Below are 72,089 nucleotides of genomic sequence, written 5' to 3'. Positions count from 1 at the left end.
TTGTCCTGCTAGGCGGTTGTGTGGAAGCTTGGCTGTGAGCTGGATTACATCACCTTCAGACCTTGTTCACACCATAGGTAGCGTAGTGGTAGGACCCCTTGCCATGCTGAGAACCGTGACGTGGTGCTTGGGGCTCCGATATCTTCCTGACAGGAATATATTGGCAAAAGTCTCAGCTTTTAATATCTGCATTTATGACTAGCCAGTATAGTCAGTGGCATATCCGTGTGGTGCATTTTTTCTGTGATTTATGATTATATTTTCATCCGCACAATGCTCCGTTTTGTGTAGGATGCCTTTGTGGTGCATGTGGACCGCGCCGACATCCTCCACCGTATGCAAAATATTTTTTGCTGGGGATAGTCGTTTGCTGCGGTCCACATGCGGTGGGGCTGCTCCCCCAATGAAAAACACGCTACAGTGTTAGGGGTTGAGCAGCTCCCCCAGATTTGCCACTATATTTCTGTGTTTTTGTCTTGTTTTACATGTAGTGTATGTGCCTTCACCTGGCATTCAAACACTCCTTTGCACCTGGTAGCCTCCATTACATGGTCTGATATGGGTGTGGCTTACAGTCTGGCTTTGTTCACATTGCACTAGTTGTCCTGCTAGGCGGTTGTGTGGAAGCTTGGCTGTGAGCTGGATTACATCACCTTCAGACCTTGTTCACACCATAGGTAGCGTAGTGGTAGGACCCCTTGCCATGCTGAGAACCGTGACGTGGTGCTTGGGGCTCCGATATCTTCCTGACAGGAATATATTGGCAAAAGTCTCAGCTTTTAATATCTGCATTTATGACTAGCCAGTATAGTCAGTGGCATATCCGTGTGGTGCATTTTTTCTGTGATTTATGATTATATTTTCATCCGCACAATGCTCCGTTTTGTGTAGGATGCCTTTGTGGTGCATGTGGACCGCGCCGACATCCTCCACCGTATGCAAAATATTTTTTGCTGGGGATAGTCGTTTGCTGCGGTCCACATGCGGTGGGGCTGCTCCCCCAATGAAAAACACGCTACAGTGTTAGGGGTTGAGCAGCTCCCCCAGATTTGCCACTATATTTCTGTGTTTTTGTCTTGTTTTACATGTAGTGTATGTGCCTTCACCTGGCATTCAAACACTCTTTGCACCTGGTAGCCTCCATTACATGGTCTGATATGGGTGTGGCTTACAGTCTGGCTTTGTTCACATTGCACTAGTTGTCCTGCTAGGCGGTTGTGTGGAAGCTTGGCTGTGAGCTGGATTACATCACCTTCAGACCTTGTTCACACCATAGGTAGCGTAGTGGTAGGACCCCTTGCCATGCTGAGAACCGTGACGTGGTGCTTGGGGCTCCGATATCTTCCTGACAGGAATATATTGGCAAAAGTCTCAGCTTTTAATATCTGCATTTATGACTAGCCAGTATAGTCAGTGGCATATCCGTGTGGTGCATTTTTTCTGTGATTTATGATTATATTTTCATCCGCACAATGCTCCGTTTTGTGTAGGATGCCTTTGTGGTGCATGTGGACCGCGCCGACATCCTCCACCGTATGCAAAATATTTTTTGCTGGGGATAGTCGTTTGCTGCGGTCCACATGCGGTGGGGCTGCTCCCCCAATGAAAAACACGCTACAGTGTTAGGGGTTGAGCAGCTCCCCCAGATTTGCCACTATATTTCTGTGTTTTTGTCTTGTTTTACATGTAGTGTATGTGCCTTCACCTGGCATTCAAACACTCTCTTGCACCTGGTAGCCTCCATTACATGGTCTGATATGGGTGTGGCTTACAGTCTGGCTTTGTTCACATTGCACTAGTTGTCCTGCTAGGCGGTTGTGTGGAAGCTTGGCTGTGAGCTGGATTACATCACCTTCAGACCTTGTTCACACCATAGGTAGCGTAGTGGTAGGACCCCTTGCCATGCTGAGAACCGTGACGTGGTGCTTGGGGCTCCGATATCTTCCTGACAGGAATATATTGGCAAAAGTCTCAGCTTTTAATATCTGCATTTATGACTAGCCAGTATAGTCAGTGGCATATCCGTGTGGTGCATTTTTTCTGTGATTTATGATTATATTTTCATCCGCACAATGCTCCGTTTTGTGTAGGATGCCTTTGTGGTGCATGTGGACCGCGCCGACATCCTCCACCGTATGCAAAATATTTTTTGCTGGGGATAGTCGTTTGCTGCGGTCCACATGCGGTGGGGCTGCTCCCCCAATGAAAAACACGCTACAGTGTTAGGGGTTGAGCAGCTCCCCCAGATTTGCCACTATATTTCTGTGTTTTTGTCTTGTTTTACATGTAGTGTATGTGCCTTCACCTGGCATTCAAACACTCCTTTGCACCTGGTAGCCTCCATTACATGGTCTGATATGGGTGTGGCTTACAGTCTGGCTTTGTTCACATTGCACTAGTTGTCCTGCTAGGCGGTTGTGTGGAAGCTTGGCTGTGAGCTGGATTACATCACCTTCAGACCTTGTTCACACCATAGGTAGCGTAGTGGTAGGACCCCTTGCCATGCTGAGAACCGTGACGTGGTGCTTGGGGCTCCGATATCTTCCTGACAGGAATATATTGGCAAAAGTCTCAGCTTTTAATATCTGCATTTATGACTAGCCAGTATAGTCAGTGGCATATCCGTGTGGTGCATTTTTTCTGTGATTTATGATTATATTTTCATCCGCACAATGCTCCGTTTTGTGTAGGATGCCTTTGTGGTGCATGTGGACCGCGCCGACATCCTCCACCGTATGCAAAATATTTTTTGCTGGGGATAGTCGTTTGCTGCGGTCCACATGCGGTGGGGCTGCTCCCCCAATGAAAAACACGCTACAGTGTTAGGGGTTGAGCAGCTCCCCCAGATTTGCCACTATATTTCTGTGTTTTTGTCTTGTTTTACATGTAGTGTATGTGCCTTCACCTGGCATTCAAACACTCTTTGCACCTGGTAGCCTCCATTACATGGTCTGATATGGGTGTGGCTTACAGTCTGGCTTTGTTCACATTGCACTAGTTGTCCTGCTAGGCGGTTGTGTGGAAGCTTGGCTGTGAGCTGGATTACATCACCTTCAGACCTTGTTCACACCATAGGTAGCGTAGTGGTAGGACCCCTTGCCATGCTGAGAACCGTGACGTGGTGCTTGGGGCTCCGATATCTTCCTGACAGGAATATATTGGCAAAAGTCTCAGCTTTTAATATCTGCATTTATGACTAGCCAGTATAGTCAGTGGCATATCCGTGTGGTGCATTTTTTCTGTGATTTATGATTATATTTTCATCCGCACAATGCTCCGTTTTGTGTAGGATGCCTTTGTGGTGCATGTGGACCGCGCCGACATCCTCCACCGTATGCAAAATATTTTTTGCTGGGGATAGTCGTTTGCTGCGGTCCACATGCGGTGGGGCTGCTCCCCCAATGAAAAACACGCTACAGTGTTAGGGGTTGAGCAGCTCCCCCAGATTTGCCACTATATTTCTGTGTTTTTGTCTTGTTTTACATGTAGTGTATGTGCCTTCACCTGGCATTCAAACACTCCTTTGCACCTGGTAGCCTCCATTACATGGTCTGATATGGGTGTGGCTTACAGTCTGGCTTTGTTCACATTGCACTAGTTGTCCTGCTAGGCGGTTGTGTGGAAGCTTGGCTGTGAGCTGGATTACATCACCTTCAGACCTTGTTCACACCATAGGTAGCGTAGTGGTAGGACCCCTTGCCATGCTGAGAACCGTGACGTGGTGCTTGGGGCTCCGATATCTTCCTGACAGGAATATATTGGCAAAAGTCTCAGCTTTTAATATCTGCATTTATGACTAGCCAGTATAGTCAGTGGCATATCCGTGTGGTGCATTTTTTCTGTGATTTATGATTATATTTTCATCCGCACAATGCTCCGTTTTGTGTAGGATGCCTTTGTGGTGCATGTGGACCGCGCCGACATCCTCCACCGTATGCAAAATATTTTTTGCTGGGGATAGTCGTTTGCTGCGGTCCACATGCGGTGGGGCTGCTCCCCCAATGAAAAACACGCTACAGTGTTAGGGGTTGAGCAGCTCCCCCAGATTTGCCACTATATTTCTGTGTTTTTGTCTTGTTTTACATGTAGTGTATGTGCCTTCACCTGGCATTCAAACACTCTTTGCACCTGGTAGCCTCCATTACATGGTCTGATATGGGTGTGGCTTACAGTCTGGCTTTGTTCACATTGCACTAGTTGTCCTGCTAGGCGGTTGTGTGGAAGCTTGGCTGTGAGCTGGATTACATCACCTTCAGACCTTGTTCACACCATAGGTAGCGTAGTGGTAGGACCCCTTGCCATGCTGAGAACCGTGACGTGGTGCTTGGGGCTCCGATATCTTCCTGACAGGAATATATTGGCAAAAGTCTCAGCTTTTAATATCTGCATTTATGACTAGCCAGTATAGTCAGTGGCATATCCGTGTGGTGCATTTTTTCTGTGATTTATGATTATATTTTCATCCGCACAATGCTCCGTTTTGTGTAGGATGCCTTTGTGGTGCATGTGGACCGCGCCGACATCCTCCACCGTATGCAAAATATTTTTTGCTGGGGATAGTCGTTTGCTGCGGTCCACATGCGGTGGGGCTGCTCCCCCAATGAAAAACACGCTACAGTGTTAGGGGTTGAGCAGCTCCCCCAGATTTGCCACTATATTTCTGTGTTTTTGTCTTGTTTTACATGTAGTGTATGTGCCTTCACCTGGCATTCAAACACTCTTTGCACCTGGTAGCCTCCATTACATGGTCTGATATGGGTGTGGCTTACAGTCTGGCTTTGTTCACATTGCACTAGTTGTCCTGCTAGGCGGTTGTGTGGAAGCTTGGCTGTGAGCTGGATTACATCACCTTCAGACCTTGTTCACACCATAGGTAGCGTAGTGGTAGGACCCCTTGCCATGCTGAGAACCGTGACGTGGTGCTTGGGGCTCCGATATCTTCCTGACAGGAATATATTGGCAAAAGTCTCAGCTTTTAATATCTGCATTTATGACTAGCCAGTATAGTCAGTGGCATATCCGTGTGGTGCATTTTTTCTGTGATCTACTGTGACCCTGCCTATTTATTCCCTTAATATAATATAGCATATGCACCCTCGCCTTGCCTGCACGCTGCGCTGAAAGCCAACTGCCTGTGCCTTACTCTACCATAATAATAGACCAGACACTGTGCTCTTAAATAATAAAATATTTATTACTCAAAAGTCTACTAATACGCTATATCTATATATATCTATAGATCAATGGTTATAGATATATATATATATACATATAGACGCACACATCACAGTACAGTAAGATTATCACAATAAACACCTACAACACAGAATACTACACTACACTATACACAATTCCCAATTCCACCCCACACACAATCTATACAATACACTTACATACATTCATTAGCAGGAACCCACCCACCTAGCTACTCACTGTCCCTACGGGGTAGAAAGGGTAAATGGTGGCACTGCAATCGTTAATACTAGCAGGCCAGGGATGTAGCCATGATTGGGGCTATTGCAGGGGACCAGGATATCAAGGGTAATTACAGCCCAGCAAGGGTATGCTGGGGCTGCACACAGGGAATGCAGGAGAACTGGGCTACAGGGATTGCAGGGGTTAAGGATATGGGCAGAAGGGGTTAGCGGGGGTAAAAAACCTGCGGGACAGTGCAATAGGGGTTAATGATACTTAGCCAGTGCTCGTCTCTAGGGAGTTACGCTCGTCCCGGGAGAAATCCTCGCTTGCTCATTTTCCTGGGCATGGTTCTCCCTCATCCATGGGGCTGCATGCACTCCACTTCTCTCTACACATACATATATATATATATATATATATATATATATATATATATATATCCACAGATGCTTGGGGCACATCTATAAACAGATACACATACATACATACAAAACCGGGGGTATAAATGGGCAGCAATAAGCCCACCTACATACTGTCATGCTGACATAAGTGTATATACATAGACATGTGTGCAAATACATACACACATATCTATATATACACACACACTCGCATATACCTGGGGCATCACATACAGGGGACATACATATGTCCCCATTTGCCATACAGGGCCAATATATACAGGTCCTTCTAAAAAAATTAGCATATTGTGATAAAGTTCATTATTTTCTGTAATGTACTGATAAACATTAGACTTTCATATATTTTAGATTCATTACACACCAACTGAAGTAGTTCAAGCCTTTTATTGTTTTAATATTGATGATTTTGGCATACAGCTCATGAAAACCCAAAATTCCTATCTCAAAAAATTAGCATATCATGAAAAGGTTCTCTAAACGAGCTATTAACCTAATCATCTGAATCAACTAATTGATGAATAAACACCTGCAAATGATTCCTGAGGCTTTTAAAAAATCCCAGCCTGGTTCATTACTCAAAACCGCAATCATGGGTAAGACTGCCGACCTGACTGCTGTCCAGAAGGCCATCATTGACACCCTCAAGCAAGAGGGTAAGACACAGAAAGAAATTTCTGAACTAATAGGCTGTTCCCAGAGTGCTGTATCAAGGCACCTCAGTGGGAAGTCTGTGGGAAGGAAAAAGTGTGGCAGAAAACGCTGCACAACGAGAAGAGGTGACCGGACCCTGAGGAAGATTGTGGAGAAGGACCGATTCCAGACCTTGGGGGACCTGCGGAAGCAGTGGACTGAGTCTGGAGTAGAAACATCCAGAGCCACCGTGTACAGGCGTGTGCAGGAAATGGGCTACAGGTGCCGCATTCCCCAGGTCAAGCCACTTTTGAACCAGAAACAGCAGCAAAAGCGCCTGACCTGGGCTACAGAGAAGCAGCACTGGACTGTTGCTCAGTGGTCCAAAGTACTTTTTTCGGATGAAAGCAAATTTTGCATGTCATTCGGAAATCAATGTGCCAGAGTCTGGAGGAAGACTGGGGAGAGGGAAATGCCAAAATGCCTGAAGTCCAGTGTCAAGTACCCACAGTCAGTGATGGTCTGGGGTGTCATGTCAGCTGCTGGTGTTGGTCCACTGTGTTTTATCAAGGGCAGGGTCAATGCAGCTAGCTATCAGGAGATTTTGGAGCACTTCATGCTTCCATCTGCTGAAAAGCTTTATGGAGATGAAGATTTCATTTTTCAGCATGACCTGGCACCTGCTCACAGTGCCAAAACCACTGGTAAATGGTTTACTGACCATGGTATTACCGTGCTCAATTGGCCTGCCAACTCTCCTGACCTGAACCCCATAGATAATCTGTGGGATACTGGGAAAAGAAAGTTGAGAGACGCAAGACCCAACACTTTGGATGAGCTTAAGGCCGCTATCGAAGCATCCTGGGCCTCCATAGCACCTCAGCAGTGCCACAGGCTGATTGCCTCCATGCCACGCCGCATTGAAGCAGTCATTTCTGCAAAAGGATTCCCGATCAAGTATTGAGTGCATAACTGAACATAATTATTTGAAGGTTGACCTTTTTTGTATTAAAAACACTTTTCTTTTATTGGTCGGATGAAATATGCAAATTTTTTGAGATAGGAAATTTGGGTTTTCATGAGCTGTATGCCAAAATCATCAATATTAAAACAATAAAAGGCTTGAACTACTTCAGTTGTGTGTAATGAATCTAAAATATATGAAAGTCTAATGTTTATCAGTACATTACAGAAAATAATGAACTTTATCACAATATGCTAATTTTTTTAGAAGGACCTGTACATGATCATACAGGAAATATATATCCCTATTGGTCATATAAAGGGGCCCATATATATACATATATACACATATCAAAGAAGGGGCAGATACATATATATATCCATAAACATACGCCCACCTGACTTCCCTCTACAATAAATAAGATTATTTGTTCTTCAAGTGACATTCAATTATTTAATAATTTAATTGCGTTAGACATATCTACCAATATGTTGCGGTACACAAACAAAAGATAAACTGAGACTAAAACGGGTGTAGTAGCAAAATATAAATATACTTTATTGAATGATAATATAAGAAATTAATTATATATGATGTAATGCATCAGATAAAAAAGGTGGACTGCACCTGAGGGGACATAACATAGTCACATGACAATGAGGGAAAAAGGGCAGTGAAGCAACCAAAAAGCTAAGACATATACCAAGCACCTTGACACATAAGATGTCACATCTATTCGTCATAAATGTCTACACAGAGATGCATGTCGCCAAGGGGCCTACATACATCTCTGTGCATATCCACAGATCCCACCTGGAGGAGCCCATATACAAGGGCTAATATATATGTATATATGTCACGGCATATATACATATATATTTAAATATGACACTTCCCTCAACACTAACTGAATTGGAAAATTGCTTCTAAAATTCCGAGCCTTCTAATGTCCTAAAACAATACAATGACTAGAGATGAGCGAATTGAAGCTGAGGAAATCGAATTCGTTCCGAATTTCAGGAAAAATGTGATTATGAACGAAGGAAAATTTCCTTGCGCTTCGTGGTAACGAAGCGCAATTTTTCCTAACATGGCGGCTAAAATGATGTCTAATGTGTGAGATCATGGGGCAAGGAATTGTTAAAAAAAGGAAAGGATAGTGAGAGGAACCATTTTACAGGCAGAGAGAGACGTGTGCAGATGCTAGGGAGAGTCATAGGAAAATCCTCATTGTGAAAAAAAGCGATTTACAAGTGCAGGGAAACATTACTTGGGGATCCAGATAGTCTAATAATACAGCTCTGTCTTTCCAGCAATTAGTTATTGGGGTGCAACTACTATGTTGAAAAGCCTTTAGTAGCTTTTATCCGTGGAAAAAGATAAATATATATATATATATACGCAAGTCACTTTTGCTGTTAACTGCGCTGATATAATTTAGTGGCCTATTTCAATACTATACGAGAAATATTTACGCAGGTCACTTTTGTTGTTATTTGCGCTAAAAGCGTTTGTTGCCATATTTCACTACAATACGAGAAAAAAAGACGCAGTTCACATTTGGTGGTGTTTGCGCTAAAAGCGTTTATTGCCATATTTCTGCAAGAGGATAATTCTGAGGTGAAAGTGGAGGAGGAGGCGGAGGAGGAGAATTGGGGGTTAGAGCCACTAATGTAGGTGATAGCGGAAGCCCTGATGGAATTTGGGCCCGCAATCCTTGGCATTGGTAGCACCTGTGCCATCCCAGGTTACGACTCGCTCCCGGCCTCCACAATGTTCACTTAGTGTGCCGTCAGGGAAAAGCGTTTATTGCCATATTTCTAGAGAAAAATTGAAAAATAGACTAAGTTCATATTTGCTGTTATTTGCGCTTAAACCGTTTCTTGTCATATTTTACTACAATGCGAGAAAAATAGATGCAGTTCACATTTGGTGTTATTTGCGCTAATAGCGTTTATTGCCATATTTCTAGAGAAAAAAAGAAAAATAGACCAAGTTCATATTTGCTTTTATTTGTGTTGAAAGCGTTTCTTGTCTTATTTCAAAACAATAGGAGAAAAATAGACACAGTTCACATTTGGTGTTATTTGCACTAAAAGCGTTTATTGCCATATTTCTAGAGAAAAATAGACTAAGTTCATATTTGCTGTTATTTGCGCTAAAACCGTTTCTTGTCATATTTCACTACGAGAAAAATAGACACAGTTCACATTTGTTGTTATTTGCGCTAAAAGCGTTTATTGCCATATTTCTAGAGAAAAATAGAAAAATAGACTAAGTTCATATTTGCTGTTATTTGCGCTCAAACCGTTTCTTGTCATATTTCACTACAATACGAGAAAAATAGACGCAGTTCACATTTGGTGTTATTTGCGCTAAAAGCGTTTCTTGTCATATTTCACTACAATGCGAGAAAAATAGACGCAGTTTACATTTGGGGTTTATTTGTGCTAAAAGCGTTTATTGCCATATTTCTGCAAGAGGATAATTCAGAGGTGAAAGTGGAGGAGGAGGCGGAGGAGGAGAAGTGTGGGTTAGAGCCACTAACGTAGGTGGTAGCGGAAACCCTGATGGAATTATGGCCCGCAATCCTTGGCGTCGGTAGCACCTGTGCCATCCCAGGTTACGACTCACTCCCGGCCTCCACAATGTTCACCCAGTGTGCCGTCAGGGAAAAGCGTTTATTGCCATATTTCTAGAGAAAAATAGAAAAATAGAGTAAGTTCATATTTGCTGTTATTTGTGTTGAAAGCGTGTCTTGTCTTATTTCAAAACAATAGGAGAAAAATAGACACAGTTCACATTTGGTGTTATTTGCGCTAAAAGCGTTTATTGCCATATTTCTAGAGATAAAGAGAAAAATAGACTAAGTTAATATTTGCTGTTATTTGCTCTAAAACCGTTTCTTGTCATATTTCACTACGAGAAAAATAGACGCAGTTCACATTTGGTGTTATTTACGGTAAAAGCGTTTATTGCCATATTTCTAGAGAAAAAGAGAAAAATAGACTAAGTTCATATTTGCTGTTATTTGCGCTGGAAGCATTTCTTGTCGCATTTCACTACAAACGAGAAAAATAGACACAGTTCACATTTGGTGTTATTTGCACTAAAAGCGTTTATTGCAATTTTTCTAGAGAAAAATAGACTAAGTTCATATTTGCTGTTATTTGCCCTAAAAGTGTTTATTGTTATATTTCACTGCAATACGAGAAAAATAGACGCAGTTCACATTTGGTGTTATTTACTTAGAAATCGTTTAGTGGCCTATTTTAGTCCAATACAAGAAATATATACGCAGTTCACTTTTGCTGTTATTTACGCTGAAATAATTTTGTTGCCAATTTCAAATCCTTAAGTTGCCTATCTCAGTAAAAAAATAAATATATATATTTGGTGCTTTTAGGGGTGTTTGAATTTGCTTTGAATTTATTTAGTTCAGCTAAAAGTATGTCACATAAAGAAGTTCCAGGCCCTGCACAGGGGAGTGTCAGAGGCGTAAATGATTCTGGCGCAGACACAGGTCGCAGCAGATTAAGGGGGCATGGCAGCAGGGGTTTCTTCCCGAGGCCTCAGGTCCACATGTCAGCTAGCGGTCGTGTCTTGACCAGTAAGAACGAAGGAAAAATGAGACCCACAATGGATCCTGTCTGTGTAGCAGCTGTAGGGCCTGTATGGTCACATCAGAATTGCCTTATGATTTGGTAGCCAAAAGCAGTAGTGGGTAGAAAACACAGAAGACATGCAAATATTCCATTCATGTGTCATCTCTGTTTTAGATCCACTACTGTTTTTTTTTTTAATTACCAATACTCATGGATTACTGAGCAAATTCTGACCGAGTAAAGGCGTATGCTCCACAGACAGGATCCGTTTTTTGTGGGTTATTGTTCTAATGGATCAGAGTAAGGGCAAAATAATCAGTGACTTCAACACAAACTTACTGCTGACACCCTCTCCACTCTGTCTGGGGGGGGGGGGGGGGGGGCTCTACTTGTATAAGCGTTTAATAGAACAGGCACTGTAGACATCTATGTGGAATCAGCTGATGAGGTTGTAAAAGGAGTGCACTTCTTCTTGACGCTAACATCGACCTGTAAGGCTGAGTTCATACTTGAGTTATTTGGTCAGTTTTAGCCCCGTAACTGCCCTAATAAGTGAAGTGTGCAGTGATTCTAAGAGCGACGCCTGTCATCTGCGTGTCATACAGACTGACAGTATTATTTCACTACCCCAGCACACTCCCTATGCGTGTTACTGCAAGGTACAGTGTTCTACACCCATATAAAGGCTCTATGCAGCCCGGAAATAGCAGTTTTTTTATCACAATTCATCGCAAATATATTTTTGGGGAAAATTCTGCGAACCGGCCAAATCGAATTTTTGAGAAATTCGCTCATCTCTAAAAATGACATTTACAAAATGATGCAGTTATAAAGTAGACGTATGTTGAATGTTAAAGGGGTTCTCTGGGAATTAAGAAAATGAAAATAATTAAGTATAATTTTACGATAAATATATTGCCAAATACATTTCATTAGTTATAATGGCTCGTTTTGTCTATGGAGTAATCATTAGGAAAAATAAAATGGCCGCCGTCCTATTAGTACACACAAAACCTGTCCTAATACCACAGCAGGACAAGTTACTTCAGAACACTGAGCTAAAGAGCTGCCTCATCCTCATCTCTGCTCTACTTGTCAGGTGATCCTGAATACAGGTGAATCTCTGTGGGAATGGAGATGATCAGGAGACATGAGAAGAGGGTGGGGATGTGGTTAATGAGCAGCAGCACTTGTATGCAGTCTCCATTACCAAAGTCTGTTATGTCCATCCTCTCTGTACTTCATGTCTCCTCATTAACTCAATTCTTACAGAGATTCATCTGAAGATCTTACCATCTGTATTCTGAACTATAATCCCTGACAAGTAGGAGAGGATGAAGAGGCAGCTCTTTAGCTCAGTGATGTGAAGTAACTTGTACTCCTGTGTGATTAGGACAGTTTTTGTGTGTACTAATAGGATGGCGGCCATTTTATTTCTCCTAGACAAAACGAGCCATTATAACTAATGAAAGGTGATTGGGACTATATTTATAATAAAGTAATGTTTAAGTTTTTTCATTTTCTTTATTCACGGAGAACCCTTTTAATAACTATTTTATGAGGTATCTGTCTTAAACGCAGAAAAATTCTAATTTAGAAAATAGCAAAATTTTCCACATTTTCTGTAAATTTTTTATTTTTTAAATAAAGGTAAAACATATTGACTCATACTTAACACTAACACGATGTTTCTCGAGAAAATAGTCTCAGATTGGCTTGAAAAAGTAAAAGCATTTTACAGTTACCACATAAAGCGAGTGTGACACATGTTAGATTTGCAAAATTCAGCTGGGTCCTTTAGGTGAAAAATGGCTGGGTCCTAAAGGGGTAAATTATCATGATATATTTTTATATTCAGCTCCCAAAAACTGCAATCAGGGTAAAATCCACAAAGTAAGACCTGTCAAAAGATATTTTCCAGACTAAAGTCTTGGTTTCCGCAGACAAAGAAAAGAGAAAAGGGGCCATGGGAGAAAAGAAACAAAACTTTTTCATGTCTGGTGCAATCACTGATTCATTGATTGCCATTACTTAGAACCTTCATATGTAATGTTTGCTGCCAACTGACCATTTACATGAATGCAGAGTGGAACAAATGCATTGTATTTTCTGCCATATGTCGCACACATGTAACAGTGTATATAGTAGAGAAAGAAGAAAACTAAACTCACTCTGTAAATTCAGTATAAAAGAAAATCACAATTAACAAATCCAGCATGTTTTAGGTTCATGAATCTTGTGGCACTGTGAATGGGGAAAGTGAAAATAACATCTAAAGAAGCATTAACAACAAAAAACTGTACAATAAAACATTTGCTTTCATCAGCAGACCCACAGAAAGGTGGAATTCTTCAAAGTCTTGTTTAACAACACAAAAGAGGAAGTTTATTTTACTACAGGAGCTCTGATGTCCACAACTGTATACAAAGAACCGTTTTGGCAGCTTTCATGTGGTAATAAGGATGTTGGAATGGGTGCAAGAAGGAAACTATCTTCTTCTGTTTGCTTGGGGCGTGACTAAGTATCATTTTTGCATAAGTACAGGGGGTGTAGCTATCGTGGAAGCAGAGGAAGTGGCTGCTATGGGGTCTGAACTTAGAAGGGGCCCACTTGGGAGGAAGACTAAAATATTTTAATGTCAGAGTCCCCTCAGTAGTATTATACAATGACATTATATACAATGATAAGAAACGGAAGGAGAGGCTGCCGGACCTGGTCTGAAAGAGTAATCTTGATAGGCCGCAAGAGTGGGGGTGAACGGGAGGATGATTTGTGAAGAAGTTGCTGGGTGGAGCTCATTCAAAGATTTGCTGTGGGACCCAGTCAGTTTTGGATCCTTATATAAGTTTTGTACCAGAATGTCATTGTTAAAGGGACAATCTAGCTAGCTGATATTCTGACCTGTCAATATGATATATGTCAGATATATGTCACTGTCTTAAAGGGACACTACCATATTTTTTTTCTCAAATATTAAAAGCCTGTCTGTGAATATTCTATGTATGAGAAAAAAGTAGTAGGAATAGCTCACTCTTATGTGACAGGGAACAGGTGCTCTAGTCCAAATAGCTGTATCACCCGTACAGAGAAAAATATTGGAAATAGTTGTAAAATGCGGACTGGCACTCTGTATGTGTGGTTACAAATATAATACACGATATATAAAGTGATCACACTAATTTAATGAACGAAAAAATATATCAATAACACACTATAAAAGCATCATAAAAGCATCAAACAAACGCATTCATACTGACACATGCTGTGATAATAGGTGTGAGAAAACAGGCAAAAAGCACAAAAATTGCAAGGTTTCTTGTAAAGGTGAATAAAAAACTCCTGATTCAGACTAGCCAAAGCTTTGTATTATTTGTAGTATTATTTATCACTAGTCAGCATAAAGTGCATTTAATAGTACTGTTTGATCATATAGTTGTAGCTTGCGGCTTGTAGGCCAAAGCATCCTTGATAGGGATGAATGGTCCTAGATATAATTGCGGTTGGCTGTCCGGACCCAGTTACTGCAGATGGTGATAAATCAAGTGCTAGTTTGCACTGTATTAAGAGGGTGTACAGGTCTTACCTGCTTCTAGGTAGGTTGCAGTTTAATGTGTCCAAAGATGCGGCATTACATGCCCCGTATAAGAATCGCCGCTATACGCACTCTTCCACGCTGTTCAGGCAGACGCCGACATGTCACGTGGTCTGTAACAGAAGTCTGACTTGTATCTCGCAGCGAGGTATCACGGGAACTGGTGCCGAAGATAGGATCTGAAAATTTCATATCATTTGGAGCGCTCCAATAATTCGAAAATACTTTAGATTTTTAGATCATCCGTATAGAGGCCTCTTATCGGTCCGGTGGGAGTTCTCAGCTGTTTCACGCCAGATGTGTTTCGGGGACCTCTTGCCACTGGGGGAAGGGGTAAGAGGTCCCCAAAACGCGTCTGGCGTGAAACAGCTGAGAACTCCCACCGGACTGATAAGAGGCCTCTATACGGATGATCTAAGAATCTAAAGTATTTTCGAATGATTGGAGCGCTCCAAATGATATAAAATTTTCGGATCCTATCTTCGGCACCAGTTCCCGCGATACCACGCTGCGAGATACAAGTCAGACTTCGGTTACAGACCACGTGACATGCCGGCGTCTGCCTGAACAGTGTGGAAGAGTACGTATAGCAGCGATTCTTATACGGGGTATGTAATGGCCTACAAACCGCAAGCTACAACTATATGATCAAACAGTACTATTAAATGCACTTTATGCTGACTAGTGAAATAATACAAAGCTTTGGCTAGTCTGAATCAGAAGAAGTTTTTTATTCACCTTCACAAGAAACCTTGCAATTTTTGTGCTTTTTGCCTGTTTTCTCACACCTATTATCACAGCATGTGTCAGTATGAATGCGTTTGTTTGATGCTTTTATGATGCTTTTATAGTATTTTATTGATATATTTTTTCGTTCATTAAATTAGTGTGATCACTTTATATATCGTGTATTATATTTGTAACCACACATACAGAGTGCCAGTCCGCATTTTACAACTATTTCCAATATTCTATGTATGTTTAAAAAAAATATAACAAAACAATAACAAATACAGGTGCACTCTGCAGTCTCACTAAACCCTCAAACTGATTTTAAAATTGAGAGATTAGTCAACATGTCCTACGGTGTAGAACATGTCTAAGCCCGGGCACCACGTCAAGGTTTCTCAAGTAGCCCGAGACCTAACGCTCTCCTACCTGAGCCGTATGGGCGATACCAGGAGCCAGTGGGCAAATTACAGGAGCATGAGGCCGACTCACAAACAGCTCACCAGTTACCTCCAGCATGTAACCATGCTTGCAATGGGAGGAGGGAGGAGTCTGTGAGTCCCACTCAAGACTGACTGATATGGCCCAGGCCTCACAGGTGCACCTAAATGTGGCCTGTAGATGGAAAACAGGCACATTTAAATTGGAGTTTATACACCTCCAGGAATCTATATATATAAACTAAGAAGACAGGGTGGCATTAGCAGGAGGTGCTCAAACCCACATGCAGTCGTGCATATATACAGGGGAGCAAATCCTGCACTTGTGGCCCGTTGCTAATGGCGATCCCCAGCAAAATGCATACGGTGGAGGATGCCCGCGGCGAACCACAAGTACCACAATAGACATCTCACACAAGGTAACAAGTGCGTATGTCAGAATCAATATAACAATATAACAAAACAATAACAAATACAGGTGCACTCTGCAGTCTCACTAAACCCTCAAACTGATTTTAAAATTGAGAGATTAGTCAACATGTCCTACGGTGTAGAACATGTCTAAGCCCGGGCACCACGTCAAGGTTTCTCAAGTAGCCCGAGACCTAACGCTCTCCTACCTGAGCCGTATGGGCGATACCAGGAGCCAGTGGGCAAATTACAGGAGCATGAGGCCGACTCACAAACAGCTCACCAGTTACCTCCAGCATGTAACCATGCTTGCAATGGGAGGAGGGAGGAGTCTGTGAGTCCCACTCAAGACTGACTGATATGGCCCAGGCCTCACAGGTGCACCTAAATGTGGCCTGTAGATGGAAAACAGGCACATTTAAATTGGAGTTTATACACCTCCAGGAATCTATATATATAAACTAAGAAGACAGGGTGGCATTAGCAGGAGGTGCTCAAACCCACATGCAGTCGTGCATATATACAGGGGAGCAAATCCTGCACTTGTGGCCCGTTGCTAATGGCGATCCCCAGCAAAATGCATACGGTGGAGGATGCCCGCGGCGAACCACAAGTACCACAATAGACATCTCACACAAGGTAACAAGTGCGTATGTCAGAATCAATATAACAATATAACAAAACAATAACAAATACAGGTGCACTCTGCAGTCTCACTAAACCCTCAAACTGATTTTAAAATTGAGAGATTAGTCAACATGTCCTACGGTGTAGAACATGTCTAAGCCCGGGCACCACGTCAAGGTTTCTCAAGTAGCCCGAGACCTAACGCTCTCCTACCTGAGCCGTATGGGCGATACCAGGAGCCAGTGGGCAAATTACAGGAGCATGAGGCCGACTCACAAACAGCTCACCAGTTACCTCCAGCATGTAACCATGCTTGCAATGGGAGGAGGGAGGAGTCTGTGAGTCCCACTCAAGACTGACTGATATGGCCCAGGCCTCACAGGTGCACCTAAATGTGGCCTGTAGATGGAAAACAGGCACATTTAAATTGGAGTTTATACACCTCCAGGAATCTATATATATAAACTAAGAAGACAGGGTGGCATTAGCAGGAGGTGCTCAAACCCACATGCAGTCGTGCATATATACAGGGGAGCAAATCCTGCACTTGTGGCCCGTTGCTAATGGCGATCCCCAGCAAAATGCATACGGTGGCGGATGCCCGCGGCGAACCACAAGTACCACAATAGACATCTCACACAAGGTAACAAGTGCGTATGTCAGAATCAATATAACAATATAACAAAACAATAACAAATACAGGTGCACTCTGCAGTCTCACTAAACCCTCAAACTGATTTTAAAATTGAGAGATTAGTCAACATGTCCTACGGTGTAGAACATGTCTAAGCCCGGGCACCACGTCAAGGTTTCTCAAGTAGCCCGAGGGCTACTTGAGAAACCTTGACGTGGTGCCCGGGCTTAGACATGTTCTACACCGTAGGACATGGTGACTAATCTCTCAAGTTTAAAATCAGTTTGAGGGTTTAGTGAGACTGCAGAGTGCACCTGTATTTGTTATTGTTTTGTTATATTGTTATATTGATTCTGACATACGCACTTGTTACCTTGTGTGAGATGTCTATTGTGGTACTTGTGGTTCGCCGCGGGCATCCGCCACCGTATGCATTTTGCTGGGGATCGCCATTAGCAACGGGCCACAAGTGCAGGATTTGCTCCCCTGTATATATGCACGACTGCATGTGGGTTTGAGCACCTCCTGCTAATGCCACCCTGTCTTCTTAGTTTATATATATAGATTCCTGGAGGTGTATAAACTCCAATTTAAATGTGCCTGTTTTCCATCTACAGGCCACATTTAGGTGCACCTGTGAGGCCTGGGCCATATCAGTCAGTCTTGAGTGGGACTCACAGACTCCTCCCTCCTCCCATTGCAAGCATGGTTACATGCTGGAGGTCACTGGTGAGCTGTTTGTGAGTCGGCCTCATGCTCCTGTAATTTGCCCACTGGCTCCTGGTATCGCCCATACGGCTCAGGTAGGAGAGCGTTAGGTCTCGGGCTACTTGAGAAACCTTGACGTGGTGCCCGGGCTTAGACATGTTCTACACCGTAGGACATGTTGACTAATCTCTCAATTTTAAAATCAGTTTGAGGGTTTAGTGAGACTGCAGAGTGCACCTGTATTTGTTATTGTTTTGTTATATTGTTATATTGATTCTGACATACGCACTTGTTACCTTGTGTGAGATGTCTATTGTGGTACTTGTGGTTCGCCGCGGGCATCCTCCACCGTATGCATTTTGCTGGGGATCGCCATTAGCAACGGGCCACAAGTGCAGGATTTGCTCCCCTGTATATATGCACGACTGCATGTGGGTTTGAGCACCTCCTGCTAATGCCACCCTGTCTTCTTAGTTTATATGTTTAAAAAAAATCTTAATATGTTAATTTTTTGGATATCTGGTATATGTGTGGTATTTTAGCTTTGTTGTCATTGGTGCGGATATAATGAAGAGTAACTATTCAGAGATAAGGCAAGGGTTTCTCCAAAATATGCTCCACAATATTTTCAGACTCTGATTCTACTGTTTTATTCCAGTTTCCACAGCTTGCATTTAGTTATAAATATGTCTTTTGATACTTAGACCCCAGAAGTCTTCAGTATTATGAGGCTGGAATCCCAGATATATTTTAGACACTAAACTGAAACCTTGAAATCATTTAGTAATAAAAATAGCATTACTTTGATGCTTTTGAAGGAACCAATCTTACTTGCTAGGTCTGATCCCCATATGGTTGCATATGGGTTATAGGAAATTAACCATATTCTTTTATAGTTTATGTGTTTTAACAATGCCACGTAAATGAATACTACACATAGAAAAAGAGTTGCATTTAAATTTATGTCATTTTGCAATAAAGAAATGTAGAAGTAATATAGAAATGAACTAATTTCTTGAAATTCGTTGCATGTCCAATTTACCAGATGGTTCCAAAAATATTTATAAAATTCTACCTGAATAAAAAGGTGCTCCGATTTGCCTAAAAATTGGAATATGGCACTCTCCCAGGAATTATATATTTTTTTCTCTTGTACTCTCCTCCCACCCACTTAAAGCTCTTTAATGACAAAAATAGAAAATAATGTCAGAGTGATACTGACATATATAGCTATGGTTGACAGTGTTAAACATCGTGTTTAAAAAGCATTTGTTATGCTTTTCAGTATTAGAAATGTTCCAAAAAAGGTGCTCTATTGGCGGCAGATAGTTTTTAAACACAGTGGGAAAAAACTGTGGCTTGTTGGGAACAAGCATCTACAAACCAGATTCCAAAAAAGTTGGGACACTAAACAAATTGTGAATAAAAACTGAATGCAATGATGTGGAGATGGCAAATGTCAATATTTTATTTGTAATAGAACGTAGATGACAGCTCAAACGTTTAATCCGAGTAAATGTATCATTTTAAAGGAAAAATACGTTGATTCAAATTTTCACAGTGTCATCAAATCCCAAAAAAGTTGGGACAAGTAGCAATAAGAGACTGTAAAAAGTAAATTTGAGCATAACGAAAAGCTGGAAGACCAATTAACACTATTTTGGTCAATTGGCAACATGATTGGGTATAAAAAGAGCTTCTCAGAGTGGCAGTGTCTCTCAGAAGCCAAGATAAGTAGAGGATCACCAATTCCCACAATGTTGCGCAGAAAGATAGTGGAGCAATATCAGAAAGGTGTTACCCAGCGAAAAATTGCAAAGATTTTGCATCTATTATCATCAACTGTGCATAACATCATCCGAAGATTCAGAGAATCTGGAACAATCTCTGTGCGTAAGGGTCAAGGCCGTAAAACCATACTGGATGCCCGTGATCTCCGGGCCCTTAAACGATACTGCACCACAAACAGGAATGCTACTGTAAAGGAAATCACAGAATGGGCTCAGGAATACTTCCAGAAACCATTGTCAGTGAACACAATCCACCATGCCATCCGCCGTTGCCAGCTGAAACTCTACAGTGCAAAGAAGAAGCCATTTCTAGATCCACAAGCTCAGGTGTTTTCACTGGGCCAGGAATCATTTAAAATGGAGTGTGGCAAAATGAAAGACTGTTCTGTGGTCAGACGAGTCACGATTCGAAGTTCTTTTTGGAAATCTGGGACGCCATGTCATCCGGACCAAAGAGGACAAGGACAACCCAAGTTGTTATCAACGCTCAGTTCAGAAGCCTGCATCTCTGATGGTATGGGGTTGCATGAGTGCGTGTGGCATGGGCAGCTTGCATGTCTGGAAAGGCACCATCAATGCAGAAAAATATATTCAGGTTCTAGAACAACATATGCTCCCATCCAGACGTCATCTCTTTCAGGGAAGACCCTGCATTTTTCAACAAGATAATGCCAGACCACATTCTGCATCAATCACAACATCATGGCTGCGTAGGAGAAGGATCCGGGTACTGAAATGGCCAGTATGCAGTCCAGATCTTTCACCTATAGAGAACATTTGGCGCATCATAAAGAGGAAGGTGCAACAAAGAAGGCCCAAGATGATTGAACAGTTAGAGATCTGTATTAGACAAGAATGGGAGAGCATTCCTATTTCTAAACTTGAGAAACTGGTCTCCTCGGTCCCCAGACATCTGTTGAGTGTTGTAAGAAGAAGGGGAGATGCCACACAGTGGTGAAAATGGCCTTGTCCCAACTTTTTGGGGATTTGTTGACACCATGAAATTCTGATTCAACATATTTTTCCCTTAAAATGGTAGATTTTCTCAGTTTAAACTTTTGTTCCGTGATTTATGTTCTATTTTGAATAAAATATTAGAAGTTGGCACCTCCACATCATTGCATTCAGTTTTTATTCACGATTTGTATAGTGTCCTAACTTTTTTGGAATCCGGTTTGTAAAAATGATGCCTTAATTGGGACAGATGCCTGCCTGTATTTATACATACATCTGGTAGTGTCAGAAAAAAACAGAGGCTTGTTATGAACAAGGAATTAGTAATGGGATGAGGTGGCTCTACCTATAAGCAGGATGGAGTGGTGCTCTATATCTTAAAGTGTTAACTCCAAAACACCAGAGGGTAATAAATAAATAGTAGTTAGTGATATGGCACTCATATACCTTGAGAATTTGCTTAAACACTTGATTTTAATTAATAATTCAATTAATTCAATAATTCATAAATCACAATATTGGTTAAAAAGTCATAGACAACACATAAACTATACATAGAATATACAATAACCATATATTAGTATATTAAAAGATCACTAAAATGACGGATTGTAATTAATAACACTAAAGGGCGTGAGAAAGGAGCACTAATTAATCACATAGGTTTAGCAGCATAGACAATATCCACCACAATCAAGGGATCGGGTAGTTCGATTATAATAATTGCGTACACTATTGTTGTTGCATACTGTTTTAACTTTATCCAAAAGATCAGCTTGTCTCAGTTCGGAAAGTTAATGTGAAATAGTATGTGCTGTGTATATCCGCACCGTACGTTTCAGTGCTTCATATTGTCACTGTATCATTGTCGTAGCTATGTGCAGTATAATCCTCAAGTTAGTTGCAATTTAAGTTATTTGGGAATGCAGCTCTAGGTGGCATCCCACCTATTTTGGGCTATGATATTCCCTTACCTCCAAATCGAAGTGCGGCTTTCTTCTCTGATCTCCGCTACTTCGTCGTCCCTTGTGTTCAAGTCCTGGCTCGTTCCAGTTAGAATGGGGGTGGATTGATCACACTCCAGGCAGTTCAATGAAGCACTTGTTCATCAGTGGGACGGATCGGTTTCCCAATCAGCAGATGATCAGGAGGTAAAAATGTAGATATTCTCCAGCGTACGCAGGGACAGTGGTTACAAGGTCCAGATTCCTTCCAGATGCGTTTCGAAGTCCCATAAGTTACTGACTTCTTCCTCAGAGGGACTTATGGGACTTCAAAACTGCTAGTGTGTCGGCGCTCAGGTGTATAGAGATGCTGGACATGGGTCATGTGACGCTGGCCACATCACGTGACCCATCAAGAGGACCTATTTAAACAGGTAACCTGCTGGCCACAGGTTGCTTGTGATTGGTCTTATCACCTCACTAGTGTATCCTGCGTGTGTGACTTCGGTTTGTTTGACTGCGGTTTGTATTTGACTTCGACCTTATTGTACCCTTTGTACTGACACGATATTTTGGCTTCTGACTTCGGCTTGTTTTGTCTTCGATCTTGTATTACCCCTTTGTGCCTGCATTATCTCCTGGCTCTTGATCTCCGCTCCATGGATTATATTGAAATTTTGGTGCTGGTCTGGGAAGCTCTAGCTTCCGTGTTGTCTGTCTCTGTGTATAGTTTCCTCCCTGTGTTGTGTCTTCCCTTCCTTAGGCCCCTGCACGTACCAAACAACAAAGAGTAGACATTGTTATTTCTTTGTTGCAGGGAGACCCCCAAGAATGGGCTTACTCTCTCCCCACAGACTCCCCTTTTTTAGCTACTGTTGAAGCGTTTTTTCAGGCTTTAAGTGTACTATACGATAAACCTGATAGGTCGGCTGTAGCAGAATCTCAATTAAAGTCTCTAAGGCTAGTTTCACACTTGCGGCAGGACGGATCCGACAGGCTGTTCACCATGTCGGATCCGTCCTGCGGCTATTTCGCCGTGCCCGCGGACCGCCGCTCCGTCCCCATTGACTATAATGGGGATGGGGGCGGAGCTCCGGCGCAGCACGGCAGTGCACGGAGAAAGCCGCCAGACTAAAAAGCCTGACATGCAGTAATTTTAGTCCGGCGGCCTTTCTCCGTGCACCGCCGTGCTGCGCCGGAGATCCGCCCCCATTATAGTCAATGGGGACGGAGCGGCGGTCCGCGGGCACGGCAAAATAGCCGCAGGACGGATCCGACATGGTGAACAGCCTGTCGGATCCGTCCTGCCGCAAGTGTGAAAGTACCCTTAGCCAGGGAGACAGACCTGTGGAGGAATATTGCACCAAGTTCCAGAAATGGTGTGTTTCCTATAGCTAGAACGATCCAGCACTTAAGTGTCAGTTAAGGTTAGGGCTCTCTGAGGACTTGAAGGATATCTTGGTCAGTTACCCCCTCCCTAACACCTTAGAGCAGATGACTTTAGCTGTCAGACTGGACTGACGTACCGATGTAGTAGAGTTAACACTCATGCTTTCTTAGATTTCTGAGATGTGTTATCTAAACTAAGCAACACCTTCAATTGATTTTCAATGGATTTTGTTTCAAGATAACTTAAATGTCTTAAATCATTGTGTTAAGAGTTTGAGTGCTAACCCTGCTACATCTGTATAAGGGAATGACGAAGAGAGCAACTGACATTTTTACAGGTGGTGGTTAAACCTGATTCCTCACCCTTGACAGTCGAATTTGAGAATCATCTAGAAGAGCCCATGCAACTCGGAATGACCATGAGGGATCAAAGACGACAGAGCGGTGCCTGCTTTTATTGTGGAGAATTGGATCACTGGTTACGGCAATGTCATAAAATTCCTCCCTCCAGGAGATCTCTGCGTCCTGACTCCCAGAAGGATAAGACACTCCCCAAGGTGGTTAAAGAGAAAGTACTGTTAACTGTGATTATTTCTTTTGGCTCTTGTAGGGGGTCTGGGAAGGCATTTATTGATTCTGATCTAATTTTATTAACCACAATTTTGTCCTTTCCCTTGGGGTGCTCATTTTGCCTCTTGCTAACCCTATTAATATTATTGCTAATGACTCCACCCCTTTAGTGGGTGGAACAATAGAATATTGTACCCCTGAGGTGACCTTGACTGTAGGGGCCCTCCATAAGGAGTGTGGTTCTTTTTTTATATTAAAGAATTTACCCGTGGAGATAGTTCTTGGCATGCCTTGGCTCCAGGTTCATAATCCAGTCATCAACTGGTCCACGGGTGAATTTGAAAAATGAGGATTAAAATGTGAGTCCTGCTGTTTACCTAATATTCAGGATGGAATCATTACGGACTCGGAAACTCTTCCCACGTACATCAATGACTTTACTGATGTTTTTGCCATGTCCGATGTTGATTTCCTTCCCAGTCATAGACCATACGATTTATAATTTGTCTGGTTCAGAACGGGAGTCTATGAGGGACAGTTTGAAGGAGAGCTTACAAAAAGGACATATTAGACAATTGGTGTCTCCTATGGGGGCGGGGGTTTTCTTTGTTGGGAAAAAAGACGGTGGTTTGAGACCATGTATCGATTATAGTGAATTAAATTAGATTACGGTTTAGAACCAGTACTCTTTGCCTTTGATTCCAGACCTGTTTAATCAACTTCTTGGAGCTCACTGGTTCACTAAACTTGATCTAAGGGGAGCTTATAATCAGATTCAAATTAAGGAGGGAGATGAGTGGAAAACTGCCTTTAGTACTCCTGAGGGTCATTATGAATATTTGGTTATGCCGTATGCCATTTTTCCAAAATTTTGTCAATGACATTTTTGACAATTTATTAAAAAATTAGTGATTATTTATTTGGATGATATTCCGATTTATTTATTTGACTGGGATTCTCACGTTATTCACACTAGACAGGTACTGGAGGTTCTTCGAGAGAACCGATTATTCGCTAAAGGCGAGAAGTGCATATTCGGAGTGCAGGAAATTTCATTTTCGGGATATATCCTCACACCCCAATCCTTTAAGATGGATCCAGTGAAGGTGCAGGCTATTTTGGAATAGGTGAGACCCTCCTCTCTTAAAGCGTTACAATGCTTTCTTGGTTTTTCAAATTATTATCGGAAGTTTATTCCAATTTTTTCTTTTATTGCAAAGCCTCTCACTAACCTTACCAAGAAGGAGGCGGATCTAGTGAATTGGTCGCCAGAGGCCATAAAGGCTTTTGAAACACTCAAGAGGTGTTTTGTTAATGCCCCAGTATTAGTCCAATCAGACCAAGAAAGACCTTTTGTGGTTGAAGTTGATGCCTCCGAGGATGGGGTAGGGGCAGTACTCTCCCAGGGTTCATGAACTCTCACTAACTTGAGACCTTGCGTGTTCTTTTCTCATAAGTTCTCCTTTACTGAGAGAAATTATGATATTGGTAATCGAGAATTACTTGCTATTAAATGGGCCTTTGAAGAATGGTGTCATTTTTGGGAGGGGGCTCAACATCGTGTTACGGTACTTACTGTTTATAAGAATTCAATGTTTTTGGAATCTGCTAAACATTTGAATCCCAGACAGGCTAGGTGGGCATTATTCTTTACGAGCTTTAACTTTTGCATTACTTTTAAGCCAGGAAGTAAAAATGTCAAAGCGGATGCCCTTTCCCAGAGTTTTTGTGCTTTTCAGTCTCCTGATACTCCACCAGAACCTATTTTGCGGCAGGTATTCTACGATTTAACGACCCAAATTACTGAGGAACAACACTTGACTCCGGCACAATCCCCTAAAGATAAGTTGTTTGTCCCTGGTTATTTGCATATCCGACTGTTAGGTGAGTGCCACAATTCTGTTTTTAGAGGGCATCCAGGCATTAATGCCACCAAGGAACTAGTTTCCAGGTTTTACTGGTGGCCGACCTTGTCTAGAGATATCCAGTCATATGTATCCTCTTGTGAGTTTTGTGCCAGGTCCAAGACTCCTAGGTCTCGTCCGTTGGGTGAATTGCGACCGCTGCCCATCCCTAGTAGACCTTGGTCCCATATTTTCATGGATTTTATTACCGACCTATCGGGTTCAGAGGATGTCTGTTGTGTGGGTAATCGTTGACAGGTTTAGCAAAATGGTTCAAATCATTCCTCTGTCAAAATTGCCCAATGCTAACACTTTAGCTTCTCTTTTTGTGGATCATCTAATATGAATAGAATGTTGTTTCAGATAAAGGCGTTCAATTCGTCTCAAAATTCTGGAGGGCTTTTTGTCATAAATTTCTTTGGCCTTTCATCTGGAAACCAACGGTCAACCTGAACTTCTAAACCAGTCTCTGGAACAGTATTTGAGGTGTTACATCTCCGAAAACCAACATCTTTGGGTAAAACATTTGTCCTTGGCGGAATTCACAATTAATAATCAGGTGAACTCGTCTACTGGTATGTTTCCCTTCTTTTGTAATCTTGGATTTCATCCGCGATTTAGTTCATTCTCGCCGTATTCCTTTCAGATTTAGTAGTTAAAGAACTGTGCACAGTCTGGGCCCAGGTTCAGACAAACCTGAAAAAAGCCCAGAAGGTTCAAAAGATTAATGCTGACAAAAGGCGTTCACAAAGGGTAGATTTTGGGTTGGGAGACAAGGTGTGGTTATCTACCAAGAATTTGTGTCTGAAGGTACCTTTGGGTAAATTGGCACCTCGATTTATTGGCCCTTATAAGATCATTGACATCATTACCCTGTGTCTTTTAAGTTACGGTTACCTGACTCGTTTCACATTCATAATGTTTTTCACAAAGCTTTACTCAAAAAGTATGTGTCGCCTGTATCTCCTGCACAGGAATCTCTGCAGTCAGTTGAAGTTGACGGTCAACTAGAATACGAGATTTCTAGAATCCTTGATGTGAGGAAAGTTCGTAATTCTTTGCAGTATTTGGTTCACTGGAAGGGATTTGGTCCTGAAGAGAGGTCTTAGGTGCCTGCTAGTAAAATACCTGCTAATAGATTGGTGAGGAGATTCCATTTAGCTCACCCGGAAAAACCAACTCTAGTGATTATGGATCCAGCGGCCCCTTGTGGAAGGTGGGGTACTGTAACGGGGAGCCGGCGACGCTCTCTCTCTCTGCAGCGCTGTCGGCATCCCACTCATGAGGAGGAGCGAAGACGCGACCAGCCTCCTCGTCTCCATGGTGACAAGGGGGCGGGAGGACCCGGGCACGCTTCCTCAGCATGGCAGGTGTCCTCCATTTCCTAGACAACGAACAGGTAAGGAACTGAGCGCTGGTGCTAGTGATTCGGCGCTCAGATGTACAGAGATGCTGGACATCTGTCATGTGACGCTGGCCACATCACGTGACCCATTAAGAGGACCTATTTAAAAAGGTGACCTGCTGGCCAGAGGTTGCCTGTGATTGGTCTTATCCAGGGCCGTCTTTACCAAGGGGCAAAAGGGGCAGCTGCCCTGGGCCCAGTTGCTCCTGGGGGGCCCAAGGCAGCTGCCTCTTGAGCCCTGCTAGCTACTGCCCCGGGTGTCAGGCTGTCGGCTACACAGGCATCATGATCGTACTGTGTTAATGATCTTAATTCTAGGACCTTAATGAGTTTTGCTCTAGGACCTTAATGACATCATTACCATGTGACCAGTAACCTAGCAATTACTGGTCACATGGCTATGAGGTCATCACAGGTCCTGTGGAGTGTTGCAGAAGTTAACTGTGGAGCTTTTTTTGTGTAAAGATTACATCAGAAAAAGGTGACAGGGGCTGCTATGTTAATATACTGTAAACTACTGTATAGTGGGGTGCTGTATACTGTGTGGTGGGCTGTATATTGTGTGGTGGTCTATATATTGTGTAATGGGCTGTATATTGTGTGGTGGGCTGTATACTGTGGGGGCGGGGGTGGCCTGTATACTGTGTGGGGGCCTGTATACTGTGTGGTGGGCTGTATACTGTGTGGTGGGCTGTATAGTGTGGGGGGGGCCTGTATAGTGTGGGGGGGCCTGTATAGTGTGGGGGGGCCTGTATAGTGGGGGGAGTGCTATACTGCTGTACTGTATAGTGTGGGGGGCTGTATCGTGTATAGTTTGGGGGGCTCTATACAGTGAGGTGTTGTATACTGTGAGGTTCTGTATACTGTGGGCTGCTATACTGCTCTACTATATACTGTGGGGTACTGTATAGTGTGGGGTGCTAAACTGCATACTGTGTGGTGCTGTATACTATAGGGTGCTATACTGCATACTGTGGGGTGCTGGGGTGCACTGTAACACTAGGGTGAGCCGAGCCCTGGTCTCCTTCCTGCAGAGCGGTGCCCACTTCCAGCCCAGAGCACTGATCCTGAGCCGCTGGAGTCTTCAGAACTGGAAGTATTTACAGTCATTCACTGGACTCTACCAGATGTGTGGATTTTTTGTGTGTGTGTTGTGGTGGAGGGTGTGATTGCATGCTAAGGTGTGGGAAGGCGGGATCCAGGGGGCCCAAGTAAATTTTTGCCCAGGGTCCAATCAATATTAAAGACGGCCCTGGTCTTATCACCTCACTAGGGTATCCTGCATGTGTGACTTCGGTTTGTTTGACCTCGGCTTGTATTTGACCCCTTGTACTGACGCGATATCTTGACTCCTGACTTCAGCTTATTTTGACTTCGATCTTGTATTACCCCTTTGTGCCTGCGTTATCTCCTGGCTCTTGATCTCAGCTCCATTGATTCTATAGCTATTTTTGTGCTGGCCTGGGAAGCTCTAGCTTCCTTGTTGTCTGTCTTTGTATACACTACGTGCAGAATTATTAGGCAAATAAGTATTTTGACCACATCATCCTCTTTATGCATGTTGTCTTACTCCAAGCTGTATAGGCTCGAAAGCCTACTACCAATTAAGCATATTAGGTGATGTGCATCTCTGTAATGAGAAGGGGTGTGGTCTAATGACATCAACACCCTATATCAGGTGTGCATAATTATTAGGCAACTTCCTTTCCTTTGGCAAAATGGGTCAAAAGAAGGACTTGACAGGCTCAGAAAAGTCAAAAATAGTGAGATATCTTGCAGAGGGATGCAGCACTCTTAAAATTGCAAAGCTTCTGAAGCGTGATCATCGAACAATCAAGCGTTTCATTCAAAATAGTCAACAGGGTCGCAAGAAGCATGTGGAAAAACCAAGGCGCAAAATAACTGCCCATGAACTGAGAAAAGTCAAGCGTGCAGCTGCCAAGATGCCACTTGCCACCAGTTTGGCCATATTTCAGAGCTGCAACATCACTGGAGTGACCAAAAGCACAAGGTGTGCAATACTCAGAGACATGGCCAAGGTAAGAAAGGCTGAAAGACGACCACCACTGAACAAGACACACAAGCTGAAACGTCAAGACTGGGCCAAGAAATATCTCAAGACTGATTTTTCTAAGGTTTTATGGACTGATGAAATGAGAGTGAGTCTTGATGGGCCAGATGGCTGGATTGGTAAAGGGCAGAGAGCTCCAGTTCGACTCAGACGCCAGCAAGGTGGAGGTGGAGTACTGGTTTGGGCTGGTATCATCAAAGATGAGCTTGTGGGGCCTTTTGGGGTTGAGGATGGAGTCAAGCTCAACTCCCAGTCCTACTGCCAGTTTCTGGAAGACACCTTCTTCAAGCAGTGGTACAGGAAGAAGTCTGCAAGGTAAGAAAAACATGATTTTCATGCAGGAAAATGCTCCATCACACGCGTCCAAGTACTCCACAACGTGGCTGGCAAGAAAGGGTATAAAAGAAGAAAATCTAATGACATGGCCTCCTTGTTCACCTGATCTGAACCCCATTGAGAACCTGTGGTCCATCATCAAATGTGAGATTTACAAGGAGGGAAAACAGTACACCTCTCTGAACAGTGTCTGGGAGGCTGTGGTTGCTGCTGCACGCAATGTTGATGGTGAACAGATCAAAACACTGACAGAATCCATGGATGGCAGGCTTTTGAGTGTCCTTGCAAAGAAAGGTGGCTATATTGGTCACTGATTTGTTTTTGTTTTGTTTTTGAATGTCAGAAATGTATATTTGTGAATGTTGAGATGTTATATTGGTTTCACTGGTAAAAATAAATAATTAAAATGGGTATATATTTGTTTTTTGTTAAGTTGCCTAATAATTATGTACAGTAATAGTCACCTGCACACACAGATATCCCCCTAAAATAGCTAAAACTAAAAACAAACTAAAAACTACTTCCAAAAATATTCAGCTTTGATATTAATGAGTTTTTTGGGTTCATTGAGAACATGGTTGTTTGTCAATAATAAAATTAATCCTCAAAAATACAACTTGCCTAATAATTCTGCACTCCCTGTATAGTTTTCTCCCTGTGTTATGTCTTCCCTTCCCTAGGCCCCTGCACGTACGTAAGCTAGGGCCTGCCGCCCAGTTGTGCCCGGTCGGTTAGGACGGACCGTGCAAGTAGGTAGGGATAGAGGTGTGGGTGAAGTTAGGGACACACTTATCCCTACCTGTTTGTGACAGTAATCCAGTGCACTGATTGAAACCAGTATATAGATGCAATACAATGCAGTAACTAAAACTGCACGGTATATACGGTAGATGTAATGCAATGTATTGAAAAAAAATTGTATGTTAATACATTAATTAAAATTTAGCAATATATAAATACAATACAATGTGTTTAATTAAACTGCATGGTATATTGACACAATACAATGCGGTTGTCTGAAAGTGGTATACTGATATACTGAAATGTGCTTTTTTGTGTAATTTCAAATGGTAGTAAAATTGCAGCTATGTTTTTGGTAGTTAAATAGGCACAATTACATGCCCTCCCCTTCTGCAAACACACTGGTATTGACACATTGAAATGCACTAAAGTGCTTAATATACATGGTTGCAAAATTGAACCTGTTTTTTAGAAAAGAAAAGGGCAATTGTGCAGCATTTGCAGCAGAATGTATATTGCTGGTGCTGGTGATAAGCTTATAAAACACTGATGAACTGTGGAAACTGAAGTTTTTTAGGTTTTTTTAAGGGTGGTTAGCTGTTCATTTACAAAAAAAAATTACGGTAGGTTACTGCAGGATTTTGTTGATCTCATAAATTGCAGTGCAACATGAACTTTTCACTTGCCAACATCAGTATGAAAACACATGCAGAGTTCGTCCTTTGGCTTTCACCAATAAAACCTGAACTTTTCTGCATACTGATTAAATATACATAATGTCCCTCTTAGTGTTGGTCGAGTACCAAAGTGCTCGGGTGCTCGAGTAGAACACCTCAGGATGCCCTCACCCATAATGTTTCAGAGGGTCACCAGCAGGCCCTCACCCATAATGTTTTTGAGGGTCACCAGCAGGCCCCTAACCATAATGTTTTAGAGGGTCAGCTAAGCAGCAGACCCTCAACCCTAAATTTTTAGATGGTCAGCTCGGCAGCAGGGTCTCGCCCACAACATTTTTTAGACTGTTATCTTAGGAGCAGGCCCTTGCCCAGAAATTTTTTGGGATGTTTCCAATAATTGGTGTTTCAAATAATTTCTGACCTTTTCCTGTGAAACAGACAACCTCCTCTCTTACAGGAGGTTCACAGGAAAAGGTCAGAAATTATTGGAAACACCAATGAAATGGTTCGAGAACAGCATGGGGAGGATGTCTGTATGCATCTTGGACTCCCAGGTCGCTGCTGAGAATGATGTTGTCCGAGTAGTACCCCACTTTTACAGACTGACAATAATACGCACCAAACCGAAGATAAAATCGATTTTAGAGGAAAAATTGTGCAAGTAAAGTAAAGTGCAAGTGCTGCCAACAATTACAAGGAAGAGGCACTCCGATGCAACCTGTATATCACAAAAAGGAAGCCCTCATTCACATTAACATAGTACATAACATAGTACATAAGGCCGAAAAAAGACATTTGTCCATCCAGTTCGGCCTGTCATCCTGCAAGTTGATCCAGAGGAAGGCAAAAAAAAAAACTGTGAGGTATAAGCCAATTTTCCTCACTTTAGGGGAATAAAAATTCCTTCCCGACTCCAATCAGGCAATCAGAATAAATCCGGGGATCAATGATCTCTCTCTAGTAACTATAGCCTGTAATATTACGCTCCAGAAATACATCCAGGCCCCTCTTGAATTCCTTTATTGTACTCACCATCACCACCTCCTCAGGCAGAGAGTTCCATAGTCTCACTGCTCTTACCGTAAAGAATCCTCTTCTATGTTTGTGTACAAACCTTCTTTCCTCCAGACGCAGAGGATGTCCCCTCGTCACAGTCACAGTCCTGGGAATGAATAGATGATGGGGTAGATCTCTGTACTGACCCCTGATATATTTATACATATTAATTAGATCTCCTCTCAGTCGTCTTTTTTCTAAAGTGAATAACCCTAATTTTGATAATCTTTCAGGGTACTGTAGTTGTCCCATTCCAGTTATTACTTTAGTTGCCCTCCTCTGGACTCTCTCCAGCTCTGCTATGTCTGCTTTGTTCACTGGAGCCCAGAACTGTACACAGTACTCCATGTGTGGTCTGACTAATGATTTGTAAAGTGGTAGGACTATGTTCTCATCACGGGCATCTATGTCCCTTTTGATGCAACCCATTATCTTATTGGCCTTGGCAGCAGCTGCCTGACACTGTTTTTTGCAGCTTAGTTTGCTGTTTATTAAAATTCCTAGATCTTTTTCCATGTCAGTGTTACCGAGTGTTTTACCATTTAATAAGTACGGGTGACTTGCATTATTCCTTCCCATGTGCATAACTTTACATTTGTCAGTGTTAAACCTCATCTGCCACTTATCTGCCCAAGCCTCCAATCTATCCAGATCGCTCTGTAGTAGTATACTGTATACACATTGTGGTACAATTGTTCAGGTAGTGCGACTCCTACACTTATAAAGCGTATGCACTAAGGGAAAGGGCTACCAAAAATACAAGGAACCGGCACTCCAATACACCCTTTATAAAGGAGGACATCATACACACCCTTGAAAAATTATGATTGATGGCCTGCTGGTGACCCTCAAAAATATTAGGAGCAAAGGTCTGCTGGTGACCCTCAAAAATATTAGGAGCAAAGGTCTGCTGGTGACCCTTTAAAACATTAGGGGCGAGGGCCTGCTGCTGATCTGACTATAAAAAACATTAGGGTTGAGGGTCTGCTGCTGAGCTGACCATCTAAAACATTAGGGGTGAGGGCCTGCTGCCGAGATGACCATCAAAACATTTTTGTGGGCAAGGGCCTGCTCCTAAGATGACAGTCTACAAAATTTTGTGGGCGAGAGCCTGCTGCCGAGCTGACCATCTAAAAATTTAGGGTTGAGGGTCTGCTGCTTAGCTGACCCTCTAAAACATTATGGTTGAGGGCCTGCTGGTGACCCTCAAAAACATTATGGGTGAGGGCCTGCTGGTGACCCTCTGAAACTTTATGGGTGAGGGCCCACTGCTGAGCTGACCCTCTTAAACATTAGGAGCGAGGGCAGCCTACTAAACATGTTGATATGATGGAGGAGGAGGAGGACGGGAAAAGGGAGATTGAACCATATACTCTTTTTAGTGGTCGAGGGGGTGCATGGGAATACAGTGTATTCAATACACCATAAAATACACATTTAGAGTGCCTTTATGTTCAGCTGCTTTCCTCTGGTGGAGTAGAGAAGTCAGGGGCAATCCAGGCCTTGTTCATTTTTATAAGAGCCATCCGGTCAGCATTTTCAGTTGATAGGCGGATCAGTTATTTTGCCCCCAGCAGCACTAAATACACGCTGTGCCAAAATGCTGGCGGCGAGGCAGTCCAGCACCTCTAAGTCGTAAAGCACCAGTTCGTGCCAAGTGTACAGCTTGGACACCCAATAGTTCTAAGGCACACAGTGATCACTTAGGACGCTGTCACGGTCTGCTACATACTCCTTCACCATCATTCCAAATTTTTCCCTCATTGTGACACTAGGCCACACATCAGATTGCGGGTGCTGCTGGGGAGTCATAAAACAGCTTCTGTGCCCTTGTTGGGACCCTCGGGATAAATCCAAAATACTGTCAATAACGGTCAATTGACCACCGAACCCCTTTAGGAGTCCCAACTTGTGTGTAATAAAACAACATACTTTATTATTATATATTGAAAACTACAAAACCAAAAATTTCAGGGTGAAACAAGGGACAGTTGTTGATTTCAATGGTAGCGGCAGTATTCGGGTCAGTGTTTTATATCTCAGCACTGTGCTATTAATAAACACTTAAAAAAAAAAAAAAGTGAATTGTGTGGTGTTTGCCATACATGTTTTATTTTTGACACTGTGAACAATGTGCACTGCCTTTTAGTAACGTGTCAATATTTTATGGAGTGGATTTTCTGTGTGGTAGTTTCCTGTGGAGATGAAATGAGGCTTACTACAATGCTCCTACTTGCTGCAATAGAACACCGTCGTTCTGTTTACTTTTCTACCCACATTTTTTATTTGGATACAATGTGGTTATAAATGTGTCCACTGCTGGAACTTCACTGCTTTGAACTGACGGTATAACTATTGATATAGAAATGGATTTAAGCCACTATCTTAAACACCCGCACATACAGCTGTAACTGTGATTACACGCTGTAAACTAAACCCACACACTGGTTCAAAGAATCTTTGTTATATGTGCTGGTAACTGACCCTATACACTTTCCCTGCTCAATAATTGGTAGCGTCCCTCTGCTCAGTCCTGGCAAAAAACTAACAGACACTACACCTCCCGACATGTTTCACCGCATGTGCAGCTTCGTCAGGGGAGTCCCAACGAACAGTTACAGCTGTCAGTTCAGGAGCAATTTTTCCACAAGGACCTTCTGGTATTGCACCATTTTTCTTGTCCTCTCCACCACAGGAATGAGAGATGAGAAGTTCTCTTTGTAGCAGGGGTCGAGAAGGGTGAACAACCAATAATCGGTGTTGGCCAAAATGCGTACAACGCGAGGGTAACGGGAATGGCAGCCTAACATAAAGTCAGCCATGTGTGCCAGAGTCCTAACAGACAAGACTTCGCTGTCCTCATCAGGAAGATGACTCAATCTCCTCCTCCTATTCCTCCTCTTCTACCCATCCATGCTGAACAGATGGAATAAAACTTCCATGGGTACTACCCTCTGTAGCGAAGGCAACTGTCTTCTGCTCCTCCTCCTCCTCCTCCTCCTTATCATCATCCAATTTTCTCTGAGATGAACTGAGGGTGGTTTGCCTATCACCCTGTGTACTGTCTTCCCCCATTTCCACCTCTTCCACATGCAAAGCGTCCGCCTTAATTGTGAGCAGCAAGCATTTGAGAAGACACAGAAGTGAGATGGTTACACTGATAATAGCATTATCGCCGCTCACCATCTGTGTTGATTCCTCAAAGTTGTGTAAAACCTCACAGAGGTCAGACATCAATGCCCACTCTTCGCTTGTGAAGAGCGGAAGCTGACTGGAAAGGCGACGACCATGTTGCAGCTGGTATTCCGTTACTGCCCTCTGCTGCTCACAAAGCCTGGCCAACATGTGGAACGTGGAGTTGCATCGCACAACAGTCGGTGAGCTGGCAATTGCAAGCGCTGCTGCAGCGTTGCCAGAAGCTGTCGATGACTTATGGAAATGGGCACACACGCGGCACACCTTCACCAGTAGCTCAGGAAAATTGAGATAGGTTTTGAGAAACCGCCGAACCACTAGGCTGAACACGTGGGCTAGGCATGGGATATGTGTGAGCTTGCCGAGCTCCAAAGCTGCCACCAAGTTGCGGCCATTATCAGACACAACAAGGCCTGGTTGTAGGTTGAGTGGCGAGAGCCACAGCTCAGTCTGTTCCCTTATACCCTGCCACAGCTCTGCGGCGGTGTGCTGTTTGTCACCTAAGCAGATCAGTTTAAGCTCGGCCTGTTGCCGCTTCCCCACTGCAGTGCTACACTGTTTCCAGCTACTGACTGATGTCTGACTGGTACTGCAAGATGATAATTCAGAGGTGGAAGTGGAGGAGGAGGCGGAGAAAGAGAAGGGGGGTTGCAGCAGATTGAGGAGGAAACCGTGATGATAGTAGGGCCCGCAATCCTTGGCGTCGGTAGCACCTGTGCCATCCCAGGGTACGACTCGCTCCTGGCCTCCACAACCTTCACCCAGTGTGCTTTCAGGGAAATGTAGCATCCCTGGCCAAAAGCACTTGTCCATGTGTCAGTCGTTAAGTGGACCTTCATCGTACAGCACCTTCTCTTCCACTTCCTCACTCTGGTCATCCTCCTGACTTGTTGACTTAACCTCAGTTATTGACAACTGTGACAACCTCAGTTATTGACAACTGTGTCTCATCCTCATCATGAACCTCTTGAGACACTAATTGCGGTTGACTTATTGATAACTGTGTCTCATCATCATCATCCACCTCGAGAAAAACTAATTGCCGTTCCCCACTGTCATAATCTTCTGACTGTGAATGCTCCAGAGTTTGGGAATCAGATGTCCCTCTTCAAACGGGCTTAGTGAGAGGCCCAAATCAAGGAATGGCGATGAAAAAGTGTGGGATTACTTGTTTGCCAAGACTCTCCACGGTGGGTGGAAAGAGTATCAGGATTCAATTGACCAGACTCTTGGCTACTGAGACTGGACTTTGTGGAAGACAGGGTGGTGCTTAACTGACTGGAAGCATTATCTGCTGCAATCCAACCGACCACCTTGTTGCACTGGTCTGACTTTGACAGTGGTGTCCTGCGCCGCCCTGCAAACTGCGACATGAAGCTAGGTATCGTCTATGAGTGTGTTTCTTGTGCTCTGGCAGCAGGCACAGTTTCACCGCACCCAGGGCCACAGCCTCTGCGAGTACCATCAGCAGCATGGCCACTTCCCCATCCCTTACTGCTCGCCTTGTGCATATTAAATAGTGTATATTCTTGCAAGTATGTCACATGTACAGTAGCACAGGTTTTGTAAGTGCAAATAAAGTACACAGAATGTCACAGATATTGTTAGGATGCGCACAAGTTAAACAGGACGTATAGCGCAAGTAATGTCGCTGTCACCACTGCCTAATAAAAAATTACATTGAATTAATGTCACAGATATTTTGGATGCGCAGACATTAAACAGGAATTATAGCGCAAGTAATGTCGCCATCACCACCGCCTAATAAAAAGTTGCACTGAATTAATGTCAGTGATATTTAGGATGGGCAAGCGTTATACAGGAGATGTAGCGCAGGTAATGTCGCTGCCACCAGCAGCAAAAAAATTTGACTGAATGTCATTGATATTTCGGATACGCAAACGATATACAGGAGATGAAGCGCAGGTAATGTAACTGTCCGCAGCAGACACCATCTACAGAAAAAGTACACTATATGTCACAGATATTTTTAGGCTGCACACACGTTACACAGGAGATGTAGAGCAAATAATGTCGCTGTTACCAGCGGCGAAAAAAATTACACTGAATGTCACTGATATTTCGGATATGCAAACCTTATACAGGAGATGTAGCACAGGTAATGTAACTATCCACAGCGGACACTGTCTACGGAAAAAATACACTGGATGTCACAGATATTTTTAGGCTGCGCACATGTTAGACAGGAGATGTATTGCAAATAATGTCACTGTCTGCAGCGGCCAAACTATTGCAAGCTATTTAGCGCAGGTTGCGCTAAAAATATATTTTGCTGCCAGATACAACTATAGTCCTTAAAGGACTTTTGGGTCTCTAACAAGAATACAAACTAAAATATTGCTATGTCAATCCCTACACTATCTCTCCCTTCTCCTCTCCATCTCTCCCTGAGTAATACTGAGCTGAACACGTGTCATTGGGTGCTATATAGCACCCGATGACGCTTTCCGGCCAGCCAATCACTGTAATGCCAGCAGCCAAAATGGCTACAGCATCACAGTAAATGGCAGTACTTACCTGCATTTTTATTGGCTGCAAAGCAGCCAACAAACGTGCTGGGAGGAGACTCGAGCATCGCGCTCGAGCATATGCGGTATTTTGGCTGCTCATGCTCACCCAACACTAGTCCTTATATTGACCCTAGATAGCTGGCTTGTGTCTGTAATTCCTCTTTGCCAGACACATCCAAGACATATGCTCACAGATCGCATACTAGACTGATAATGGTGACTCTGCCTTCCGAGAATCCCAGGGACTCAAGAATCAGCCAAAACCCTGCCTGTATATCAGCCTCTGAGCCATCCATTTGTACTTGTTTTTTTTCCAGTTCAGTTTCACTGAGTGTCATTTTTACTTCTTTTTTCCAGTTGAGTTTTACTGTAAAATAGCGCTGGCACAGTTTTGTGCTTTTCATTAGTGAATTGCCAATTTTTTTTATTTATTTGGCAGCAGAATTTTGGGGAAATTTATAACAAATCCAATTCGTTTAGAATAAATTTACTCATCTCTTAAGTAATTTTTTAGATGTGAGTCCCAGGGAATGAACCATTTCTCCCTTGTCCTCAGATTTCTCAAAATTCTGCATCTGGCCATAAGAGTGCCTGTTATGTTTTCTCTTGACAAGCAGTAGTAGCAAGGACAATGGAAACGCCACATGCAGATCGCGGACCCATTCACTTGAAATGTAAATGTATTTTATGGGGATTTTATAGTGATAAACCAGCACAAAGTAGCAAGTAATTGTGAAATGAAAGAAAATGATACATGGTTTTCAAAATTTTTAATAAATAAAAATCTGGAAACTGTGGCGTGCATTTGTATTCAGTCCCTCTGAGTTAATACTATGTATGACCACCTTTCACTGCACTTATAGCTGCAAGTCTTTTAAGGTACAGTACATCTCTACCAGCTTTTCACATCTACAGGCTGACATTTTTCCTGTTCTTCCTTGTAAAATAGCTCAAGCTCAGGTAGATTGGATGGAGAGCGTCTGTGAACAGCAATTTGCAAGTCTTGCCACAGAGTCTCAATGGGATTTAGGTATGGACTTTGACTAAGCTGGTCTAACACATGAACATGCTTTTATCTAAACCATTCCATTGTAGCTCTGGCTGCATGTTTAGAGTTGTCGTCCTCCTGGAAGGTGAACCTCCGCCCAGTCTTAAGTCTTTTGTAGCCTCTAAAAGGATTTCTTCCAGGTTTGCCTTGTATTTAGCTCCATCCATCTTCCCATCAACACTGACCAGCTTCCCTGTTCCTGCTGAAAAAAAGCATCCCCGCAGGATGATGCTGCCAATACCATGTTTCATGGTGGGGATGGTGTGTTCAGGGTATCATCTGACCAGAACATCTTCTTCCACATGTTTTCTGTGTCCCCTACATTGCTTGTGGCAAACTGCAAATGGGACTAAGATGTCTTTCTACTTGCCACTCCTCCATAAAGACCAGATTTGTGCAGTGCACAACTAATAGTTGTCATGTGGACAGATTCTTCTACCTGAGCTGTGGATCTCTGCAGCTCTTCCAGAATAACCATGGACCTCTTGGCTGCTTCTCTAATTAGTGCTCTCCTTGCCTGGGCTGTCAGTTTAGGGGGCAGCCATGTCTTGGTAGGTTTGCAGTTGTGCCATACTTCTTCCATTTCCGGATGATGGATTGAACAGTGCTCTGTGAAATGTTCTGAGCTTGGGATATTTTTTTTTTTAAACCTAACTCTGCTTTACACTTCTCTATAACTTGATCCCTGACCTGTCTGGTGTCTGATCACTCATGTTCTCTAACAAACCTCTGAGGCCTTCATAAAACATCTGTAGTTATACTGAGAATAAATTACACACAGGAGGACTCTATTTACTAATTAGGTGACTTCTGAAGGCAATTGGTCACACTGGACTTTATCATGGGGTAGCAGAGTACAGGGGGCTGAAAACAAATGCATACCACACTTTTCAGATTTTAATTCATAAAAAAATTTGAAAACCATGTATCATTTTCTTTTCACTTCACACATACTACATACTACTACTAATAATACAACTTTGTGTTGCTCTATCCTGTAAAATCCCAATAAAATAAATTTACATTTGTGGGTGTAATATGAATAAATGTGGAAAAGTTCAAGGGTTATGAATACTTTTTCAAGGCACTGTATATTCAGTCATATTTCCTGGCTGGTATTTTGAAAAGCCTGAAACGTGATCAAATGAAAGCCTTTCTTGTCTGTACAATACGTAATGAGGAATCCCCTAGAATATTGTCTCAAACCTTAGACTCATGTTTCACTTTGTCATAGATTATGAAGAGGGAATGAGCTCAGGAATTTTTGTGAAAGACAAATCATTGTGTTTATTATTCCCAACCTACTGTAATCTTGCCAAATCACGTCTTTATAGCTTTCTATCATTGACAGAGCCTTTAAACGAACACATATTATCCATATAAAGGAGAAAACTTTTCCGAAAGCCCTGTCTAATAAATGAGAATAGACATTTAGGTTCAAACTATGATTTATTGGTCATGTAGTCATCTCCTCCTTGTAGAACAGAAGCTCTTTGTTTGAATCAAGTCACCTTTATTCAGTTTCTTGATTTGCCAAGAGAATAAAGAATTATGAACTTTCTTGCACAATGAAGATTAAATCGACACTAAATGCAACATTTGCCAGTATATTGCATGAATAGAATGCCTATAGCTATTGTGTTTCATGAAATAAATCAATTACCGTTCAGTACTTAAACCCTCATTAAGCCATTCTTGTTCTCTGTTCGTCTTTCATCAAATGTTGACATACTAATTTATTTGCTGCCACTTTACAACAGTACAACAGCAGTCAACAAGTATGTAGTGAGTCATGAAATCGAGAGAACCATATTAAAAGGTGATTTTTGTAGCTTGTATATATTTCAATGCCATAAATGACTGGTGTCAAATGTACTTAATCCAGACATCTGACCACCAACTGTTGCTTATTAATGGTGACAACGACCATGATGTAATTAAAGACCACTGTGCAGTGGGGTGGACTTTGGGCCTTCAGACAGTAATAATTTGTGTTTGCAAGAGACAAAACGTAATTTTTCTGTTGCCGTAGCCATATGAGGACTTGTTTATTGTTAAGTTTTTTTTTTATGCCAGCATTCTGAGTTATAAGAATAGATGCTCCAGAACTGTTATTACATGGGGAGGTCCTCTTTAACTCATGCCACAGCGATTTTCCATTTTTTCATTTTCGTTTTTCACTTCCTGCCTTCCTGGAGCCATAACTTTTTTTTTTTTTTTCCATTCACATAGAAAAATTACTAGTTGTACTTTCTTAGGGAACTATTTAATATTGCATATGATGTAGTGGGAAACTGTAAAGAAATTCCAAATTGGGGTGTAATTGAAAAAAAATAATAATCAATTTCTCCCTAGTTTTATGGTTTCGTTTTTACACCATTCCCTATGTGGTAAAACTGACCTGTGCCCTCCATGCTATGGGTCAGTATGATTACAATGTATAGTTCTTGTGTTTTAATACTTAATAAAATAAAAACTTTGGAAAAATTTATATACAAAATATATAAAATTAATACACCTATTGTGACCCTCATAACTTTTTGACATTTGCGTCTGCAGGGCAGTTGGAGGTCTCATTTCTTCTGGGCCGATCTGTATTGTTCGATTATCACATTTTGGGTTGTGTAAAAATTTTTGATAACTTTTTAAAAAAATTGTTTGAAATTGAAGTGACCATTTTGATTGTTTTTTCATTATGGCGTTCACCTTAACTGATAAATACATTTATAGTTTAATAGGTCAGGTGTTTTGGGATGCAGCAGTGCAAATTATCTTTTTTTTTTTTATTGTATATTTATTTTTATTATGAGGAAAAGGGGTGATTTTAATTTTAATATTTTTTAATATTTTATATTTTGAAAAACTATTAAAAATTTTTTTTTTTACATTTTTAAGACCCCCCAGGGGACCTGAAAATTTTAACTTTAGATCACTTCTTAACTTCTCCCTTACATTACTGTGATTTTATACAGTAGTGCATGGGGAATTCAGTATATTCTGATGGATTACTGTCACCTGCAGGCGTCAATAGGAATATGCCTGTGATAAGCCTGGTAGCCTCCAGCAGGCTCCAGCCTATCACCACCAATGAGCGGCTTCCTCAATCTCAGTGCAGGGAAGATTTTTGAGCCTTGGGAGCACAGCACTCCCGGGGAAAACCTCATCAGATGCTGTGATTACAATTGATCACAGCATCAGTGAAACAGCAGAAACCCTTCATCTATGACGCCTGTTCTGCTCTGGAGCAGGCACTATCTTTAAAGTGCCGACATTAGCCATACATGTATGGCTGATGTTGTGAATGGGTTACAGGGGTTGCACCACTAATATGAATGTATCACATTTGGAGCATTGCCCTCATATTTTATTTTGTCTTTCTCAGAACTAATGCCATCCATCTTCTTCCTTACACCTCTATTATTATTTTCCCTATGCCAATAATTCTCCATACACAGAGCCTGTAACCTGCCAATGGGGAAAAAAAGAGGTTTTCTGCGATTAGTTAACTGATAGCCTATCCTCTGGAAAGGTCATCAGTATCTGATCGGTGGTAGTCCGACACATGGGGCCTCCGCCAATCAACAGTTTGAGAAGCCACTGGCGATTTGCCTGGGCCATGTGACATCATGTCCATCAGTAACATGGCCTAGGCGCGCTCAGTCCCCTTGAAGTGAATGGGACTGAGCTGCGTTACCAAGCACAGCCACTATACAATGTACGGCGCTGTCCTCGGTGAGCAGAGAGAAGGCCTTGACATTACTGCAAGCCCAGGTGCCTTCTCAAACAGCTGATTAGTAGGAACCCCGGGTGTCAGATCCCTACAAATCAGATTCTGCTTAACTATCCAGAGGATAGGTCATCAGTTAAATAATCCCAGAAAACCCCTTTAAAATCTTCCCTCTGTAAAACTGAATTACTCTAATCTTACTCTAATTCACATATCTACAGTGTCATGCAAAAGTTTGGTAGAAAACGCCCCACCACTCATTTGACTGGTGTTGGCTGAAATAAAAGCACGCTCAGACTGGGATACAATTATGTCATGATTAAGGGTCTTTTGTACTGACCTGCAAAGCGTAGACCTTGTGGTATTACTGGATTTTAAAAGCATGAAATAATAAAGGTTGTTGGAATATTTTTGGAAGCTGGCCTTTTCTTTTTGCTTTCTGGATTTGGACTTGCGCTGTGTTCCCAGCAACCCACCCTTAGTTTTTTCTATAATAATCATAAAGTTATGTTAAGGAATACTAGACATCTTAAAAAGACATAGTGATAAGTATAGCAGTTGCAAACAATTAAGATTCACCAATGATAGTTATGAGGATTGATAATGTATCAATATTTTTTGAGAATATTTCAGTACTGACAGACTGTCGAAGAGACCATGGAGAGGGATAGCTGTGTTTTTGTCAAAACAGTAAGGTGTGTAGCTGAGAGTAAGGCACAACTACATGTATGGCTCTGGCCCATCAATCCCCTCTTCTGGATAATGCTGACCCATCTGTGCCACCTGGGGCATAGCTAAAGGCGCATGGGCCCTGGTGCAAGAGTTCTGCTCCAGTTCCCCTTCCCTCAGTGCTTTTTGACAAGGGGCAGGCAACATCACATACTGGGCTACAAAACACACATGGTTTTACAGCGCTACATACCACTTACATCCATTGATGTCTCCTCTGATGTAGACATTCTCTTTCCTTATCTTCTCCATTCGGACCAGACCACCCTGATGATTTCTTTCTGTCATTTCTTGCCTCTGCAGAGTTTGACAAACAAAACATCTTAGGTTACTACTTTTCCATTATCCTCACACCTTCTCAACAATACATCCTGCTGCCCACAATGATACACCTGCTGTGCTCCCCAATACTATACTGCAGAAACAGTCCCCCCTGAAAATACTAGTGCCACACAGATGGTACCGCCTTCAATAACTATTGGCACACAGTGCCCTAAGAAATAACTGTACCCAGCAAATAGTGTCAAACATACACTGCAAATGCAGTGTGAATACATCCATACAATGGTTCCAGCAGCCACAGTGTTTTGGGATACGACGTGGAAAGGGTGGTGGACATATAGACATGGAATACTCCACATGGATCTGGATAGCCATAACATGCAGCGAGCACCAGAGGAGCCGGTGTAGAGGATGGGAGTGGTAGTTGCCCTGATGAAGTGTTGCGTCACGGTGTACTCCCTTAGGCCATTGCTCCTTGGGGATTAATGTATTGGAAATGTAGTATTGAATAATGAAGCCAGAATTAAATGTATACAAGTCTATTTTATTAACTGCAACAAAGAGCTTTAAATACATTAGCAGCTGATGTAAGGATACTGTACTGGCCTAGTAACAGTGGGGGTGATGGGCTCTTAGTCATAGTCCCTTACCTTATAGCAGTGTCCTTAATGCTGATTGTAGCTGCTCACTGTGCTGTCTGTTTTATCAAGAATTTACTCAAGACTGTATATCTTTGATCTCTCTGGAGAATCCTCTTAAGGAAAAGGAGCTCAGCTGTGTGCTTCCTCCCCACACTCGGGTTGCTGTGGAACCCTCCCCCTGCTGGCAGGAAGCAGAACCAGCCCACTCCTACCAGGAGGGGAAGAACAGAGTGGTTAGCCCTGTTCCTTGCAATCCACTATCATACATTACTTACTGGAAGTAACGGCCGTAACATATAACATACATAACAATATATAACACAAAACTATATACAGTCGTGGCCAAAAGTTTTGAGAATGACACAAATATTAGTTCTCACAAAGTTTGCTGCTAAACTGCTTTTAGATCTTTGTTTCCGTTGTTTCTGTGATGTAGTGAAATATAATTACACGCACTTCATACGTTTCAAAGGCTTTTATCGACAATTACATGACATTTATGCAAAGAGTCAGTATTTGCAGTGTTGGCCCTTCTTTTTCAGGACCTCTGCAATTCAACTGGGCATGCTCTCAATCAACTTCTGGGCCAATTCCTGACTGATAGCAACCCATTCTTTCATAATTACTTCTTGGAGTTTGTCAGAATTAGTAGGTTTTTGTTTGTCCACCCGCCTCTTGAGTATTGACCACAAGTTCTCAATGGGATTAAGATCTGGGGAGTTTCCAGGCCATGGACCCAAAATGTCAATGTTTTGGTCCCCGAGCCACTTAGTTATCACTTTTGCCTTATGCATTGTTCTTCACCAAACTGTTGTTGGATTGTTGGAAGAAGTTGCTGTTGGAGGGTGTTTTGGTACCATTCTTTATTCATGGCTGTGTTTTGGGCAAAATTGTGAGTGAGCTTACTCCCTTGGATGAGAAGCAACCCCACACATGAATGGTCTCAGGATGCTTTACTGTTGGTATGACAGACACAGGACTGATGGTAGCGCTCACCTTTTCTTCTCCGGACAAGCCTTTTTCCTGATGCCCCAAACAGTCGGAAAGAGGCTTTATCGGAGAATATGACTTTGCCCCAGTCCTCAGAGGTCCATTCACCATATTTTCTGCAGAAGATCAATCTGTCCCTGATGTTTTTTTTGGAGAGAAGTGGCTTCTTTGCTGCCCTTCTTAACACCAGACCATCTTCCAAAAGTCTTCGCCTCACTGTGCGTGCAGATGCGCTCTCACCTGCCTGCTGCATTCCTGAGCAAGCTCTGCACTGTTGGCACTCTGATCCCGCAGCTGAATCCTCTTTAGGAGACGATCCTGGCGCTTGCTGGACTTTCTTGGATGCCCTGAAGCCTTCTTAACAAGAATTTAACCTATTTTCTTGAAGTTCTTGATGATCCTATAAATTGTTCATTGAGGTGGAATCTTAGTAGCCACAATATCCTTGCCTGTGAAGCCATTTTTATGCAAAGCAATGATGGCTGCACGCGTTTCTTTGCAGGTCACCATGGTTAACAATGGAAGAACAATGATTTCAAGCATTACCCTCCTTTAAACAGGTCAAGTCTGCCATTTTAACCCAATCAGCCTGACATAATGATCTCCAGCCTTGTGCTCATCAACATTCTCACCTGAGTTAACAAGACGATTACTATTAATGATCTCAGCAGGTCCTTTAATGACAGCAATGAAATGCAGTGGAAAGTTTTTTTGGGGATTAAGTTAATTTTCATGGCAAAGAAGGACTATGCAATTCATCTGATCACTCTTCATAAAATTCTGGAGTATATTCAAATTGCTATTATAAAAACTTTTCCAATTTCCAATATTTATGTAATTCTTAAAACTTTTGACCACTGTACATTTGTAGTACTGTACCTCCAGGTCTGGGGTACTACACATGGAGTGTAACAAGACAATAGCACTTACGGTCTGGATGTGGTCCCAGTCACTTTAGTGTTATGCTGCCTTCTGCTCTTTCTGGCCAGATATGCTGGCTCTTGTGATACATCCTGGGTTGCTGTTTTTGAAACCAGCATGGAAACAATACCAATAGGATCTGGTGCTGAGACTCTGAGAGGGAGTTAGGTTGCAGCACTTCACTTCAGCTGCTTTAGCAATCTTGCAGGTGCAGGAATTGGCAGAGGACTCTGTATCCTTTCTTCCTACTTTCCCTTCCCTGTAGGTCATTAGGAGGTTTTCTGTTGCCTATGTGGCAGAGCACTGGCATCATGGCGCATGTCAAGTGCCATTGCCATGATTTTTTTTAGAAAAAAAACTTTTTTTGCTTCGATCCGAATTTAACTAATATAACTGCACCGCTGAACGGCAAATAGGCCTTTATTTTTTTCCACTTATACACATCACAGAAGGCTTTAGAACATATAACTGCACCGCTGAATGGCAAATATATTTTTCCTTTTGCCACTAATACACGCCACAAAAGTCTTTAGAACATATAACTGCACCGCTGAATGGCAAATATATTTTTTTAATTTGCCACTAATATACACCACAAAAGGCTTTAGATCATATAACTGCACCGCTGAACGGCAAATATATTTTACTTTTGCCACTAATACACGACAAGAAGTGCTGTAATTTTCGCACTAATAAGCCCTTTTTTTTCCCACTAATACAAGCTAAAAAATGCTTTAGAACATATAACTGCACTGCACAAGGGCAAATAAGACATAGAAATATGTCCTTGTAATAAACCCTGTTTATGGCTGTATTAAACAGCACTTGTACCCTAATAAGAACGGTTTGCTGGAATTACAGAGCTGTATAATGGCAATTTGGATCCCCAGTCAGTGCATCAAGTCATTGCCATGACTAGAGATGAGCAAATTTTAAAAAAATTAGGTTCGGCCGTTTCGCCGATTGTTCCCATTACCCGGGCTGAAACCCCCCCTACTGAACCCTGTTCAACATAAATGCTGCAGAATGATTCCTCCCTATCCTTTACCTATACCTTGAATAATCTTTCCCTGAACTTCTAAATCTTTCTTTTTTTTTTCACTGTAGTTTTTCCTAGTACTGTCCCTAGCGCCTGCTGACGTCTCTCCCTGCACTAAGTACACTGGAAAATGGCAGAATCCAAGAAGGCTGAGGCTATTTACAGGGCTGTGACAACACAGGACTGGCTGCTGATTGGCTGCATGCATGGCATTATGAGTGATTCCACCTTCCCAGAGTTCCTTGCTCCATGTCCTCACACAAGCAGCAGCCGTTTTAGGAATCGCGGGGAAATTTGGCATCGGTGCAAATGGAATTTTTCCTGAAATTCAGATTGAATTCCACTTCGTCAGCTTCGCTTTTCTCTAGCTATGACAGCACCAATGCTCTGAATGTAGGCACCCAGAGCTCAGCTGCACTTGAGCACATACTGGATAATTAAAGGTACACTGTCTCCATACATGCTGTTGGTTTAGTAAGTGGGAACCCAGTCCTGGATCAGAGCCCACTGGGGGTTCACCAGCACTGTTCTGTCTAAGCTGTGTTCTCTGACATTGAAAGAGTTAAAAATTCCAAACTCTGCAGCAGCTAGAACTGTTATTGGGCTCATTAGTTCTTGCTAGCATGTTGTTTTAACCCTCTCGTTTCCAGAGCACACAGTTCTCTGGCTCCCCAGTGGGCCAGTCCTCACCTGTTCCTGCAGTTCATGAGACGGCTTTAAAGCATATCTCTAACGCTGGGTTCACACCTGAGCGTTTTACAGCGCGTTCAAACGCGCTGTAAAACGCTCAACACATGAAAACCAATGCTTCCCTATGGCCCTGGTTCACGCGTGAGCGTTTTACAGCGCATTTTAACGTGCTGAAAAACGCCCTACACTCAAAAAAGTTCTTGAGCTTCTTTGGGGCGTTTTGTCGCGCGTTCCCGTACATAGACTCTCGGGAACGTGCGACAATGGGCGTTCGCTTGTCTCTGTAAACGCCGGTACAATCGTGCATACAGAGCGCTCCTTTCAGAACGCTCAGGTGTGAACCCAGGGTAACTGCTATTAACAGCAACTCATGCAAAATGGCTGCTCTGCTTTCTGTTCATCATCTCCTATTATCTCTCTATCTACCTATGATCTTCCTATAACATTTACATGATTTTGTGCACTAGGCATGTGTCACAACATCAGATGAGACATTTAGAACCAGATGCATCAGACAAGTTGCAATAGCCTTTTCTGCATATAAATGCTCCCCTGAGTTCCTCAGACTCCTGTCCAGCATTTGGCAGTCACACAAAAAGCTTTACACTGAGTTAGTCTTTATAATCTCCCCAAATATGATTCACATTATTCCATAACTAGTCGTTTTCTGACCTTTTAGAAATGCCAGGAAGTATTTTTTTATGTTACTGTCAGGGTATAGAAAGGGTCTGTTTGTTATAGCTGGAAAATAGGATATTGTAGGGTGTAATGACAGCATGGTTGGCAGGGTTCGGACAAACAAAATCCATTTGTACATTTGTGGTCCAATAAAATGCTGTGCTTGTGGTCCAATAAAATGGTTGTAAAGATCAATGTGTTGTAGAAATGAATATGTAAAAGTGTTAGCACATTGCCTTAGAGAAAACTAAAAACGGCATGGGGGTCTCTCCATATTCAGCAATTACATACACTCAAAGAAATGTTACTATTACTTGTATGGTCTTTGCATGGATATATCCATAGACATTTGTCTACAGTCACACATATCAAAAGTCTCATTATAGGCAGAGCCCTTGGTAATAATTAATTGTCCCTTTTGTATTTTAGCTCAGAATGAGGGGAAAGGGGAGGGTTTGAAAATCCTGCTCTTGGTCGGACCTTTAAAGGGCAGCTTACTTACCTACTTTCTGGAGCTGGATCCTCACTCCTTCTCCTTCAGGCCTGCGATTGTCCACTGGGCTCCCTTGCTATAAACATCTGGTTTGACATTGCCGCAGACAATTACTGGCCATGGTAGTAACTGGCTAATCTTATGTCATGCCAAATAGTCACATGGCGCAAGAGGATCTGGTCTCCGTTGCGGCTAGTGGTTTGTTGCAGCAATGTCAAACTGGATGTTTACAGCGAGAGAGTCCAGTGGAGCATTGCAGGCTGGGAGAAGAAGGACGGGAAGCCAGTGGGTAAGTAATCCTCTCTTTTCAGGTCTGGTCAAGTGTGTGTGTGTTTGGGGGTCCCTTGCTAGTGTTGATGATGGTTGATGGAACTGCTCATGGATACATGGATTATCATTGCAATGTGCTAATGACTATTTGTCTCTTGTAGGTGGTTTTACAAAATTTGTCATATTTCAGACATATCTTTGCCCCCATGGAAAGCTGCCTATAGTGGGTTAACTCTTCAATCACAAGTCCTTTCATTTGGGAGTTTCCTAGTGATCAGATCCAAGCCTAATTGGGGAAGCTGCAGACAGACATATAATATAACATGACTATATAAAGCATCCACGTGTTTAGTCAGCCAGCGCAAAAGTCACTGCTTGTTAGTGGCTCTCAAACTTTAGCTGAGATGGGAGTCTTAGAAACAGATCAACATCTATCATATCCAGAAATGTATAAAAATGGAGGGCAATCTGCTATCTGGTGTTGCACAGATTCATCAAATGCGTATTTATAAACAAATATTATCAAACAATAAAATAGACTAAACATAAAAATGGAAAGTAAAAAATATAGCAGATAAAAATAATTACAAACATTACACATCTATATCAGAATTAATATAAAATATATAAAGGCAGGTGGCTCTCCTATGCACTATATGGAAAGGGTGCACTGATCTCAGTGACTCACCCTGCTACAGCAGAACAAAAATGGAGTAAATAAAATTAAGGAGGATCGGCACTCCAATTTCAGAATCGCTCCGAAAATCTATTTATTTAAGCTGAGTACATCATAATTCATATAAATAACATAAAAGAATCCACGGAAAAACTAAAGCTAAAAATCAATAAAAATCGATAAAGAACAACAATAGAAAGTCCACAAGTATACATAAAAACGGCAATAATGAGATAGATTCCAGAAAGTCCATCCAATTTACACAGTATCCAAGGTGTATTCTGCGCAGCATAAATCCATATATAAATGGGTATATAATATGTCTTAAAATGTCTCTTTATGCAACGCTGAGTGGTATCTCTCGCATTAGAATGTTATCACAATTATATCAGCTGATGTTACCTATTATTTTCAGATTATATTATTTAATCTCCAGGAATTGTGCACTGAGGATAAATGGATTGTAGTATATCCTCTATTAGGCCTCTTTCACACGACAGTATGTCCATTTCAGTGTTTTGCGGTCCGTTTTTCACGGATCCGTTGTTCCGTTTTTTGCTTCCGTTATGGTTCCGTTTCCGTTCCGTTGTTCCGTTCCGTTTTTCCGTATGGCAAATACAGTATACAGTAATTTCATATAAAAAATTGGGCTGGGCATAACATTTTCAATAGATGGTTCCGCAAAAAACGGAACGGATACGGAAGACATACGGATGCATTTCCGTATGCATTCCGTTTTTTTGCGGACCCATAGACTTTAATGGAGCCACGGAACGTGATTTGCGGCCAAATATAGGACATGTTCTATCTTTAAACGGAACGGAAAAAACGGAAATACGGAAACGGAATGCACACGGAGTACATTCCGTTTTTTTTGCGGAACCATTGAAATGAATGGTTCCGTATACGGACCGTATACGGACCGCAAAAAACGGCCCGCAAAACGGAAAAAAAAAACGGTCGTGTGAAAGAGGCCTTAGTCAGATGTTGGCTGTATGACCGTAATAGTAACATAGTAACATAGTACATAAGGCCAAAAAAAGACATTTGTCCATCCAGTTCGGCCTGTCATCCTGCAAGTTGATCCAGAGGAAGGCCAAAAAAAACTGTGAGGTAGAAGCCAATTTTCCTCACTTTAGGGGAATAAAAATTCTTTCCCGACTCCAATCAGGCAATCAGAATAAATCCCTGGATCAACGACCCCTCTCTAGTAGCCATAGCCTGTAATATTATTACACTCCAGAAATACATCCAGGCCCCTCTTGAATTCCTTTATTGTACTCACCATCACCACCTCCTCAGGCAGAGAGTTCCATAGTCTCACTGCTCTTACCGTAAAGAATCCTCTTCTATGTTTGTGTACAAACCTTCTTTCCTCCAGACGCAGAGGATGTCCCCTCCTCACAGTCACAGTCCTGGGAATGAATAGATGACGGGAGAGATCTCTGTAATGTCCCCTGATATATTTATACATAGTAATTAGATCTCCTCTCAGTCGTCTTTTTTCTAAAGTGAATAACCCTAATTTTGATAATCTTTCAGGGTACTGTAGTTGTTCTATCCTAATGTTCATTAGGAATATAAAGATCACTTAACATGCATTGGGGATCATTCCCATGTGTTGCCCCATGTTGGTTATCATGACATGTCCATTCAGATGTTAGTGATCAGTAACAAACTTAACAGTTATGCTGGAGTTATCGATATTAGTTGCCTCCTCTCTATCAAAGCACAGATTAGTTAGTTCGATATTCCTACTCACGGTTCTGTGTTCAAGGGGTAGGAGTCTTAGTGCCTGCCTTGGTGTCCCACGTGTTCATTGGCACTGCGAGCTTACCTCATAACATGCGGTTATGAGTTACATTTATATTGCTATGTTGAATATATTCATATTTATGTTGTGCTTGTGGTTTCTCATCTAGATGCCATTTAAATGAAAATTTCAATCAAAATCAAAATTAAAATTCCTAGATGTAATTCTGAAAAATTCCTGGAGATTACATAATATAATCTGAAAATAATAGGTAACATCAGCTGATAACATTCTAAAGCAAGAGATATGGGTATAGCTCATCTCCATAGGAGGCGTGACACTAAGTGAAGACTGTTAAGCCCCTCCTCCACAGCTATACCCTCAGCCTGGAGAGAGAGACTGCCATGCATGGGAGTCATACACATGGCCAGCAACGAACTGGCGAGAGACAAACACAGGCACTAAGAATGCGTGCATGTCGCCTGAGGAAGGAAGGCATGCCCCTGGCTGGCAGCGAATCCAGCAAGAGTGCGTACACCGCCTACGGAAGAGGGGTCATGCATATGGCCGACAGCGGATCCAGCGAGAGTGCAAGCACCCTGCCATGTATGGGGTACATGCACGTGGCCAGCAACGTACCTGCGAGGAAACACCCAAAGACAGAGGGATGTATGTATGCTGCCTGAGGGAAGGAGGCATACCTAAGGCCGGCAGGGAATCCAATGAGAGTGCAGCATACCGCCTAAGAAATGGCCGGCAGCGAAACCAGTGAGTGCAGCATAATAACATAGTACATAAGTACATCATAGCACATCAACGAGAGTGCAGCATTCCGCCTATGGAAGGAGGTCGTGCACATAGCCAGTACCGTATCCGGTGAAAGTGCAGTATTCCGCCTAAAAAAGGGGGTCATGCACATGATCGGCAACAGATCCAGTGAGAGTGCTGCGTTCCGCCCAGGAAGGGGGTCACGCACATGGCTGGCAGCAAATCCAGAGAGTGCAGCGTTCCGCTTATGGAAGGGGGTCGTGCACAAGGCCAGCACCGTATCCGGTGAAGGTGCAGCATTCCGCCTAAGAAGGGGGTCATGCACATGGCCAGCCAGGGAGAGTGCAGTAGCCCGCCTAGGAGGGGGGGGATGCACATGGCAGGCACCAAAACTGGAGAGATGATGAATGCTGCCTACAGAAGGGCCGAATGCACTTGGCCAGCGCCGTATCCTGGAAGAGGCAAGAAAACCGCCTAAAAGGAGGCACCGACCGCTCTGGTGAAAGGAACGGTGACACCAAAGACAGAATCCTGCCCTTGGTGCGGTAACCTCAGCAATAGCCAATCTGATCAAGCGGAGGAAAACCACCCTGGAGTCTATCAACCCTATGCACAGACCTCCTGGAAACCAAAGAGGCCGAACGTCTGCAAGAGTCGGAGATCTCCAAGCAAAAAAACGGCAAGGCCCAAACAACGTGAGACGCCCGGTCCACCGCCTCGCAGAAGGCGAATACCTTGAAGAACCCAAGGCGGAGGTCCTCCGGACCTGGGTAATCCAGCACCCAAGAGAAGTTGGGTGACCGTCCCGAGAAGAGCAGCCCGAACCCGGTAGCAGATCAGACAGAAGCGTAGAGGCGCCAAGAGGAAGGACTCATACCACACTGCATCCGAAGAGGAGGAAATTACGGCAGGCAAGGGAACCGCAGTCCTGCCAGAGCCAATGAAGAATTCGAGAGGCGCTGCAGACAACAGCACTCTCGACCATGTGACCACTAGCGCAGGGAAGCAATGCCGCAGAAGGACGCAAAGGGCATGCATCTAGGACCCACGAACACTCCCTGGAATGAAAGGCCAACTAAATGAATGAGCACCACCCAGCTCGGTGCAGCAGAGAGAAATAGAGCCTGTCCGGTCCGGAGGACAGAATGAACTCCCTAGGGACGAGTGCAAGGCTGGCGGCAAGCATCGTCTCCCAAGAAACAAAGGTATGCCGCAGGAAGCAGGTGAGGCATACGTACGAGCAGCCCCGCAAGCAGCGAGAAGGCCAACCCACCTAGAAAAAAGGGGGGCTCGTCCCAGAGCGCCACAGCATGTACGGAATTGCAAAGTGCAACCTGAAAGGGAGTTATGCACAAACCTAGTATAGCATGCGATGGAACCCAATCAGTCCACCCCGAAAGGGGGGAAATTGTACCTGGCCAACTGCAGTCGGCAAGAGTGCAAAGACCCGTCCCAAAAGGGAGTGATGCCTAAGGCCGTACCTACTTCAGAGAAGCAGGATATACCCTATAAACCAGCAGGAACGCAGGAGGTCCACCTAGTGAAAAGGGAACATGCACAGGGGTATCCTAGCATTAAATGAGTGTGCAATAATACACCCAACACTGAACTCAGCGAGAGAGTAACTACTCTGCCAATGAAGGGGGACATGTACAAGTCCAGCACAGCCATATAAGGACAGCCGTGAATCCCATGAGCGTGCCAAATTCTGCCCTTGAAGTGAGAGGTGGTCACGCACAAGGCCAGCACCGTATCCAATGGAAGTGCAAGCGTTCCACCCATGTTAGAGGGCCATTCTCATGGCCAGCAACGTATCCGGTGAGAGTGTAGCACACCGCCCAGAAAAAAGGGGGTAAAGCACATGGCCAGCATCTCCTCCAGGGAGAGTGCGAGCACACCGCCATGCATGGGACCATGGGGAAAGAACTTCAGAGTGGGGAATGCACAGCTTCCCACAGAACCCCAGACAAAAAAAACCTAAGTCTTACGACAGAAAGCTCGTAACAAAAAAAGGGGCCATACCGGTTCTGAAATAATTTTGTTCTGAACGGGTTCACCAAATGACCACAAGATTCAAAGAAAGAGGGTATCCATCCTCAATCTTAATAAAAACTTTAGATGGATTAGAAACCCCTGTTAGCTCTGATAAAGAACAAACTAATAACCAAAGAGTGGCATTGATCCATAAATACCATCCGTTTAATAAGAAATTGGATAATGTTATAAGGAAACATTGGCATTTGCTAGAGAAAGCGTACCCCCAGATTGGAGAGTTCAAAAATCCGCCCCTCATCTGTAATAAAAAGAATCAAAGCTACAGGGATAAACTGGTACGCGCAGATATTGGGAGTACTCGTGGTGCCCTTAAACAGAGTGTACTGGCCACACAGCGGAAGGGGACCTTTCCGTGCCTACATTGCTTTCAGTGTTCTAATATAATTAAAGGGCCCAATATATATCACCCACACACTGGACGTACATACCCTGTGAACGGCTTTTTTACATGTGACTCAGCTAACGTTATATACTTGATTAAATGTCCATGTGGGCTGCTATATATTGGTGAAACAATACAGAACATTAGGGATCGGATTGGGAAGCACAAGTCAACCATTAGGACCAAAAACTTACTTTTGCCCATCCCCTCCCATTTTGAGAAACATCATCATACAATTGCCCAATTAAAATTTCAGGTCATAGAACAGGTCATGAGGCCCAGACGGGGAGGTGATATTAAAAAACTTTTGCTACGTCGGGAGGCCTACTGGATCCACACCCTAGACACCCTTCATCCAAGGGGTCTCAATAGAGATTACGAAATTATGCATATCTAAGTTCTGGTTCTGTTTACTCATGCATTTTCTGTTTGTCAATTATCATTTTTCTAGACATCTACTTATTGAAGAATTTTCTCAGCCACACTGGTATTTATTATCCATTTTATACCATCAGTATGTGTTCTAATACCAGTGCCGTCCACTTGAGTGATTAACCCTTGATTTGTATATCTAATTGAAATGTACCACCCCTTATGGGCGGTGATGCCACTGGGAGGTTCCCTATCCTTAATCATTGATGCCTGTATATATATGTGCTTCTGACTATGTAAATTTACCTGTTGAAAAAGGCAGTTAGCCGAAACGCGTCCTAGATGATGGGACATATTGATTTGTGAAAATAAAATTTCTTGAAGATCAAAGTCGCATCTGCTGGGATTCTCTATTTGAATGCAGTAATTTTGGTCCGGCACCCTTTCTCCGTGCACCGCCGGAGCTGGGGACGGAGCGGCGGTCCAGCGGCACGGCGAAATAGCCGCAGGACGGATCCGACATGGTGAACAGCCTGTCGGATCCGTCCTTCCGCAAGTGTGAAACTACCCATAGCTGGCTGTGTATTAACCCTTTCCACAGTGTAGTGCATGTACAGTGCAATAACAGTGCAAATGAACAGGATATATTACAATAAACATATAAAATGCATTTCAACAATGCAAAACAGTATAAGTGCACACAACAGCATAAATATCAGTGCAAGTTAACCCTTCAAAGTGCAATAAAGTAGGGAGTTGATGGCTTTGCATAGGCGCAATAGGGGCATATGGCCACAAATGCCCATATGCCAAAGTATCCTTGCTCCAGGACACTACACAGCCACTGATTGTGCTGTGAAATGTAGTCTGTCAAGGGTTTCACTATTTTAATTGGTTAATTGGAGTACTTAACCAAATGCAAGCTAAGGTAAGGTTGGACACATTTGTACTTTTTGTGGTAGACAAGGATCAGCATGGGCACTCTGACAGGTCAGCAACTCGTGCTACAATAGCTTTTTTGTGTTGACACACCAGACAGGCTAACCTTCTTTCTCCACTCTTATCAATAAGACTTAGTCAGCCATTATGGCTATTAGTGGTTCTTGGTTGTCTTTCCTTTGACTGCTTTTGGTAGGTATTAACCACTGCATACCAGAAACACCCCACCTGCCAGTCTGGAGATACTGGGATTTAGTCATCTAGCCATCACAATTTTGCTCCTAGTTTCACTGATCTTAATGCATGCTCATTTTTCCTGCTTACATCACATTGACTTCAACATCAACTTCCACCTCACATTAGAAAATTTCCTTTTGGTGACCTGTGGTGTTCTTGAACCCACAGAAGTCCTATACTCATCATTTCAAAAAAATATTAGTTAAAGGGAACCTAAACTTTCATAAAAAGCTGCCCTACAGATGTAGCCATGGTTATCTTGACTAGTTTAACGTGGTAACGCAACAAAATCACAATACAGTAATACAACAAATCACGTTAAAGTGACCACCCTGGTGTGGTTGGAGTCAAGATATTACTAGCTACATTTCTGTATGCAGGTAATTGGGATGGGGTGCAATTTTTTTATGTACAGGTCTAAGAACAAGGTACTGTATATACAGTACTAAGCCCCCCTCCCCATTGATGCCTATAAGCTAGACTTTTACAGTATGGGTCTAACTTAAAACTGTGCCATTTGAAGTATACACAGAACATTACTGTACAGAATTTGATGCCATATTTTATGGTAATTGAAAAGCACTATGAAATATATACTTTTCCATTATATAATTTTCTATAATTATGAAATTACTTTACTTTTTATTTCTAATTCAGTATTTTTTTTATATTTCCTTTTTACATTATTATGAGACATGGAGTTTCTTAGTAAGTAAACAAATATTATTCAGCATTTATTATTGTAAAGTTTTATTGCTATTGAGGTCCTAATAAACACAATGATTGGTTTTGTAAGAAAATCACTGAAGCTGATATTAGTGTGATAATGTGTCAACCACATCTAAAGGGGCTTGTAGAGAATGTTTGCTTCTGTGGAGCCCTGAAGGCTTAAGAAGGCCACATTTGGATGGTCAGATTTGTTGCCGATTTTTGTTGCACATTCTTTATCAACAAATTACAGTAAAATACATACTGTATATCCAAAAATCTGTTATGATGTCAGTTAATGCCCCCAATTTTTACAATCCCATTGTGGCAAAATTCCTGAATTGAACTTAAAATGACCCTCCAGTTCAAGAAAAAACATTCACATTAACTGGAGAACAAACAGAACACTTACACAGCCACACTGCTTTTTAGACCGTATGATGCATACAACACATTTGGGAGCCCATGACACTTACTGCTACCCGTGGATTGGCCAGAACTTCTCACTAGTGATGAGCGGCAGGTGCCATATTCGATTTCAACGAAATTCGCGAATATTCGATAGAATATTCGTTTTATATTCGTCGAAATCGAATATTCGTCATTATTCTTGTTATCGCGATTAATATGCGATTTAAATAATCGCGTATTGCGATTTTAACTTAAAGGCTACTCTCCTATTGAAATAGCAATGCGATTAATTCAAGTTATAAAAATCGAATTTCGATTTTAACTCAGCACTGCTATATTCTATATTAGGCTAGAATTAACGAATATGGAATATAGCAGTGCTAAGTTAAAATCGAAATTCGATTATTATAACTTGAATTAATCGAATTGCGATTTCAACTTGGACCTGGTTTACTATGGTTGGCTTGGTAGAATTAGCGAATATGACGAATATATTCGTTATATTCCACAAAACGAATATAACGAATGTATTCGTCATATTCCACAAAACGAAGATAACGAAGTATTCTGCATCTTCGTTTTAGCTACCTATTCGTCAACTTCGCTAATTCTAGCAATCATATAGGAAAGTTTACTATAGAGACAGCTAAGTTTAATTCGCTATGCGAATATATGACTGCTTTTTTTTAATAAATAGTATAATTATATTAATTATCAGGTATTATAATTATTCTATTTATTTTAAAAAAAGCAAAGTAATATAATCGCATAGCGAATTAAACTTAGCTGTCTCTATAGTCAAATTTCCTACATGATTGCTAGAATTAGCGAAGTTGACGAATAGGTAGCTAAAACAAAGATGCAGAATACTTCGTTATCTTCGTTATATTCATCATATTCGCTAATTCTACCAAGCCAACCATAGTAAACCAGGTCCAAGTTGAAATCGCAATTCGATTAATTCAAGTTATAATAATCGAATTTCGATTTTAACTTAGCACTGCTATATTCCATATTCGTTAATTCTAGCCTAATATAGAATATAGCAGTGCTAAGTTAAAATCGAAATTCGATTTTTATAACTTGAATTATTCGCATTGCTATTTCAATAGGAGAGTAGCCTTTAAGTTAAAATCGAAATTCGATTATTATAACTTGAAATAATCGAATTGCGATTTCAACGTAATTCTCAAATCCGACAGTACATTCTAGTATATGGAGACGTTCCCATGGTGATGGGGACGCTCCATGAGCATGGAAGTCGGCAGAAGCGGCAACGGGCACTGACTGGAGCAGCTAGGAAGCCAGGAATCCAAAGGACAGGTAAGAACAACTTTAGGGAAGTGGGAAAGAAAAAAATATAACAATAAAAAAAAAAAAAAAATACGAATATTCGAAATATCGAATTTATATCACTATATTCGAAATATTCGCGAATTAGCGAAGTGCTGATATTCGCGAAAAAAATTTGATATTCGAATATTCGCGCTCAACACTACTTCTCACATGAACAGTGCTGGCCAATCCAAGAACAGGGCTAGACAAGTAGGAAGTGTATTGGGCTACTGATACACAATGTGCACCCGTTAGTCTGAGAAGTGGTATGGCCATCTTGGATGGCAGAAGAGAAGCTCAAGAATTAGTGGAAAAGAGGAAAATGAGGTCACCATATAAGTGTCATATCTATTCCCCACTTTATGTGAATTTTTTTTCTTGAACTGGATGTCGTCACGGAACCAAAAAGTTGTTAAGATGAATTATGATGGAAAATGAATGATGATGGCAGCAATCCTCGGTTCTTTTCCAGAGATAAAGCCTTATTCTCATTATCAGATCCAGATATAGCAAGGTTATAGTTCTTAAGATGAATGAACCTACTTATACCCAGAATGATGTTACCTCAGTTCATCCTTCATCACAGTTCATGCCTCTCAGTCCATTCTACTCAGTTAATTCCCCATAACCTTCAGTTCATTCCCCCTTCTTATACCATTTTTACTCATTGACTTACATGTGGAGGACATCTAATTAGCTAATACTAAATTCCAACCCAAATCATAAGTCTATTGGCCGTTTTAAACTAAACTAATATTCTGATAGAACCCCAAATAAATGTATTCACAAAGCCACACATAAAGGTACAAACATTGATCATTGATCAATTTTAAAATCAGTTTGAGGGTTTAGTAAGACCGCAGAGTGCACCTGTCTTTGCTATTATTTTGTTATATTGTTATATTGATTATCACATCCACATATGTGCTATCTTGTGTGGAATGTCTATTGGGGCACTTGTGGTTCGCTGCGGGCATCCTCCACCGTATGCATTTTTGCTGGGGATCGTCATTAGCAGCGGGCCACAAGTGCAGGATTTGCTCCCCTATACAGGGAGTGCAGAATTATTAGGCAAGTTGTATTTTTGAGGATTAATTTTATTATTGAACAACAACCATGTTCTCAATGAACCCAAAAAACTCATTAATATCAAAGCTGAATATTTTTGGAAGTAGTTTTTAGTTTGTTTTTAGTTTTAGCTATTTTAGGGGGATATCTGTGTGTGCAGGTGACTATTACTGTGCATAATTATTAGGCAACTTAACAAAAAACAAATATTTGTATTATATTTATTTTTACCAGTGAAACCAATATAACATCTCAACATTCACAAATATACATTTCTGACATTCAAAAACAAAACAAAAACAAATCAGTGACCAATATAGCCACCTTTCTTCGCAAGAACACTCAAAAGCCTGCCATCCATGGATTCTGTCAGTGTTTTGATCTGTTCACCATCAACATTGCGTGCAGCAGCAACCACAGCCTCCCAGACACTGTTCAGAGAGGTGTACTGTTTTTCTTCCTTGTAAATCTCACATTTGATGATGGACCACAGGTTCTCAATGGGGTTCAGATCAGGTGAACAAGGAGGCCATGTCATTAGATTTTCTTCTTTTATACCCTTTCTTGCCAGCCACGCTGTGGAGTACTTGGACGCGTGTGATGGAGCATTGTCCTGCATGAAAATCATGTTTTTCTTGAAGGATGCAGACTTCTTCCTGTACCACTGCTTGAAGAAGTTGTCTTCCAGAAACTGGCAGTAGGACTGGGAGTTGAGCTTGACTCCATCCTCAACCCGAAAAGGCCCCACAAGCTCATCTTTGATGATACTAGCCCAAACCAGTACTCCACCTCCACCTTGCTGGCGTCTGAGTCGGACTGGAGCTCTCTGCCCTTTACCAATACAGCCACGGGCCCATCCATCTGGCCCATCAAGACTCACTCTCATTTCATCAGTCCATAAAACCTTAGAAAAATCAGTCTTGAGATATTTCTTGGCCTAGTCTTGACGTTTCAGCTTGTGTGTCTTGTTCAGTGGTGGTCGTCTTTCAGCCTTTCTTACCTTGGCCATGTCTCTGAGTATTGCACACCTTGTGCTTTTGGGCACTCCAGTGATGTTGCAGCTCTGAAATATGGCCAAACTGGTGGCAAGTGGCATCTTGGCAGCTGCACGCTTGACTTTTCTCAGTTCATGGGCAGTTATTTTGCGCCTTGGTTTTTCCACACGCTTCTTGCGACCCTGTTGACTATTTTGAATGAAACGCTTGATTGTTCGATGATCACGCTTCAGAAGCTTTGCAATTTTAAGAGTGCTGCATCCCTCTGCAAGATATCTCACTATTTTTGACTTTTCTGAGCCTGTCAAGTCCTTCTTTTGACCCATTTTGCCAAAGGAAAGGAAGTTGCCTAATAATTATGCACACCTGATATAGGGTGTTGATGTCATTAGACAACACCCCTTCTCATTACAGAGATGCACATCACCTAATATGCTTAATTGGTAGTAGGCTTTCGAGCCTATACAGCTTGGAGTAAGACAACATGCATAAAGAGGATGATGTGGTCAAAATACTCATTTGCCTAATAATTCTGCACTCCCTGTATATATGCACGACTGCATGTGGGTTTGAGCACCTCCTGCTAATACCACGCTATTCTTTTCAGTTTGTATATATAGAATTGTCTGGGGGTGTATAAACTCCAATTTAAATGTCCCTGCTTTCCATCTACAGGCCACATTTAGGTGCACCTGTGAGGCCTGGGCCATATCAGCCAGTCTTGAGTGGGACTCGCAGACTCCTCCCTCCTCCCATTGCAAGCATGGTTACACGCTGGAGGTAACTGGTGAGTTGTTTGTGAGTCGGCCTCATGCTCCTGTAATTTGCCCACTGGCTCCTGGTATTGCCTATACGGCTCAGGTAGGAGAGTGTTAGGTCCCGAGCTACTTGAGAAACCTTGGCGCGGTGCCCGGGCTCAGACATGTCCTACACCGTAGGACATGTTGGCTAATCTCTCAATTTTAAAATCAGTTTGAGGGTTTAGTAAGACCGCAGAGTGCACCTGTCTTTGCTATTATTTAGTTATATTGTTATAAAGAAGATTATAGCACTATATTAGCTAAATTGCTCTATATTCGTTTTTTTCGAATATTCGCTATATTGCTATATATTCTTGTTTTAGAATAGTACAAATATTCGAAAAAACTAAGTTATAGCAATATAGCAAATATTCGGAAAAAAAATTGAATATAGAGCAATTTAGCTAATATAGTGCTATAATCTTCTTAGTCTAATAGTTGTAAGTTGAAAAATTTGCAATAAAAAATCTGTATTACGAAAATACGCATTACGAATATTCGCAAACAAGTCAAATATACTGCAGCCTTCTCATTGGCCCACAAGCTAGAAGCAGGGAGGGATTATGTGTACTGATTTAAAAAAAATCGAATATTCGAATACTATATTTGAAAATCTTCGAAAATCGAATATTTCAAAAACTATATTCAAAATATTCACGAATTTTCGAAGTACCTATATTCGCGATAAAAATTCTAAATTCAAATATTCGTGATCAACACTAGTGAGGAGATAAGAGAGGTGAAGTACTTTTGTTGTTGAGAGCCGAATTATATGTTTTGATCATAAATTTATAATGGAGGAAGTCTGCTGATATTTGCGATTTTCTCCATAAGCGTTGGAGAAAACGTTTTTCAGGTGTGTGCCAGGGTTGCCGTGTTCTGTGTCAAGAGGGTCGGCTTGATATTAGAGCAACTTCATCTAGGGTGGTTTTGAGGGTCTGGTTGTAATGATTGGCAGCCAAGTCTGGACAGGGGAGGGAAGTGATTGGGGTAAGAGCTAGTTGTAGGGTGTTAATAAGTTGCCGGCAGTTAATGGTGTGTAGGTTTCTATAAGTGTGAAAAGTAGGATTGTCATGAGAAAAGTGAGAGGTCTTTATGGTAAATGAAAGAAGATTGTGGTCAGAAAGTGAGAAGGATAAGTTACTAAAGTTTGAGACTGAGCAGTGACGGAAGAAGACTAGATCAAGTATATTGCCCTGTTCATGTGTGGCAGAGGAAGTAAGTTGTGATAGGCCAAGAGAGGAGGTTAAAGAGAGAAAGTGAGCAGCTGATGGGGAGATGGGATCATCAATAGGGATATTAAAATCACCCATAATAAGAGTTGGTGATTCAGAAGAGAGGAAGTGAGGAAGCCAAGCTGCAAAGTGATCCAGAAATTGGTGGGGGGAGCCTGGGGGACGATAGACAACTGCAACTCTCATGGGAAATGGATGGAAGAGTCTAATGGTGTGAACCTCAAAAGAGGGGAATGTGAGAGAGGGTACAGGGTGGAAGGACCTGAAAGGTGCACTGTGGAGAAAGTAGTATGCCTACTCCTCCACCGTGCCTGTCATCAGGTCTGGGGGTATGGGAGAAGTGAAGTCCACCATAGGATAGGGCGGCAGGGGAAGCAGTGTCAGAGGGTTGAAGCCAGGTTTCGTAAGGGCTAGCAAGTTCAGAGAGCGAGAGAGGAAAAAATAGTGGATTGTGGGTAATTTGTTACGAACCGACCGTGCGTTCCAGAGTGCGCAGTTAAAAGAGACTGGAGAGGATGTGCAGTAAACATGAATCAGATTTTTGGGGTTTCTGTGTGTGGCAGAGGAGAAGTTAGCAAGAGAGGGAGGGCCAGGATTTGGTAAAATATCCCCTGCAGCTAGTAGCAGAACAGAAAGAGACAGCAAGTGGGTTAAAGATTTATATTGGTGTTTATTATGCTGCACCATGGAGGAAGATGGGTCAGTGTAATGTATGAGGGTATAAAGTGCATGGGAACTTAACAAGGGTGAGGGAAGGAGGGAGGGACTGATGTGGAGAGAAGGGACAGAGGGTGGACAGTGTGGTTGAATTTGAAAGTAGACAGCCATAGTGATGAGAAGAGCAGCCAGAGCCTGAGTGAGACAGTATCGTAGCATACCTGTGCTGTGTGTAACATTGTTTGAGTAGTACACACAGCATCCCCATCTTCTTCCCTGTCTAACTGCCATGATTAACTGTCAAGTGTTTAGGTAAAATGGCGCTTTGGCAGAGATGGTGCTTTTGGCTCATGCTAACCCCTGCGAATGCTTCCCCTAAGACTGTGACTATATTTATAGGAAGTGTGATTAGATAACTAAGGGTAATTTAGCTAATTAATCAATTAATCACTGAAGTAAGGCACATGAGAAGAGATGCTATATGTAGGTAAACAAACAAAGCTAAGGATCTGGATGGGCTATAAAATCACTACAGATCACAAGCATTACAACAGTCAAATAAATCAAAAGTCAATTGGAAAAGCATCTCTAGGACTAATCACAAGGATATTATACTTAAAGAAAATAGTATACATTGATGATTATACAAAGTTCTGTACCAGGGAAGATAGAGATAGAAGCTGCACTATCAGGCTTGTGGAAAGCTGGGTGGAGCAGTATTGTCCAAATGCACAGCAGACATACCAGGGAAGATAGAGATAGAAGATGCACTATTAGGCTTGTGGAAATAGGCTTGTGGAAAACGCTGGCGGCAGGGCAGGCCAGCACCTCCAAGGCGTAGAGCACCAGTTCGTGCCACGTGTCTAGATTGGACACCCAGTAGTTGTAAGACACGTTCTGCTATGTACTCCTTCACCATGTTCCAAAAGGTTTCCCTCCTTGTCACAGTAGGCCGCCTATCAGGGTGAGGGTGCTGGTGGGATGTCATGAAACTGTCCCAGGCTTTGGAGAGTGTTGCCCTGCCCCTGTTGGAACTGCGTTCCCCTTGTCTCGCCTCCTCGGTTGCCAAAGGAACTACGGACTCTGCTGCCAGCGTTGTCAGATGGACATTTTTCAACAAGGACCTTCTGGTATTGCACCGTTTTGCTTGCCCTCTCCACCGGAGAAATGAGAGATAAGAAGTTCTCTTTGTAGCGGGGGTCGAGAAGGGTGAACAGCCAGCAATATGTTTTGTCTAAAATGCGTATAATGCAAGGGTCGCTGGAAAGGCAGCCTAACATGAAGTCAGCCATGTGTGCCAGAGTACCAGCAGGCAATACTTCGCTGTCATCAACAGGAGGATGATTCTCAATCTTCTCATCCTCTTCCTCCTCTTCTGCCCAACCACACAGAACAGATGGAATTAAACTTCCATGGGTATTACCCTCTGTAGCGGAGGCAACCGTCTCCTGCTCCTCCTCCTCTTCCTCTTTATCGTCCAATTCGCACTGAGAAGATGGAAGGAGGGTGGTCTGGCTATCACCCTGTGTAATGTCTTCCTCAATTTCCACCTCTTCCACATGCAAAGCGTCGTCCTTAATTGTGAGCAGCGAGCGTTTGAGTAGACACAGAAGGGGGATGGTTACGCTGATAATAGCGTTATAGCCGCTCCCCATCTGTGTTGATCCCTCAAAGTTTCTTAAAGCCTCAAAGAGGTCAGACATCCATGCCCACTTCTCGCTTGTGAATAGCGGAAGCTGACTGGAAAGGTGACGACCATGTTGCATCTGGTATTCCACTACTGCCCTCTGCTGCTCATAAAGCCTGGCCAACATGTGGAACGTGCAGTTCCAGCGTGTGGACATGACGCACAACAGCCGGTGAGCTGGCAATTGCAAGCACTGCTGCAGCTTTGACAGAATGGCTGAAGCTGTCGATGACTTGCGGAAATGTGCACACATGCAGCACACCTTCACCAGTAGCTCAGACAAATTGGGGTAGGTTTTGAGAAAACGCTGAACCACTAAGTTGAAGACGTTGGCTAGGCATGGGATGCGTGTGAGCTTGCTGAGCTCCAAAGCCACCACAAAGTAACGGCCATTATCAGACACAACTATGCCTGGTTCTAGGTTGAGTGGCGAGAGCCACAGCTCACTCTGGTCTCTTATCTCCTGTCACGGCTCTTCGGCGGTGTGCTGTTTGTCCCCTAAGCAGATTAGCTTCAGCACGGCTTGTTGACGCTTCCCCACTGCAGTGCTACACTGCTTCCAGCTACGAACTAATGACTGACTTGTGCTGCAAAAGGAAAATTCTGAGGTGGAAGTGTAGGAGGAGGAGAAGTGGGGGTTGGAGCCACTAATGTAGGTGGTGGCGGAAACCCTGATGGAATTAGGGCCCGCAATCCTTGGTGTCAGTAGCACCTGTTCCATCCCAGGGTACGACTCGCTCCCGGCCTCCACAACGTTCACCCAGTGTGCGTCAGGGAAATGTAGCGTCCATGGCTGAAAGCACTTGTCCATATGTCCGTGGCTAAGTGGACCTTCCCAGTAACTGCATTGGTCAGGGCACGTGTGATGTTACGGGACACACAGATAAATTTGTGTACACTTTACACTGGAGATGTGGGTCGGTTAATCTCACTGTCCGCAGCGGACACCGTCTATTAATAAAATACACTGGATATCACAGATATTTTTTGGATGCATACACTTTACACTGGAGATGTGGCGCAGCTAATGTCACTGTCCACAGTGGACACCGTCTATTGAAAAAGTACACTGAAAGTCACAGATATTTTTGGGATGCGCACACTTTACACTGGAGATGTAGCACAGCTAATGTCACTGTCCACAGTGGCCTAACTATTGTACGCTATTTAGTGCAAGAAAATATATATTGCTGCCACACACAATAATCCTTAAATGGACTTTGGGGTCTGTAAAGTCTTAGCTATTTAGCGCAGTTTGTGCTAAAAAAAATATTGCTTCTGCCACACACAATAGTCCTTAAAAGGACTTTTGGGCCTCTGAAAAGTTTTTGTGGTAAAAATATTCTTAAATCACTCCCTACACTGTCTGTCCCTTCCTCAGCACAGCTCTCCCTGACTAAGAATGAGCCGAACATGCATTTTCGTGTTCCGACCAGCCAATCACTGTAATGCCAGCAGCCAACATGGCTACGGCATTACAGTGAGGGCAGTACTTACCTGCACGTTTATTGGCTGCCAAGAAACGTGCGGTGCGGAGACCGCCATGTGCCGAGCATGGAGCATCGATCATCACTAGTTGGGACTATTCTTTTTCAGACATCTGACCCCAGCTTTAGACCAGCTTTAGTCTTTTGTTAGGAGGGACTTTTTTCTGTAGACATCTGTCCCCGGCTTTAGACTAGCTTTATTCTTCTGTTAGGAAGGGTCTAGTTAGATCACCCCTTTTTCCCTGATAGGGTTTTATAGGGACTGTATAACAGGGTGAGGCTCCGGATGGGGCAGCTCTTTTCAGGGCAATGACTCTGTATTAGGAGGTCAATTAAGGCTCAATAGCTCCGACTAGGATGAGATAGGGACAGGATACACACTACTGTATCACTAATCCTTTCTCCTATCCCCTATTTTTTGGCTCCTTCTGTTTTCCTCGTTGACCAGGAACAGCATTGTGACCCAGACTTCGTTGTACGCTGTTCAACCCAGACCGGTTAGGCGACATACTGATTTACATATTATATATTCCCTTCATTAGTATTGGGATAATCCCTACTTATTTTCTTGACAATAGTCCAGAGGCGTTGCTAGGTCTAAACATTCGGGACCTGGGCCCCTGATGTTTTGTCCCAAGCCCCGAATGTCCTGCCTGCCAGCTAGATACAACTGTGTTGCCGTCCTCAGGATGGCAATACAATTGAGTCTAATGCAGTGGAAGATCTGAAGGACCTGTGGCGACATCACAGGTCAAGTGACCAGTAAAACATGCAATAGTTGAGAAGGACCTGCCATGATGTCACCATCATGTGACCAGTGCAGGGGAGGATGGCAGTGAAGAGGAGAAGTCTTGGGGGAAGGAGCTGTGGTAATGTCTGCTACAGGAGGAGAGGTTAGTGAAGGGAGAGGCAGAGCAATGCTGGGAGTTGTGGTTATTTAACTGGGACTGTATGTTAGGGCTGAAGGGAGGGATGTTATTTACATGGGATTGTGTGTTGGAGGTGGCTGGGGAGGGGGGTCTTGTTATTTACATGGGACTGTATGTTGATGGTGGCTGTAGGAGGAAGTGATGTTATTTACATGGGACTGTATGTTGCAGGGGGCTGGGGCAGTGTGGGATGTTAATTCCAACGGACTGTATGTTGATGGGGGCTGTGGGAGGGAGTGACATTATTTACATGGGACTGAATGTTACAAGGGTCTGAGGGAGGGAGTTATGTTATTTACATGGGACTGTATGTTGAAGGTGGCTGGTGGGGGGAAATGATGTTGTTTACATGGGACTGAATGTTGAGGGGGTGATGTTTACATGGGATTGCATGTTGAAGCCTGCTGGGGAGAAGGTGATGTTATTTACATGGGTCTGTAAATTGGAGGGGGCTGGGGGGATGGTGTGATTTTATTTACATGGGACTCTATGGCGAAAGGAGGGAAAGTGTTATTGTCACCACCAGACATCTGAGAAGCTCTGACAGACGTCCTTCAGAACCTCCTCCTTGAGGTTCCTTTTGTTTTGCTTTCATTTTCTCATCTCGTTAGCCTCTCTCAGCTGTCATGTAGTTGCACTGATTGCATCCCTTTAAATCCCTCCCCATAATGCATCACTTTGCGGTTTATATTACTTCCTGGGGTGTGTGCATGCTACTACTACTACTGAGTCTTCTACAGATAAGTTTTGTTCATTCATTTGTGTTTTCCTGTTTGCTGGATCCCAGGTGACCCTGACTCCCTCCGTATCAAGTGTAGGGAGCCAGTGGTCGTGTCCCCTCACTATTATAGGGTGTTCAGGTGTTATACAGTCGAGGTATGAGGATATGCGATCATCTACCATTGGGATTTTCGCATAGGCTGAGCAGTTAGGGAGAGAGCCAGGTCTGATGCAGGGCTCTCCCTTTTGTTCCTTAGTTTTGGATCCAGTCAGTCAGATCTTCATTTTGTGTCTTCTAGTTTTATGTACACCTTCCGTGACAGTTATTTACATGGGACTGTATTTTGCATGGGCTGAAGGGAGGGTAGTGATGTTCTTTACATAGGACTGTATTTTGGAGAGGGCAGGAGAGATGATGTGATGTTATTTACATGGGACTGTATGGTGGAGGGAGGAATATAACTACAGGAGGTACTGCAAATCCAGGGGACATTATAGGTGTTCTTATTACTCCTCTTTAGGAGGGACTTATAGATCCTCCTTATTTTTACTAAGAGCACTATGGGGGCCTTATTACTACTGAGGGGTCTTTAGAGAGCTTTATTACCACTGGGGAACAATAGGGGGGCTTATGTCTAATGGGGGCTCTGTGAGGGCATTATTAATACTGGAGGGCTCTTCTACAAATAGGGGCACTCTTGGGGAGCATTATCACTATTAGGGGAACTGTAGGGGGCAGTATTACTAATGGGGGCATTCTGGAAAGGAATTACTATTGGTGGGACTTGGAGGACCACTATTACTATGGGGGCACTCAGCAAAATAACACTGTGGGGGCTCCAGGTTGGGGGATGATGATAGAAAAGTGAGGAAGCTAAGATGTCTGTGTGTCACACTCTGCAGAGACGAAACACGGCGGAAAGAAGTTGTCTGGACCAAATGGAGAAGATGATGACAGAGAAGATCTACATCGGAGGAGACGTCACCTGGGAGGCTCTAGATGTGACAGGTATGTGCTGCTGTATAGCAAGTACAGCAAAATTCGTTATGTCGGGGGAGGAGGGATGGCGACTTAGAGAACTTGGGCACCGGATCTTTTGAGACCCTAGCAATGCCTCTGCAATAGGCAGATCATAAAGTTTCCTCCTGCTGGGACTCCCAGTGATCGGCTGTATTCTATAGGGAAACTGTACAGTTCTTCTGATTCCCTGCAGCATCCCCACTGGTGAAGTTCTCATACAGCTCAATGGGTTGCCTATGTAGTGCAGGACAGGACGAGTTCTCCAGGGTGAGAAACACTCTTTGCAACCACTCTCCACTTTGGCAAAGAGATGAGGTTCGGCACAGAGAAAAATCTTTCCATTAGATCAGAATTCCCCAAAGGGGTATATAAAACTAGGTATTTAGAACAGGACAACCTTTTCAAGATATTAGAATAGTCTGAGAAGAGTGGCAAATTCATGAACTATATGTGTTGTGTTATTTTGTACATCTTATATTTATAATTTTTTTGTAAAAACTAAAATGTTTTGTTAGCAAAATATATATATTGACATGCATTGCATCAATTATGTGGATCTGGATGTCCCTAGCTGAACATAAAATATTATTCTTCGCTTTGAAATAAAGCACAGGATGTAATGATTTGACAGGGGTAGATTGTAAGAAAATTTATTTTGGCTTTCGTCAAGTCTTTGTAATAAATAGGTGCAAAAAATATACCCTACAATGAACGTCAAGGGAGCGTAGCTCAAGGAAAGAAATTAATTGTCCGAAGTGTAAAATAAATCAGAATGCATGAGGTACTGTACAGACAGTGCAAAATATTCCTTTTTAGATTTAAGGGTGGTCCTTTTACTTTCCTTGTGCTTACCAACTAATTATTCCACATTTAATAATGGCTATTTATCACTGACACCAACTTATTACACAACCTTCCACAGAGAATATTATTTCAATGACAAATGTTGAAATGTCGAAACAGTCTGATCTCACACACATAAGCAATATGATCATGATTAGCAGTGTCAGACTGGGGAGCCTAGGGCCCACAGTAAACTTTATTCTGGGGGTCCACTATAAAGCTACATGCATATACTACCTGCCCACACTACCCAGTTTTTTATATGGACATAGGCAATGCAGGGCCGGTTCTAGGTCAAATGGGGCCCTGGGGTGAAAAACAATAAGGCCCCCCCATGACACTTGCTGACTTTAACGTCCCCCCCATCACTACAGAAATACAGCGCCCCATACCTCTTACATCCAGTGACGTCTCCTTTGATGTAGATGTTCTCTGTCCTCGTCTTCTCCTTTCAGATCTTCAGACCACCATTTTGTCACCATTTTCCGTCTCTGCAGTTTGAGAACAAAAAAAATCTTAGTTTACTACTTTTCCATCATCCTCCAATCTTCTGGACAAATCATCCTACCACTCCCAATACTGTGCCAATGTGCTCCCCAATACTATACTGCAGAAATAGATAATACCCCTGATAATACTAGTACCACACAGAGCCCTCATATAAAATACCCCTTCTTTGTGGCCTCAGTAGAAGCCCCCATAGTGCCCCATAATAATGTGCCAGTATCAAGTGCCACTCTTCCACCCCCATGTGCCAGTAACAAGTACGTCTCCATGCCCCCATGTGCCAGTAACAAGTGCCTCTCCATGCCCCCCATGTGCCAGTATCAACTGCCAACGCCCCATGTGCCAATATCAACTGCCTCCCCCATGTGCCAGTATCAAGTGCCGACCCCCCATATGCCAGTATCAAGTGCCAAACCTCCCCATATGCCAGTATCAAGTACCAAACCTCCCCATATGCCAGTATCAAGTGCCAAACCTCCCCATATGCCAGTATCAAGTGCCAAAGCTCCCTATGTGCCAGTATCAAGTGCCAACCCCCATGTGCCAGTATCAAGTGCCAACCCCCATGTGCCAGTATCAAGTGCCAACCCCCATGTGCCAGTATCAAGTGCCAACCCCCCCATGTGCCAGTATCAAGTGCCAACCCCCCATGTGCCAGTATCAAGTGCCAACCACCCCATGTGCCAGTATCAAGTGCCAAACCCTCCCCATGTGCCAGTATCAAGTGCCAAACCCTCCCCATGTGCCAGCATCAAGTGCCAAACCCCCCCACACCCATGTGCCAGTATCAAGTGCCTCCTGCTCCCCCATGTGCCACTATCAAGTGCCAAACCCACCCCACCCCCATTAGCCAGTATCAAGTGCCTCCCGCTCCCCCCATGTGGCAGTAAAAGTCTGGTATAAAAATAAATAAATTATACTTACCTCCATCACACAGGGATGTGATGCATGCCTCTTCTGGCCTGTGTCCCGTGCTGTACGGCTCAGGTGGTCGCGATGACGTCACCGCGCCGCCTGCACTGGCCTCTGATAGGCTGCGGACCTTTCTATATGTCAGTCTACTATGCCATGTGCCACTTAAGCAGGGGATAGGGGACTAGGGGACCACCTTGCTCAGGGGCCCAGTGACGGATTCACCTATACCCCTGTGGGCCAGTCCGAGCCTGATTATTAGGTCTTGTTTGGATGACCATATTTTTCCTGTATTTAACTGTCCATAATCCGAATGTAATACATGGATGCCCCACACTTCT

Source organism: Bufo gargarizans, chromosome 1 (genome assembly GCF_014858855.1).
Source record: "Bufo gargarizans isolate SCDJY-AF-19 chromosome 1, ASM1485885v1, whole genome shotgun sequence".
In the NCBI taxonomy this organism is placed as follows: Eukaryota; Metazoa; Chordata; class Amphibia; order Anura; family Bufonidae; genus Bufo; species Bufo gargarizans.
The sequence above is the reverse complement of the archived record's forward strand: the minus strand, read 5'-3'. Positions refer to the sequence as shown.